We start from the raw sequence: 72089 nt of genomic DNA on the forward strand, positions 1-72089 counted from the left end.
ACCTTGACGTACCTGAGGACACGCCAACCCCAATAGGCTCCTACTGCGAGTGGGCAGGTCAACAACCTGCTGTGTAAGACCGCGGTGGCCCTTTTGTTTCGGCGCGTGCGCCGCAGAAAACGGCGATGGAATGTTCTCCAAGCTACGAGAAAGCGACGCGACCGATTACGTCATCTCGGCCACAGCGCTGAACCTCCTCGCCCTCGTCGCCATGCGCGGAGTCAAGCATGCATTCCCCCGCACGGTCCCGGCCCTCCTCCTCGCTTCGCGCGGGAGGGCCGCGCGTGCTGACCATGTTCGAGAAAATTCGAGGCCTCTCCAGAAGGCAAAGGGGGAAGACATAGCTTTGGCAGCGCTAAGCTGTTTTCCGTTCCTCCTCCGCGCCTAGAAGGTTCGGCGCTGGCTATTTAAGAGCGCGCCGCGAAGTCACCGACGGTTCTGGTTCTTGTGCTGAGGCTAGTCATCGACGAAGACAACGTAGCAGGCAGGCCCCGACTGAGAAGTTGTAAAAAGAGCTATGTGCTCGTTTTGCCGTTGGTTATTCGCTCAGTCTCTTTTGTAAAGTGTGTCGCCTCTCTGTCTGGTGTGAATAAGTTTTCTGTACCCTGTGCTTCGTGTTCTTGTTATATAAAGTTAATTTTCGTTTTGCTACGGCAAGTTCGTCGGCCTTCGTCTGTGTGTTTGTGTGTTAACTGCACGTCGCCTGCCGAATCGAAGAGCACCTAGGAGAGGTGTCGAAGATTTAAAGAAGAACGAGAAGAACCTTTGACGTTTTACTCTGCTGCTTCCTAAGGACGTCGCCGAGATTTTGGCCCTGGGTCCGAAATTCGCTGTTCAGACTAAGAAAACAGCGCCTGAGCTCCTGTCACTTGTCGGACAGGTTTCGAGTAAAGTTCCGGAAGACAAGAAGGAGCGGTGCATATCTCAAGGCTTCGACTTTGTGGCCAAGTGTAAGCCTGGTATGTCACGACCCCCTGTTGGACGTGTCGTGGACTTTTTCAAAGAACATTCCTTATGTGTTATGCCCGGTGGCAAAGAGAGTGGGTTCACTGTTTTATCTTTTGATTTGTTTAACTCCAAAGCGGATGACGCCATTTCGAAAGTTTTTCAACTGCATGATGATATTAACTTGTCCAAAGCAAAGAAACTATGTGACAGATTGAACCTGCAACACCCGGTAAAGTCTATTGACAATAGCAGCAAAAGCCATTTAGATGTGTTCTCCGCAAAAACTCACAAGCCTTGCGTGTTATCATCTCAGAAAATGGATCCGGGCAGAAATCAATAGCCCATTTCTTGCAAGCTAAACCGGCCCTTTTGCGGATAAATGACCCTTTTCTGGTGAAGAAGTCCAAAGGTGTTAACTTTCTGAACGCCTGTCAACCGTCTCAGTGCAATGCCAATCGACATCAAGGATTTGTACTACTCTATGCCTCAAGATAGGCTGTTAGAATGTGTCGAGGAATGTATCGATGAACTTGGAGTGGTGGCCTTTCAAAATTACGCAGGAATAAACGCTAGTGGATTTTTAGAACATTTAACTTTTTTTTTATTACGTCTTTATTTCTGCTTACGGTAGGCGTTTACCTTGCGGCAGAACTAAGTTGCTTCATGGATGTAGGGGTGGGGGAGCGGTTAAGGGTGGGGGTGAGGGTATGGGTGGGGGTGGGAGTGAAGGTTGGGATAGATATGAGGGACCGGTGTCCACTTCTTCCTCGAGGTAGGGTCGTCCCGAGGTCGGCTCCGCGAAGTAATGGCCTGGTCCTTCTTCCTTGAAGTAAGAAAGAAAAGTTCGCCAGAGCCGGGTTGCGTCTGATAGCCCTATCTTAATAGAAGTTTTGCTAAATGGAAAGACAATTTTTACCTTCAAATAGACGGCATATGTATTGGCTCATGCATAGCTCCAATTCTTAGCGACTCACATTCACCTAAATATGACCGGCTACTGCAAGACAGAAGTGCAAGATGCCGGGCCAGTTGGTACTGCATAATGAAATAAAACAGCGCAAGGAACGGGACGAAACACGAAGGAAAGGAAACAAAGACGGGCGCCCATGTCTTTGTTTCCTTTCCTTCGTGTTTCGTCCCGTTCCTTGCGCTGTTTTATTTCACACTGCAAGACAGTCTAGAGAGATCTAGCGTTTTTTTAAGTTTTTAGATTCGTAGACGAGTTTTTGCTGGTTTTAGACATCAGCTCTGGATTTTACGAGCATGATCTTTTTAATACACTCACCATTTTTCGTGAGTGTCTTAATCCCTTACCTTTGACTCACGAACTTCCAGAAGGTGGGGCAATTCGGTTTTTAGACTTCAAAATTATATTTTCTGATAATCACGCGTGTTGGGCCTATGAACCTCGTTCCAAGAAGCCACTACGGCAGGTTCATTCGGCGCATTCTAAGCTGGTAAAGAGCCATGGTTACCTCTTGTTTTAGAATGCCCTAAAAAAATCCTGTGAGCACCTGACTGGCTTTAGTTTCGCCCAGCAATCATCTAGATTAGCGGCAGTTGGCTACCCGATCCATATGCTGGTTTCCGTTGCTGAAGGCTTGCTAAGGCAGGAACGGAAAAACAAAAACAACCAACAACCTGATAACTCGAACAAGCAGAAAAAGACAGTTGAAATCCCGTACGTTGATACCCTGTCGCATAATCTAAAGAAGATCGCACAATGTTCTCAGGTACGAGTAGCCTTCCCAGCTCCGTGTAAGCTGTCGATGCTTAGTCGCGTCAGTCATCCGGAGACTGAGCCGACTGGTGCTTGCAAAACTAAACATAAGAAGAGATTTGTTGACTGTACTGAGGAACTGGTCTACGAGATTCCTCTGTCATGTGGGAAAGTTTATGTAGGGCAAACGGGGCGATGCCTTAATGAAAGATTAAGAGGACATAAAAAGGATGTGAAAAATTCCAAGGACCGTAGCCTTCCTCTTCAATGCCTCACATGCACTAAGGAACGTAAAACAGAATACAAACCCCTTTTCGATAAATGCAAATCTTACCAGAAAAATAAAGACCACACCACAAGAGAAATTATGGAAGCCGAAAGAATTTTGGAGCTTGGGGACTGATGCATTAGCACTCCTTCCCTTGCGTTATCGGACAAAGAGCTTGCGTTCTTGGCAATGCGTGGCAATGGCAAAGCCAAGAGATAATTGGCTTTGGTTTAGGCATGCGCATTGCATCTCTTTTATCTGTTTTTTTTCTGTCACGCGCTTCAAGCCATGTATATATACTTGCCAAATTCTGGAAATAAAATCAGTTGTCAGTCAGCGCTGTGTTTGTATCCTTCTGATCTTCGTCCTTCGCGCTGTTATTCCAAAAAGTATTACCCCCTAGCCGCCACTTCAAAGCTTGTTAAATGCAAAATAGACCTTTGTTTTTGGCCTTCCTGGACATAAACGGGGCGTACGACAGGGAACTCCTGTGGAACATATTACCGCGAAACCTTTAAAACTGTTGTTTTATAAGAGCCGCCGGCATGCGGCCTTATCACTGGGATTCTGGCACGCGCATCAATTCTGTATCCCGTGTTTGTTCACGCTTGCTGTAGCGAACAATGCGCTGACATCTGTCTCGAAGATTCCGATCACTTGCGTATGCTTCTAAATGTTCCAGGTTGTACTAGTAGCAGTTTGGTTCGAAAATTACGAGACTTCTTTAGAGGACTGGGAGGTATGCAAAGCAGAGGTTTTCATCGCCTTTGCAATGAAACAGCTCCGAAAGGAAAGAGCTCAGGCCCTCCTACAATCAAGACTTCCACTCCCAAACGAGCCCATCCTCATACGTAGAGGAGATGAAGCGCCTGTTACGCCGCGCCGACCATAACATGACCGAAGGTGAGAGAGTGAAATTATTATTGCGAGGCGTTAAAGAGTCGTTTTTAGCAGGACTTGTCCGGAGCCCGCCGAAAACTGTGGACGAATTTGAAAGGGAAGCATCGACCATCGAGCGACGATTTCAGCCGGACTACTCAAGCCACTATCCCAGTGCATCTGCAAGCGGAGAGAACTTTCGGGACCTCATCCGGGAGATCGTGCGACAAGGCCTCCGCCGATTGCTGCCATCATTGCAACAACCTCAGGTGGCCACGGTGGCGGACGTCGACCGTGAAGAAGTCCAGCGGGCACTGGGCGTTCCTAAAGCGACGGCTGCGGCAGTTCCAGCACAAGTGGTAGCAGCGATGAACCACGCTGCTGCATTAAGTCGCCCTGCGCCCCGACGTGATGACGTTCCTAGCCATTGCCACTACCTACCTGTTCCTGAAAGCCGCCCCTTGGCCCCAGATCGCTACGCCTGCCAACGACCCCCAAGCCCCAGGAAGTGCGATGTCTGGAAAACAGCGAACAACCGGCCATTACGCTTCTACTGCGGTGAGGCCGGCCACATTATGAGGTGAGGCCGGCCGGTCCCTGCCCGTACCAACGAATCGGTCTCCGCGGATTTACAGTCGACACTCCACGACCACGCCTAGGTGAACGACCGCAAGAAATCGACAACTATCTGCTAAGCGATGAGATTGCGCCACAAAGCCGTCAGTTCAGGTCCCCATCGCGGTACAGGGCACGCTTTGCGTCGCCAGGCCGTAACTACTATGAGAGTGTGCGCGGAAGATCCCCAAGCCCGCGCAAGGTTGCTGCACGGCGAAAACGCGAAGATCCTCCATCACCGACGATGAGTGACGACGACATAGTCATTAAATCGCCAATCCACTAGACGACAACGCCGACGAGATCACGACCAGACTTCAAGTCGACATCGCCTCCCATCGACGTTACGACGGTGTGCCCAGTCCGCGACCTCAGCACAAGGCGAAGCAGAGATCGAACACCGAAGCCAGCGTGCAATACTAGGACGCGAACAAGCGACTTTGCAATTGCTGTCGACGGACGCACGGTTATTGCCTTAGTGGACACCGGCGCCGACTACTCTGTCACCAGTGGAGCTTTCGACGCCCACCTCAAACAAGTGACGACCACTTGGGACGGCCCGCTAATCCGCGCCGCGGGTGGTAACCTTATTACGCCGTCGGGGCGATGCACCGCAAGGGTTACAGTAAATGGATGTACCGTCTGTTGCAGAAGTTTGCAGCCCAACGTGCCGGGCAGAGGAGCAGTATCGCTCCCGTGAGGCGGAGCTGCGCCCGCCGGCGCTGCCTGGTTTCGCAGCTATAAAGAGAGAGGAGGCTTGTTCTCTTCCCCTCATCATGCGGCTGAGAGAAAAGGTGTGCGATATCAACCGCTGGATGAGGGGAAGAGAACAAGTCTCCTCACTCTTTAAAGCTACGTCACCAGACAGCGCCGGCGGGCGCAGCGCCACCTCTCGGGAGCGATACTGCTCCTCCGCCCGGCGCGTTGGGCTACAAACTTCTACAACAGACGGTACCTACCCTACCAGCTTCGTCGCCCTAGAGCACTGTTCCCGCGATGTGATTCTGGGCATGAATTGTTTGAACGAAAATCGAGCGATCATCGACCCCCGATACAAACAAATCAAGGTCTCGACCGACAAAGCTGTACCTGCTACGAGAACTTCGGCGCATCCCGTCGCTCTCAGCGTCCTCGACGGAGAATTTATCGTACCGCCCCGATCAAGCGTCATCGTCCCTGTGGTTACAACAGACGTCGGAATCACGGAAGGGGTTGTCGAAGGAAACACTCAGTCTTACTGGACTTGGCATCACAAGAGGCATCGTCGGTTTCCGTACTGGACAAGCTGATGTGTCTTCATCTTAAAGCAGCGCAAAACACAGGACAAAAGAACAGGAGACAACACAAGCGCAAATCCAACTCGCCCAGGTTTCTATACTCCTGATGTGCTTGTCACGAACTTCACTGACGAATACCGGCACCTGAACAAGGGCATGACGATTGCTTTCCTTGACGAGCTAGCGGAAACCCGAGAAGTCTTCGCCCTCCCTAGCCAACTTCAGTACCGTGCACCCAACCGAGCCAAGCAGCCCAATTTCGACATTAACCCAGCGCTCCCTCAAGACAGACAAGACCGGATTCGCACCCTTCTTGAAAACTACATCGAGTGCTTTTTTTCAGCGTCGTAGGTGCGGCAACCTCCGTAGGCAAAGCACCGGATCATCACGGACGAAAACACTCGACCGCTACGTCAAAGCCCCTACCGTGTATCGCCACGAGAACGCCAGGCCATACGCGATCAAGTTGAGGAAATGCTGCGTGATGACGTGATCCAGCCATCCAACAGCCCCTGGGCGGCACTAGTCGTTTTGGTGAAGAAAGACGGCACACTTACCTTCTTCGTCGATTACCGCCGCTTGAATAAAATAACTAAGATGGATGTCTACCCACTTCCCCGCATCGACGACACACTGCACCGGCTCTGCAATGCAAGGTACTTCTCATCGATGGACATGAAGAGCGGATATTGACAAATTGAGGTCGACGAAAGAGATCGCGAGAAAACTGCATTTATCACAACGGACGGCCTTTTCGAGTTCAAGGTGATGCCATTTGGCCTCTGCTCCGCACCAGCGACGTTTCAACGGGTAACGGACACTGTCCTGGCGGGCTTGAAGTGGCAGATTTGCCTGGTATACTTGGATGATGTCGTTGTCTTCTCGTCAAACTTCGAAGACCACCTGAAACGGCTGTAGACAGAGTTGGAAGCCCTCAAATCATCGGGACTAACGTTAAAGCCAGAGAAGTGCCACTTCGCCTACGAGGAACTGCGGTTACAAGGTCACATCGTTAGCAAGGATGGTGTTCGGCGAGACCCGGAGAAAGCAGCTACAATCGCACGATTTCCACCGCCTGCTGACAAGAAAGCAGTGCGCAGGTTCCTTGGGCTGTGCGCTTATTATCGATGATTTATCTGGGACTTTTCGAGCATCGCCGAACCGTTGACATAGCTAACAAAGGCTGATGTACCTTTTAAATGGGAAGAGCTGCAAGAAGAAGCCTTCGGCGAACTTAAGCGCCGTCTGCCGTGCCCTCCGGTGCTTGGGCACTTTGATGAAAACGCCGAGGCCGAAACTCATACTGACGCGAGCAGTGTGGGCCTAGGAGCTGTTCTAGTTCAGAAGAGTGCCGGACAGGAAAAAGCAATCGCCTATGCTAGCAGGTCCCTCACAAAAGCCGAACGAGAGAAGCCGAAATCTCAACAACCGAAAAGGAGTGCCTCGCGATCATCTGGGCCGCTTCTAAGTTTCGCCCATATCTATACGGGCGACCATTCAAAGTGGTAAGCGACTACCACGCGCTCTGCTGGCTGGCTAATTTCAAAGACCCCTCCTGCCGCCTTGCCCGATGGAGCCTACATCTTCAATAATTCGACATCACAGTCGTGTAAAAGTCAGGACGCAAGCACTCTGATGCAGACTGCTTGTCACAAGAACCCATTGATGCGCCGGCGAAACATGGCGACGAAGACGCCTTTTTGGGACCGGTAAGCGCAAGCAGCTTCGCAGAACAACAGCGATCAGACTCTCAGCTGAAAGCGCTAGCCGATTAGTTAGAAGAAAAGACCGCTTCCCCTCCTGCTGTGTTTAGACGACATTTATCATCGTTCGCGTTAAGAAATGGCCTCCTCGTTAACAGGAACTTAGCACCCAACAAGACCGCGCATCTTCTAGTAGTGTCTAAATGTCTCCGGCAGGAAATCTGCAGGCGTTGCACGATTGAACCCACAGCAGGCCATCTCGGGTTTTCACGCACGTTGCTTCGAATCCAGGAGAAGTACTACTGGCCGCGACTGCCTGCCGAAGTTGCCCGCTACGTGAAGACATGTCGCGAGTGCCAACGACGCAAGACGCCGCCGACCAGACCAGCAGGACTACTAAACCCTATTCCGCCCCCAGACCTGCCCTTTCAACAAATTAGGATGGATCTCCTCGGCCTCTTTCCAGCTTCGTCTATGGGTAACAAGTTGATCATCGTGGCCACTGACTACCCTACCCGTTATGCCGAAGCAAAAGCACTGCCCAATGGTACCGCGGCGGAAGTCGCCAAATTTTTTGTCGAACAAATTCTCTTACGACACGGTGCCCCAGATGTGCTCATCACGGAAAGGGGAACGAAGCTTACGGCAGAATTGACGCTAGCCATTCTGGAATACAGTCCTACAAGCCATCGGCGAACAATTGCATACCATCCCCAGACCAATGGCCATACGGAGCGCCTCAACAAAACGATCGCGGACATGATCGCCATGTATGTCGATGCTGAGCACAAGACCTGGGACGCCATCTTGCCGTACATGATCGTCGCGTATAATAGCGCAGTTCAGGAGACGACCAGAGCGACCCCGTTCAAGCTTGTGTACGGCAGGAAGCCCACGACGACGCTCGACGCCATATTGCCGCACGTAACCAATGAGAGCAACTTTGACGTCCCCGCCTACCTGCAGCGTGCAGGCTGTGGAATAAAGGGACGGAACACTGGCCAAAATATGGCATAAGATTATGGTGATGAAAAGATCCTGCCTCATATAGTACAGAATGAGCACTACAATATCAAAGAAAAGAGGCTTTAAAATTTTAATTTGCGATTGAAAATCGCATAAAAACAACCGCGGCGCTATCTAGCGGAAAAACCCTAGTACTTTTAGTGTAGCCCACCACGTGACATGTCAGCAAAATATCACTGATTTTCGTAATTGCACACTGTTCTTTTTTCTTCTAGGAGTGCTTGCCATACTTTATTATATTTTGCGTTCTCTCCAGTGCGTCCTTAAATAAAAACCACCCCTACTTTTGCACCGGGAGAGGTATGCTTTCAGGTTTCGCTACCAGATGGCCCCACAGTGTTTGCAATTTCGTGCATGAAGCAATGACAGTGCCTACTAAAACTTGCGTTATTGTTCCGTAACAGCATTGAGTTTGAACCTCAAAATGACGTTACTCTACGCAAAAAATGTCTGATTTACTCAAGCATTTTACTCTGATTACTGTCTGGCGAGTGAAAGTTATATTTGTTTTCAGTGCGTCTTTTTTGCGACCACTAGTCGTCATCGCGGTCGCTGCTCATGGTTTCCAGCATCGGACTACATAAAAACGGGCGCACGCATTGATCGAAAAAATCCAGGTAAAAATTTTCTACAGCGTTTCTAACAAAACCGTTATGGAATCGAACATTTCAGACATCAATCTTTCTACTGTGGTGAAAAAAAAAATCGAGACCTAAATTTCAGTGTTCTGTTCCTGTAAAGACCAACAGCGCACCGACACCCGACGATACAACTTACGACGATGCCACGCAGAGTACAATCCAGGACAGCAAGTGTGTGTTTGGACTCCAATTCGCCGCCGTGGACTAAGTGAAAAGCTGCTGCATCGATACTTTCGGCCATACAAAATCCTTCACCGCATCGGACAACTGGACTATGAAGTCCTTCCCGACGCTACGACAGCATCACAACGGCGACGCGCGAACCCAGATATTGTACATGTTGTTCGTCTAAAGCATTATTACGCGCTAAAAATACGTTGTGTTTAAACTTTGTAATGTTTCTTTTTAAGTTGCTTTGTTTATTTTAGAACATCGAGGCGATGTTTTTGAAAGGGGGAGTAATGCCGCGAAACCTTCAAAACTGTATTTGTTGTTTGTTAACAGCCGCCGGCATGCGGCACGCGTATCAATTCTGTATCCTGTATTTTTTTATGCTCGCTGTCGCGATACGACGCGTTATCATTTTCTTTATAGCGAACGATGCGCCGAGATCTGTCTCGAAGATTCCGATCACTTGCGTATGCTTCTACAATGTTCCAGGTTGTACTAGCAGCAGTTTTGCGACGTTATCTAGATTGTTCTGAACAGCCTTTAAATTGAGCGTTGACGATTGTGACGGGCATTCTTTGTTCTACGATCGACGAGCGCGTTTGTTGCTATCGCCGCCGCCGAGTTGCTTGGTTCTTTTGCAGGCGCAAGTCAGCCCAATAAAGAGTTAATTTCAGTACCATCAAGCCTGTGTCTTCTTTTGGCGTGTACGGCCTTGTCACAACTACGTGACAATAATAAAGGAGGTATCGTGCATGAGATAACAGATTTCTTGCAGTCAATATACAGGGATAACAAAGTAGAAATTACATGGAAAGGGATAAGAATTGGGAAGCTGTCAAAGTATGCAAACTATTAAGACAAGGTTGTCCTCTATCACCGCTGCTCTGTTCATGTTTTATATGATAAATATGAAACGGAAGATACAGGAAAGTAACCTAGGTTTTAACATGGCATATAAATTAGGCGGAAAGGTGGTAGACCAGCGCCTCCCCGGATTTATGTATGCAGACGATATTGTGCTACTAGCTGAGAGTCTGGAAGAATTGCAAACTTTAGTTATGTATTGCGGAGAGACGAAGGGAACACTCTAGGCTTCAGTTTTTGCGCACTTAAGTTTGGTCTGATGATTTTCAATGGCTCAACTGATCAGGGTCTTAAAATACACGACCATGAAATACCCAGAGTAGCAGAATATAAATATCTCGGGGTATGGGTAAACGATCGATTGGCATACATTGGAAAGCATGAACAATCACTTAAAGCCAAAGAAATGCCGGGATAATGAAGCAGAGGGCATTGTGGGGATACAAAAGGAATGAGGTTTTGAGGGGTATTTGGAAAGGAATTATGGTGCCCGGGCTTACTTTCGGAAACGCGGTTTTGTGCCTAAAAGCAGCGATACAGTCGACATTAGAAATAAATCAAAGAGCCGTCTCACGATTAGCACGGGGTGCTCACGGCAAAACCACAAATGAGGCGGTACAGGGAGATACGGGCTGGACATCTTTCGAAGTACGGGTAGCTCAGAGTAAAATATTTTATGAGGAACGCCTGAGGAAATTGGACAGTAACAGGTGGGCAGGTAATTAAATACCCATACCTAAAACACAATAACACAAAATGAGGAAACGAACTAGGAATATAAACAGTATGCTGGTCACAAGGATGAAGAAATAAAGATCGTTAAGCAACAGGTGAAAAACACAGATCAAAATTGGACAACTTTTATGGAAAAGAAACAGGGTGTAGAACTATACCGAAAGTAGAAAAGGCAGATAAGGAAGGAATCTTTCTTTGATAACACAAGAAGCAGTGCCCTACTTTTTCAAGCTGGATCAGGGTGCCTTAAAACACGCAGCTACAAAAAGAAATTTAACAATGAAGATGACACTTGTGCAGCATGTGGAAAATCCATCTTATACTCGAAAGTGATAGCATCGATCGGGAAGTCGATGCAGATGCAGTCACTCTTCTTGAGGCCCCTGAGTTCTGATACACCAGTGGCCAGGTGAATGAACCTGCAGTGGAAGCTAGCAAAAAAACTATTCGAAGATTGGTGGCTTCAAAGCAGAAAAGTAGCATAAGCATAGTAATGTAGAAACAAAAACTCAATAATATGTCTACTTATGACAGGTTGTAACGGCAGATACGGACCATGAAGAGGAAATATCACGAAGAATAAGATTGAGATGGAGCGCATTTGGCAAGCACTCGCAGATTATGACTAGCAGCTTACCGGTATCGCTCAAGAGGAAAGTATACAACAGTTGCATGTTGCCTGTACTCACCTATTTGGCTGAAACGTGGAGGCTAACCAAGAGAGTTCTACCTAAGTTGAGGACGACCCAGAGGGCTATGGAACGAAAAATGGTAGGGGTAACATTAGGAGATAGAAAGCGTGCAGAGTGGGTCAGAGAAATAACTCAAGTTACCGACATTCTAGTAGAAATTAAGAAGAAGAAATGGACATGGGCAGGACATGTAGTGCGAAGAGAGGATAACCGATGGTCGCTGAGGGTAACAAACTGGGTTCCAAGGGAAGGAAAGCGTAGCAGGGGGCGGTAGAAAGTTAGGTGGGCGGATGAGATTAAGAAGTTCGCAGGGGTCAAGTGGATGCAGCTAGCACAAAACCGAGTTAAGTGGAGAAATATGGGAGAGGCCTTCGCCCTGCAGTGGGTATAATCAGGCTGATGATGATGATGATGAAATAAGCAACCAAAAGAAGGTTAAGTGTAAGCAGAGTGAGGCGCAGGTCCCCCTGAAAAAAATGCGTTTCGACTCGGTAGAGGAAGCGGAAGGCACTGACGTTTTGCGCCGGTCATCATCATCATCCTCAGACTGACTATACCCACTGCAGGGCGAAGGCCTTTCCCATATTTCTTCACTTGACCCATATTTCTCCACTCCATAATTCTCCACTTGACCCCTGCGGACTTCTTAACCTCATCCGCCCACCTAACTTTCTGCCGCCCCCTGCTACGCTTTCCTTCCCTTGGAATCCAGTTTGTTACCCTAAGCGACCATCGGTTATCCTCTCTTCGCACTGCCCATGCCCATTTCACCTTTTAATTTTCACTATAATGTCGGTAACTTGAGTTATTTCTCTGACCCACTCTGCACGCTTCCTATCTCTTAATGTTACCCCTACCATGTTTCATTCCATAGCCCTCTGGGTTGTCCTCAACTTAAGTAGAACTCTCTTGGTTAGCCTCCATGTTTCAGCACCATAGGTGCCGGTATTGGATGCTGAACGCGGGCCTAGGCAGGTTTGAATTTGAAAAGGTCGGTCAAGTGTCGCGAGTGGAAAAGCCTAAGAATATGAACTAGGTACACTAAGGGCGAAAAAAAATCGGAAACTGCTGGGACAGCTTTTTCAACTGGAAGAAAAAATGGCCGACACTGTCCTTGGAAGAAACAAGGACGGACATTCCAGTAAGGGCCACGTGGCTAGGACCAGCACTGGCATGAACGGCAAGTACGTCAGGTAGGGCCGAACTGACATAGCTATTCAGAAGTAGCTACTGAGAAGTCGGGAATGAAGGAAGAAGTAAGGAACAATTAAATCTTTAGCGAAGACATGGATAACCAGAAGCAGGAGCCAGCGGTTGGGAGGGACAGAGAGTGCCCGGGTGCCTATCGCCGCGGATTCCAACATGAACAGGTGCAGTCGAGCTATCATGGAACGTGTAAAGAGTGATAAGCAAGCATTGTTGAACCTTCCCAAGGAGGACAATGAAAGCGATGCTGAAAGGGACCAAGAATAAGGTGTCGAAAAAATCCGCAGAGCACGATATGGTGATAGTAGCAGTGGGGCAGAACGATGTCCTCTATGGTTACGCTGCAGGAGTGTGGAAAGTTTAGCCAGGGAGTTGACGATATCAGGGCGATAGCACAGCAAGCGCAGATTGTTGTGCGCACAGTACCGGAAGTGCTAAGAACGAACGGAAAACTTGAAAAGGACGTGGTGACGGTTAATTAACGTAAGAAAGTTAAAGGTGCTGGGACACCATATTTTGAGACTGAAAAGTCTGCTGGTGGTTACTCCTGTATGCAAGGATACTCTCAGCGAAGCATCGGACGCTACATTTTTAAATAATTTTAATTCAGCTCCAAAGTGTCTCAAATTCTCTTTCGCATGATCTAGATCCATCACTAGCATGAAATTTTGTGACGTATGAGCTTGGGAATCGAAACATGAAGTCATGACAGAAAAAAGTGCCTTACGATGGATGGAATATAGGAGCGTCCCCTTTGAAACAGGGTGGTAGCAGTTGCTATCATGCTCATTTTCTTCCCGTATCTTAATTATTATTTTAGATTGGTTGACTATACCATCATTCTATTTATTGAATTTTTCTTTCTACACTACTAAAATTATGTTATTACGATGAGCAGCAACGACGGCCGACTGAATGCTAAAGTGCCCGACGGTGTTCCAGTAGTGAGTCGATTTAGCAGCTCGGTTGGGATCGGTGCAGTGTCTGGTTCACTTGGGTTTTGTCAGTGTATTAGACAATATCGCTACCTTTCTGGCGACTGCGATGTTTCTGGAGGCATCCGCTCCGTAGCAGATTATGACGCTGCGGCCACCATGCCTTCCGACTACTGCTGTGCACTTTTGTGCGAGCAAATTCGGAGGTGGCTCGACTTTTCACAAGTTCCCTCGGGATGACGCGCGGAGAAACGCTTGAACAGAGTTTGTTCGTACCACTGGGCGGAACTATTGGACGCCAGGGAAGTCGAACCTTCTTTGCTTATTGCAATTTTTGTCGGACTCCTACCATAACATTCCTTCGGCTGGCTTTGGGATCCGTGTGAAAAAATGTCTGAGGCCCGGTGCCGTGCCGACGGTATACCCCGCTGCTGTTCACCGTCTTCTTCCTCATAGATCAGGAGCAACTTCCCCGAAGCGCGAATAATTGAGCTAGAGTGGAGAACTAGGCGCCTTAACCTCTAGATTCATGGGCTTCCCGAGAGAGAAAACGAAACTCTACTCTGTACTGTCAACGAAATCGCCCGAAAAATGAAGGTCCCGGAGTTTACTGCCGAATCAGTCGGGGAACTTCCCCGGCTGCCCGAGAAACAGGGTAAAACACCTGGAATAATCATTAGTTTCCTGCGACAGAATAACCGAGACTATTGGCTCTTACCGAGTAAGACACAGAAGAATGGGAAATATTCGGTATATATCACAGAAAATCTGACAAAGATGAACAGAGAACTGTTGTTAAAGACGAATCAATGGGCCAAAGTCAACAACTATAAGTTTGTCTGGTATCGCAATGACAAGATTTTACTTCCAAAGGCAGAATGTCTTTCCCCACAGGTCGTACGGAACGTGGGTGATCTCGTAGAGCTAGAGTAGTGCCTTTCCTGTGTTTCACAAAATGCGTTTACAGGACCATTTCTGCGTTTTGTTTGAGTAATGTTTCAAGCCAGATGGCTTCTTTTCGCTCATTGAAGGAAGATATGCATACGTCCTTAATTTCTTGCACCTGAATTTGCAGTTAGCTCGAAATAGGCGTGATGAATTTCGTGCTTTTCGAGAACAATTTCAGTTTCATTTGACGGTCATCATGATATCCGAAACGTGGTACAGTGACGCCGGTGATGTTGTTCATCTTTATGGTTCAGTTCAGTTCAGTCGTTAAGTCGTGTCTGACTCTTCGTGACCCTATGGAACATGTCACACCACGCTTTCGGGTCTCTCACTATCTTCCTAACATCACACAACTTCATCTGCAGTGCCTCGAGGATGCCATATAACCATCGCGTTCGCTGCCTACCCCTTCTCCGGCGACCCTCAACCTTTCCCAACATCAAATCTTTCTCCAGCGACACCTCTCTTCTCATCAGATGATCAAAGTAGCTGAGCTTTACCTTTAGCATTTGACACTCCAATGAGCAGTCAGGGTTTATGGTCGACAATATCGACTGATTTGACCTTCTGGCAGTCCAAGGAACTCTGAAGAGTCTTCGCCAGCACCACAATTCAAACGTGTCAATTCTTCGGCGGTCAGCATTTTCACAGTCCAACTCTCGCATCTATACATCACAACTGGAAAGACCATAGCACGAGTTATACGGATCTTGGTTGGCAGACTAATGTCTCTGCTCTTTACTAGGCGGTCAAGGCTAACCATTGCTCTCTTTCCCAGAAGCAGGCGTCTCCTAATTTCATGGCTGCAGTCTCCTTCCGAGGTAATCTTGGAGCCCAAGAAGATAAAATCTGTCACAGCTTCCACTTCTTGTCCACTGATGCTCCAGGCCGTGATAGGGCAAGACGCCATGATCTTTGTCTTTTTAATGTTAAGTTTAAGGCCAAACTTCTCACTCTCTTCTTGTACGCGCATCAGAAGTATCTTGAATTCCACTTCACTTTCTGCCATTAGAGAGTTTTAGCTGAGCGTTTTTACGGCCAGCGGAGCGGAGCGGTCGAGCGGATAAACCAGCGGAGAGGCGCGCGAGAAAAGAGTTTTAGCCGGGCGGATCGCCCATCTTCTCGAGCGGAGTAGACTGGTAGAGTCGCTTGCTCTGCTGCTCCACCTCTCGGTCACAATTCGAGTTATAAATAAAAGAATACCAATTAAGCCTGCTAATAATGCGCCGAAACCGTTGAGTAAAGGTAGATTCTGTGTTTTTAGTTAATTATTTGGTATATTTTGTGTTTTAGATGTACAAAAGAGCAGTTTGTTAAACAGAATATGTTCGCCAGTTCTAGTCAAGTCAAGCCCAAAACAAAAGTCAGCTGTTTTCTAGCGCATTTGCGAATTGGCGGCTGCTACTGCTGTTTGAATCATGCCGAAGAGCAAACTACAGGACCCGCTGCTGCTGTCGTAACTGACCTGGGCCGAAGTTGGAGATGGGCAGTGCGTGGAGGTATTTGGCGGACACGACGTGAGCCACTTTCAGTGCGCGGACTTTTGAACATTGATAAGATAGACGATGGTGTCTTTAGGACGTATTTTCGTTTCGAGAAGGAGCATATACGCAGACTTCAGCGGGCCATGTGCATACCCGATAAGGTCGTAACTGCGCTAAGGATTGCGGTTCCCGGTGATGAAGTCCTCTGCATTACCCTTCGATGGCTGGCACATCCGAACCGGCTGTGGTCTTGAAGATCTTTTCGGGCGGCACAGTTCAACGATATAATCACTGACGAACGAAGTTATGCGCCATATCGACGAGCGGCTTTTCACTTGCTCGACGATGTAAATAGCCATTCTTGGCTCAGTCTCGAAACTCTGGAGAAATTTTCGCAGGTAAGTTGCAATTACAGCAGAATCAATATCAAGGTTGTGAAAAAAAAAATTCTTAACCTAAACTTTCACTTACATTTTGAGGCTGTTGAGCCAAAGGTGCCCCACTGAAACTACTGGGGCTTCATCGATGGTACAGCAAGGGCAATATGCCGACCATCAAGGAATCAGAAACTTTACTTTAGTGGCCAAAAGCGGTTTCATGCCTTGAAGCTGTACCGACAGAACGTGCCGCATATCTATAAAGCTAGTGCGCTTTTGGCGAACTGTCATACATGTTTGTATGATGCCCAGGTACCGCATTACTTCGGTCTTGATCCACCAGATCTTGAAACTTATACCTTACTCCTCGGTACTTTTACCACTCACAAATCTTTCGGAAATGTGTTTTATTTACGCAAAAGATGTACAACATTTTACCAGGACAGTTTTCTGGGTATTCATGTCATGCGCCGTGTGCGCTGAAAAAATAAAAAATGTTTGAGACTGTTCTTTGAACATCCTCTGCACGTTCTCTAGCAGCTTCTCATGTTCTCTGTTATAACGTCTCACTTCAAACTCATGCTTTCTGTCCTCGAAGTCCAACCTGTTCTCGTCTAGAGCGAGACGCCGCGCTTCATTTTCAACTTTTTATTTTTCAATTTCTTGCGCTTTTCTGCATAGCTCATAGTCGTTTCTTTCTCCTCATGGTGATCAGCTGAAGCCCGATGCTCTGTAACCCTCGTGTGCCTGCAAAAAAAAGACAAACAGCTTTATATCAACCTTAAATTCAGTTGAGCTTCTCCACTGGAGCAAAATAGTCACAAATACATGTTTCTACCAGACGCAGTCAGTTGACATGTGACATTCGCGGATAACCGGAACTTTGTATACAGAACAAGTACCACAATATGTACACGTTGTACAAAAATAAAATAGACTGTTATGAGGACAGTAAACAGTTTATGACCCTTGTGTTTCTGCTTGTGCGCCATTTTTGTTATGTCTAACAGAGTTGCTCTTGATATGTAGCCTGTGTACTAATTGGCAGAATATTAATGAAGACATCATTTCTTTCGGTGGGCTTTTAGGATCCTATACAAGCCAGATTGCAAAGTGCGGATGGGAAAAGAAGTTTCTTGGCCGAGTGAGAGACAATAACGATTGCTTTTGCTTTATCCACCAAGCATGTCAAGCCCACAATGAGGCAGGAAAAAGACAAACGCACGTTTGGTGATCGGTGTTATGTTAGAGTAATGTGACAGATAAACTAGAAGCGGTAATATTTCCGTGAAGCCAGTGGAATAGCTTTTTTTTTAATGAACACAATTTAACTGATCGAGTGCGCGGCTGAACGCAGCGCCTTTCAATAGAGACTAAAAAAAGGAAAATCGACCTCGGCTGCATCAGCAAGGCGTCTTCAAACATATGTAGGTATAGGAGCCGCGTTCACGGTCCTTGCGGTGAAGGCGCTAAAGTGTGTTGAAAAACGATCTTGGAACAGACACGGCGGCTCGACGAGCGCGCAAACAAAGCTCTCGCCCCATTCAGTGGTTGCTGTGAGGTTTCGAATGTCTCTTCCGAGCGGTGACCGAAACCCGAACAGATGCGCAGCGCCTAATGTTAGGCGATGGGTTTGCCGATAAAACAGCTCAGACGACAGTTGCTTTGTTCTAAAGCAAGCGAAGGCACTTTCCACACCACAGTAAACGGCAGCCAGCATTCGCGTTTCACGCTTTATAACGCGTAAGTGCTGCTTTTCTTTCCTGCTGCTGTATTATCGAGAAATGTAATTATTTTTTATCATTCATTGAGTCTGGCCGCGCAGCGGCACTGACGGTGATCGACTAGGTTTATAGACTGCATAATCGTTCCCTCATTTCGCGTCAATTGTATTTCTAAGCACTGGCGTTACACGTTTTAGTTGTGAAAAAGTAAAACTCACCTTTTAAGGTTCTTGACGTCCTGCTGTCGCCAGCATATTAGTAAATCCACGCGGTCTTTTACTCCGCGCAGCGTAAGTTCGCGGCCCATCACATGGTTGACGATGCGCACAACTTCGATCCATTTTTGGTCATCTCCAACTCCAAACGGCCTCGTCGCTGACTCCTCACGCAATAGACACAAGTCTTCCTCAGCGTGAAACACCTCCGCGCTTTCTTAACTTGTAAAGGGGCCTGAGCTGGGGGTCGCCGTCGACAACGGAGCAGCGCCGGTGGCTGTGTTGACGGCTGCCATCTTGATTACCCATACACGCCCGCGCGCTCTTACGCACGCTCGAGCGCTGCCGATCGCTCCGCTGGAGAGGGCTCCCCAGCGGGGCGTAAGCTGAGCGTCGTAAAAACGCTCGCCAGCCCAGTGGCGTGCGCACGCGCAGTGGCATATCCGCTCGTCCGCTCCGCTCCGCTGGCCGTAAAAACGCGCAGCTAAAACTCTATTAAAGTGGTATCATCCGCATATCTAAGGTTGTTGATACGTTTTGCAGCAATCTTCACTCCAGCTGAAGACTCGTCCAGACCGGCTTTCCTCATGATGCACTCTGCATATAGGTTAAATAGGCAGGGTGACAGTATGCAGCCTTGCCTCACTCCTTTCTCGATCGGAAACCAATCAGTAAGACCATGCCCAGTTCTGACTGTGGCCTCTTGCCCTTCATACAGGTTCCTGAGGAGGCAGATGAGGTGAATTGGAACTCCCATCTCGTGGAGAGCTTGCCACAATCTGCTGTGATCTACGCAGTCAAACGCTTTCGTATAATCAATAAAGCATAAGTAGATGGGTTTCTGGAACTATCTTGCTTTTTCCATAATCCAGCGAATTTGGCAATTTGGTCTCTAGTTCCTCTGCCCTTGCGAAACCCAGCTTGCACGTCCGGAAGCTCCCGATCCACATACTGCTGCAGCCTACCTTGGAGGAGTTTCAACATCACCTTGCTAGCATGCGAAATAAGCGCGATCGTGCGGTAGTTCGAACAATCTTTGGCACTGCCTTTCTTTGGAATGGGGACGTACACTGACCTCCTCCAATCTTGTGGCCACTGCAGGGTTGTCCAAATCTTCTGACATAATGTAGGCAGAATTTTAACAGCATCATGGTTGAGGTTTTGAAGCAACTCAGCTGGAATGCCATCAATTCCGCTAGCTTTGTTCTTAGCAAAGCTGGCTAAGGCCCATTCAACTTCCCTCTTCAGGATGCCCGGCTCGAGATCAGTAATCACAACCGTCTTATGTTGGGTTTGCACATTCGGGTCCTTCTTGTACAGTTCTTCTGTGTATTGCTGCCACCTCTTCTTTATCTCTGAGGCTTCAGTGAGGTCCTTGCCTCGTTTGTCCTTTATCACGCCCAGCTTAGCACAGAAGCTTCCTTTGATATCTTTGATTGTCTTATACAGAGCTCTTGTGTTCCTTAATTGGCTGTTGTCCTCAACTGCTTGGCACTGTATGTTCAGGAAGGCATTCTCATCTCTCCTTGCTATTTTCTGAAAATCTGCATTGAGAACCTTGTAGAACTCTTTACCCCATAACATTTGCCATCCTCCTTTCCTCAGCTAATTGCAAAGCCTCTTCAAATAACCAGTTTGCTTTCTTGCATTTCTTTTGCTTTGGAACTACCTTAGTAGCAACTTCTTATATTATATCACGAACATCAGTCCACATCTATTCAGGCTCTCTGTCTTCTAGATCTAATTCTTGAAATCGATTCCTTACTTCCACAGCATATTCTAATGGAATTTGTTCCAGATCATACCTGAAAGGGCTTCTAGTTTTCTGCGTTTTCCTCAATCGAAGCTTAATTTTGGCAACAGGAAGCTGATGATCGGTGCCACAATCGGCCCCAGGCCTTGTTTTTACTGCTTGTATAGCGCTTCTCCATCTCTGCCGGCAAAGAATATAATCGATCTCATTCCTGTACAGACCGTCCGGTGAAGTCCATGTGTACAGGCACCTCTTGTGCTGTTGAAAATGAGTATTCGCTATGGTCAGGTTGCTTTCTTGACAACACTCTACTAGCCTCTGCCCAGCTTCATTTGGCTCACCAAGACCTAACTTGCCTATAATTCCGGATATTTCTTCACTCCTGACCTTAGCATTCCAGTCTCCTATGAGAAAAACGACGTCTGATGGTGGGTGCGGTCTAAAAGGCATTGTAGGTCTGCGTAAAATCTCCCAACGTCAGCTTCTTCAGCAGTAGTGGTCGGTGCATAGACTTGGATAACTGTTATGTTGAAAGGGTGACCTTGGATCCGAAGTGAAATCATTCGGTCGTTTTTGGTGCTCTACCCTAGCACTGCTTTGCCCATTCTTTTGTTTACTATGAGAACGACCCCATTCCTTCTCTTGGATTCCTGCCCACAATAAAAGACATAATGTTCGCCGGAGTTAAATTCTCCCAATCCGATTTACTTGAGCTCGTTGATACCCAAGATATCAATGTTCAATCTGTCCATTTCTCGCTTGACGACATGCAGTTTACCTTGCGTCATAGATCTTACATTCCATGTTGCTATGTGATATATCTCCTTGCAACGTCGGACTTTCCGGTCGCTTCCCGACACATCCACAACTGAGCGTCCTTTTGGCTTTAGCCCAGCCGCTTCATTCGTCCTGGAGCTTCTAGGAATCGCCCTTTGTTCATCCCCAGTAACATGTGGGACGCCTTCCAACCTGGGGGGCTCATCTTCCGGCGCCATATCATTAATGGTATTGTGACTGGCCATAGGGTTTTTTTGGCCGGAAATACTGGAGTGGGTTGCCATTACCTTCTCCAGTGAATCACATTTTGTCTGAACTTTGCCGTGATCTGTCTATCTTGGGTGGCCCTACACAGCAGAGCTCACGTCTTCATCGAGTTTCGCAAGCCCCTCCGCCACGACAAGGCAGCGATTCATGAAGGGGATCTTCATGGTTACAGCCCAATAATTCTGAATTGGCGATGTAAGCGCGGCGGTGGTGTTTGTTTATATTTCAAGTGTGGAAATAGCTACGAAATTATGAGTGACTTATCACTGCCTGCCGATCATTATGAAGGTATTTGTATAAAGAGTGTTAACATTGTGTTCTGTGTCATGTATAAGCCACCTGAGTGTGGCATACATCAGTTCTTCGCTTACTTAGATTTGGTGTTTTCCTATGTAACTGAGCGTAACTACACAATGGGTCTTGGTGGTGACCTTAATATTGACATAATTTCTTTCACTGCGAAACAAAGAATTCCTAATGATCCTAGATTCACATTCCTTCTAGAACGTTGTAGAAGCTTCCACGCGTATTATTGCGAATTGTGCAACGGCGATTGACCTATTTATTACAAATATTCCAGATAATAAATTATTGAGTGATACTGTAACAGCACCAATTAGTGACCATTTACTTACATTGCTCGTTGCCAATCCAAATGTACGCCCACAAAAATTACAGGCAAACCTTTATTGTTCAAAATAATACAGAAGGACGGCAGTGATTGGGCGAGTTGGTGAACCATGATGGGCAGTAATATACGTGCGCAACAAAAACGAGACAAAGAGGAGAAGTGGACAACGACGGCGCAGTCCCCTTTGTCTCGTCTTTTTGCGCACGTATAATACAGAAAATACACTTGATTTGTTTCGAAACAGCCATCACACACTGGGATGACTTGCTACGGCCCAACCATTTTATTTCCCTGTTTTGTTCAATATACAAAAAACATTTTCCATACAAAGCAGTAAAGAAACCAAAGCCTTGGATGAGAACGAAACTGCTAAAAATGATACAGAGGAAACCAAGGTTGTTTCACAATTTCCTTGCAAGTCGGAACCCAAAATTTCTTAAAGATTTAAAAAATATCGAAATTTAATAAACAAGTCTTTGAAACAGGCAAAGCGCGATTATAATGCACATCCATTCGATGGAATTACGGATTCCAAAGGAGGTTGGAAGAAACTTAGATCAGTTCAGCCTTTTAGGATCATACAGGAATTTTCGCAATTAAAAATACATGAACAAGAGTACGAGAAAAAAGATCTTGTAGAAAAATTTAATGATTATTTTTTGTTATTAATTTTGAGCCCTTATATTCTTATGCCCTGCAGTATCTATGTGCCCCGATGTAACATTCTGTATCTTTAAAACCTACCGACCTGTAAGAAATCTTAAATTGTTCTCTGCTTTGAAAAAAAAAAGCAAATGCGATATAGACGGAATAAAAATGCAGCCGGTTAGATTTGTGATTGATCTTATTGCCCCATACCTAACCCATATCATGGCCGGTCTCGAGGGAGAGTCCGCTTCTTTTATCTTAAGGGCATCTCCAATGGGGTCTGTTTCCACCACCCGCCGCGCCTCGGTGGGGTCGCCACCGCCCCACTGCTGCTCCTCCGCTACAGCCGTTCACGCGCAAGGGAAACGCGCGCTCGCTTTTAGTTTCGCCCACGTCAGTTGCAACCGGCAGGTCCTGACATTTCGCCCTTTATGGTTTATACAAAGGTAGTAATCGGCATCGAACATTTATCGTGTACGAGGAATAAAAGACAGTCAACAATCCGCTCACGCGCGCGCTCCTTCGTCAGTGCGGCCGTGCACGGTCGAATGAAGCTTCGGGAATACTTCAACATTTTTTACCCCTATGTTTTTTACAAAAATAAATTTACTAGGCTATGCAATGGACCTTGAATGTCTTAAGCAGGTGTAGCGCGACCTGACGTGAGTGCATGGTTAACTGTAAGGTGGAGGTTGTGTCACCCGCTACCCTTTTCGTTTAGATCAGAAGAGGCACCGGCAAAATTCATGGCGTGTCTCAGATTCAGAGTAAAAAACAAAAATTTACTCATATAGTAAACATATTACTTGTCTAGTGGAGTGGGCTGTTCTAGCTTCGTTCAAAACATATTAGTCGGTTGAAAGACCGAAGATGTATATGTAGTCTCGCGACTACTTTTAATCAAGGAAGCGGGAATAAACAGTTAAGCAGAATCGAAAAGAGCGGCAAACAATAAAATAATTGTCCTTCAGAGTTACACATTGCACTACATATTGTGGTTTCTACGTGGTCATAGGCCACCAACCACCGCGGGTTCGAGCGTCGCGCGAGCCGAAGCCCCGATCAGCCGTCACCGCGCGCGCACTGAAACACTGCAGCGCGCACTCAACCTCCACCGGGAGGAGAGCACTTCGCTGCAAGGACACCAACCTCCAAGTTCACAAAGGAGACGTTTATTGAAACGCCATCCTCCAGCGACACACACACACACACGCACACACATACACATATTTACAAACGCACATACGCACACATATACACATATTTACAAACGCACATACACACACATACGCAGTCACCGTGTCAAGGGAGCGCGCGAGGAGCTAGGCTCCCCTGCGCGCACGAAGTGACACGGAGTGCGCGCCGCAAGCACGCAAGGGCGTGCTGTGATCTCTCTCGCAGTGACCAAAGGGTTCCTTTGAGAGAGTGTGGGCAACCACCGCAAGGTACGCCTGTCGCGGATCGTTGGATCACCATCGACAGGCTCGAGCTTCGCTCTCAGGTAAGACCCGGAGCAGACGAACTCGAGTACACACTGGTCTGCGCGGACAAAGGCCGGCAGACAAAAACAGTAGCGTACGCACCTTGCGATGTCTCGGAGGAGTCTCTCTCTGAGCTCCGCTCGGACAGTCGCGCGAGCGCGGCTGTCGAAGCGGTGCCGTGTTCCCGCCAAAAGGCGCCAATGAGAACAGCCACTGGGACGCCAGGGCGGAGCTGTGGCCCGAACGACAGTGACAAGTCGTTCGAGCCCCTCTCCGCCGCCTCAGGCGGGAGAAAGGGAACGGGGAGAACAACTGGGAAGCGGGCGGCGGCCGCGCAAAGGGCAGCCGCAGCAAGCCCGAATCCCACATCCTCCTCTCCTTAATTGCCCTCCTACCCATCAGTGAAAGCACGCGGCAGGTCCCCAGCATGAGGAAAAGAATGCTATCCTCACGCAACAAGTCAACTACACTTCAGTTCCAGCAAGAAAGATCTCGAAAAGACAGACACTCAAGAAAGACAAACATTAGCAAGGCTCACACAAAAAATGAACAAGATGACATGAAGAATAATGTACAAAGTTCCGGAGGCTAAGTAACAACGACTATTTACAGAACACAATCATGTACAGAACACAACTATGTACAGACTATGTACAAACACAACTATGTACATAAGTTCCAAAGTTCGTCGGTGCAGCTCTGGGAGCCTGCGGTGACTCACCGCTCGTTGACTTCTGGGTGGCCAACGTTCATCCTTGGCTGCAAAAGATCTCGGTCGGTGGTGGTGCAGGTTAGGTGCAGGAGCAGCGAACACGCCGAAGGGGCCCCAGGCGTTGAAAGTCCGTGACTCCGTGGCGATCCAAGGCGCACATGGGAAGACCGCGCGGGGCTTCCTTTCCACCGCGCTCCGCACACGCCGGCAAACACACATGGCGCGACGTCGTCGCCTCCACGCCCAGGCACGCACACGCACAGCCACTCACACACCAAAGGGTGATGCCGACCTTCCGCGGCGAACCTGTCCCGAGCACCTTCGCAACCACGGCGGCCTTGGGTGAAAGGGGCATCGTCCATGCTCCCCGTCCCCAAACGGCCCCAACTTCATTTCCACACACACCGAAAAGCCGCGCGTCGGGACTGCTAATGAGCAACCCTCGCGATTTCAAGAAGAAAGAGGAGAGAAGACGCGCTGTACAAAAGAAGGCACTCACTGTACAATATTTACAAGATAGGAAGCAATAACAAAAACAGAAGAAAGCGAAAAATGTGAAAAGACACAAAAACAAAATAAAATACAAAGGCTGGAACTGAGCGAGCTAGAAAAGGTAGAGACCAACCTTGCTTCCGGGTAGGGTTGAACGAGCAAGCTCGCTCGGTGAAGCGGTATGCCTTCGGTTGCGGAAAAGGCCCGCCGTCCGGCATCAATCACACAGGTGAACGTCGCCTCACCTTGTACCGGTGCGGGGCACGGCTGCGTTCCACTGCATCGGGTGTGCCTTGGCACTTGCCTGTGGTGACAATGGGCACCAGCGCAAGCTCGTCAGACCGTTACGCATAGGCCTCCAGGTCTGCAACGTAGGCACGGCTGGCTTTCCCCATAGGGGGATTCTCCAGCAATGAGCCCCTGCTTGTTACTGGGGAAATTCCCCATGAAATCGCAGGTGGCCATCTGCCACGGACGCACACTGTCAGTTGGTTTCGTCATGCCCGGTGGCTTGCCACCCCTTGACTTCTCCATTTGACAGACATGGCAGGAACGGCAAAAGCGGAAAATGTCGCGCTTCATGCCGGCTGCAGTCACCGATTGACTCGGTTTCTTGAAACCTTGGAGCCACTCAGATGACCAGCCAATGGTTTGTCGTGAGAGAACGCAATAGAGCGCCGCACAGACATTGGGGAATAGCCACTTCAAATGGTTCATGGACTCATCATCCGTGGCTATGTATTTCAGCGCGAGCCCGTCATGACCCAGCAAACATGAATCCCCGGGGCACGCCGCGACACACGCTGGCTCGTGCCCCCCTGCGCCCGCTCAATACAAGTAGCGTAACGGCGCTGCGCCCGCTGCAATACAAGCAGCGTAACGGCGCTTCGTCTCCCAGAGACCGTCGCTGACATCGCGACAAAACGGGTCATTTTGCTGGACCGTCGTAGCTCTTCATGGCCGAAAACGATCCCAGTCATCTCAAAGAAGAGCCTGGTTTCGTCCCCCCGCAGGTTCGCAGCAAAACTTCCGCTAGCATCGGCGTCTCAGATGTGCTCACAAAGAGCTTTCACCCTCGCCTGCTTTGTGAAGCGCTGCTTACCCGGATAGCGGAATGGGGAACCCGTCTGCGGGCGTCCCCTCCGTGCCGCTCAGCGGCTCGTCCGCTGTTTCGCCCCCTTCGCCCGCCGTCCGTAAAGACGCCGCCGCGGGCGAGTGGGGCACGGGATAGCGCGTCAGCTACCACGTTCGTTCTCCCCTGTAGATACTGCACCGAAAAGTCGAAATGCTGTACCAAGAGAGAATGGCGCGCCAGCCGGCTCGCAAGTTCAAGGAGCCGCATCAGCCAACTGAGCGCGCTTTCGGTCCGGTTTCCAGAGGGAGCCCGGCCGACGCCTCGCCGTTCCCCGAACAGAAATGACTGCAAGCGGGGTACGGGTGCTGTTGTGCGGCGGCGTCGCGCACATTGCTTCCGCAACGGCGTAAAGCTGAAACAGCGGAGGCATATGGTCAACGGTCGCACCGCAGGGTGGTCCGAAGAACCATGTAGCGTGTTTCAGTGCCTTTGCCGAGTGCCGCGCAGGGGGCGGCAGGCATGGCGCATGAGCTTGATCGTCAAGGCGACCGGCTCGGCCGATGTGCTGTCCAACGACTCATGGAGCCAGGACAATTCACGTTGGGCGCCAGTTGTGGTTTCTACGTGGTCATAGGCCACCAACCACCGCGGGTTCGAGCGTCGCGCGAGCCGAAGCCCCGATCAGCCGTCACCGCGCGCGCACTGAAACACTGCAGCGCGCACTCAACCTCCACCGGGAGGAGAGCACTTCGCTGCAAGGACACCAACCTCCAAGTTCACAAAGGAGACGTTTATTGAAACGCCATCCTCCAGTGGCACACACACACACACGCACACACATACACATATTTACAAACGCACATACGCACACATATACACATATTTACAAACGCACATACACACACATACGCAGTCACCGTGTCAAGGGAGCGCGCGAGGAGCTAGGCTCCCCTGCGCGCACGAAGTGACACGGAGTGCGCGCCGCAAGCACGCAAGGGCGTGCTGTGATCTCTCTCGCAGTGACCAAAGGGTTCCTTTGAGAGAGTGTGGGCAACCACCGCAAGGTACGCCTGTCGCGGATCGTTGGATCACCATCGACAGGCTCGAGCTTCGCTCTCAGGTAAGACCCGGAGCAGACGAACTCGAGTACACACTGGTCTGCGCGGACAAAGGCCGGCAGACAAAAACAGTAGCGTACGCACCTTGCGATGTCTCGGAGGAGTCTCTCTCTGAGCTCCGCTCGGACAGTCGCGCGAGCGCGGCTGTCGAAGCGGTGCCGTGTTCCCGCCAAAAGGCGCCAATGAGAACAGCCACTGGGACGCCAGGGCGGAGCTGTGGCCCGAACGACAGTGACAAGTCGTTCGAGCCCCTCTCCGCCGCCTCAGGCGGGAGAAAGGGAACGGGGAGAACAACTGGGAAGCGGGCGGCGGCCGCGCAAAGGGCAGCCGCAGCAAGCCCGAATCCCACAATATTCATCAATTCAATAAATGCGACCTGGGTCTAGAAAATTCAGTCTCAAAATCTTCCTGCACGGCTTGTATAAGTAGTTTGCCTCCCGGTCTTCTCTGTCAATTTCCTGGTATAATTATTGAGAGGAAAAATTCTGAGAAATGTTTCAAATATCAAAGAAGCGGACCTAATAACATCATCATCATCATCAGCCTGATTATACCCACTGCAGGGCGAAGGCCTCTCCCATATTTCTCCACTTAACCCGGTTCTGTGCTAGCTGCATCCACTTGACCCCTGCGAACTTCTTAATCTCATCCGCCCACCTATCTTTCTGCCGCCCCCTGCTACGCTTTCCTTCCCTTGGAATCCAGTTTGTTACCCTCAGCGACCATCCGTTATCCTCTCTTCGCACTACATGTCCTGCCCATGTCCATTTCTTTTTCTTAATTTCTACTAGAATGTAGGTAACTTGAGTTATTTCTCTGACCCACTCTGCACGCTTTCTATCTCTTAATGTTACCCCTACCATTTTTCGTTCCATAGCCCTTTGGGTTGTTCTCAACTTAAGTAGAACTCTCTTGGTTAGCCTAAACGTTTCAGCCCCATAGGTGAGTACAGGCAAGATGCAACTGTTGTATACTTTCCTCTTGAGCGATACCGGTAAGCTGCTAGTCATAATCTGCGAGTGCTTGCCAAATGCGCTCCATCCCAATCGTATTCTTCTTGTTATTTCCTTTTCGTGGTCCGGATCTGCGGTTACTACCTGTCCTAAGTAGACATATTCGCCTACTACTTCCAGTATTTCGCTACCTAATGTAAACTGCTGTTCCTTCCCGAGGCTGTTAAACATTACCTTAGTCTTCTGCATATTGATTTTCAAGCCTACCTTTCTACTTTTCCTGTCTAGGTCATCAATCATTATTTGCAGTTCATCCCCCGAGTTGCTTAGCAAGGCAATGTCATCAGCAAATCGCAGATTACTGAGGTGTTCTCCATCTACCCTTATCCCTAACTGCTCCCATTCCAAGTCTCTGAATACTTCCTCTAAACAAGCTGTGAATAGTACTGGGGAGATTGTGTCTCCTAATAACATAGTTATTGTCAATTCCTTTCGGGCAACTCAAAGTTGAATTCTGAAATGCTGGCTGATCAGGATCTTAAGTACTTCGAGAACATTTGTGCGTAGTAGGCGCATGGCAGCTTTTTCGAAAAAAAAAATCTTGTCTAATAGGACAACCCTGGTTTCGGATAATGCAGTCCACTAAAATATTGTCCCTGTAGAAGAGTGTACTACATGGGGCTGCTTCTTTCGCTAGTTTCAAGAAGACTAGCGCAAGCGTAACACCCGAAGTTGATTAACTAAACGATATATCCAGCGACGTAAGGTAAACCGGAATATGTGACAGTGGGAAATGGGATGGTAGGAGATGCCATCACTTCCTTCAGTGCCTAGATTTTGCTCTCTGATGAAACGTCCGTCTTGACAATGTAGTCATGTGCCGCTAGCTGTTACGGCCCTCGCATCTAGCATATGTCGTTCCCTCCAGCACATTAACCTTACTTTCCCGAAGAGAGTCTCAATAGGTCGCTATATAGGGCTTGAATTGAGTCTTCAGTAAGAGTGTCCTTCTTTAACGCTTTAGAAGTTTCTTGCATACTTTCGGTATAGCAGGCGAACTCATTTGTAGGTCACTGTCATTTATTGGCCTCTTTTTACCACTTCGAGCACAAGTGGCGTCATGAATATCAAACCATTTTTTATTGTTTTCATAATAAGCTTACTATCATGTAAAATTTCATTAAAGCAATGTTTATTTGCAAAATTAAAATAATGTTTATAATAGCACACATTAGGTAATATATGAATTGTAATAACATTTAACACGCAACCCTTTGCAATTTATATCACATTTTTATGAAATTATTTTCATCTTCGGTGCTAATGGATGGTTTTGCATCTAGCGCTGAAAGACGGTTTTGCTGTTGCAGACGAGTTGCTGTCATGTTACCCTTGAAGAAGCTTTGATGTGATCACTGCTCATTCAGTTTTTTTTTTTTGTTCCTATTCTTGTACAGGCTTTGGAAATTTTCGGAATAAAATGGACAAAAGTAGCTACCATGCCGCAATGTATGCCATGCTTGTCGAACGTGTGCTGAACGAGAGTGTTTCACGTGTGTAGTTCGTTGACGACATGGCGCTGCAGCATCTACATTCTGTGTTCTTTAATTTCGGGGCTGCATTCACCACGAAACTCGCGAGCGTCAGCGCGAAACCAGGCAAAAGCCACCCGCCGCCGCTGAAGCAGACGCAAAGCGAACAGTGAGCAGGTGGCGCGCCTTACGGCGGTGGAGAGCGTAACTAAAGGAGAAACGTTCCCATTGTTCCCGTGGCGATTGAGAAGGCCGTAAGAAAGAGCGCGCGCTCTTCCTCGAGACCGGCCGTGCCCATATTTACAAACAAGTTTTGTATACCAGTGTATTTCCTGAGCAACTGAAGAATGCTAAAGTGACAGTAGTGTACAAAAGCGGAGAAAACGATAACTTAGGAAATTATGTGCATAACTCAAATTTACCAATATGTTTAAAACGTCTAGAGAAAATAGTCTCTATAAGACTCACTAGTTTTTTTGGCGCTAAATATATTATTGTATCATCGTTTCCGGTCAGGTCGATCTACTGATCTACTTCATCAAAAGGATTAGGTGATATTGAACAGGCGTTTGACCGAATCAATCCGATGTATTGCTATGGTGTACCGCTTGTAATCTCGTTAAGCTTACGTTAACGACCGTGCATCTTTAGATAACACCATAAATTGCGTTATATATGCCGACGACGCCAGTATACGTTTTTTACAAGAAATAATGTAAATAATAATGTTAAAACCGCAAACATATTCTTAGACAAACTATGGAAGTGGGCACGGCGAAAGCGCTGCGAGCAAGGTGCTCAAAATGCTTTTTCTGGCACAGGTTAGTTATGTTTGCACCATACGAACTGACGATAGCTTTCTTGTTCTCTTTCCGTGCTCATGTACATGTTTAAACTGTCCATATAGCTGCTATTGCTCCTGTATACGGCTTATTTGTGGTGATAAGAGATGAATCCAGGCCCAACAGTTGAAGAAATGTTCCAGACACTCATTGAGGGGTACAAAGACATTAGGTCTCGTCTACAGGCAACAGAAAGGGCACTGGGAAACTTTGGTGATCGCCTAAATAACATAGAGGCAAATATACAGGAGCTGCAGATGAAAACAGATGAAATTGAAAGCATAAGCATAGCCCTAAGTGGTGTGCAGGATGCGATTACAAGGCATCAAACGAGGCTTGAAGATTTAGAAGATAGAAGCCGCAGGTCAAATTTAATTGTTTTTGGTATACAAGATGATCCTACCGAATCGGAGTGAGATTTGCGCAAAAAAGTTATTGATGATCTGTTTTCTGCTAAACTGGGAGTGCAGTGCTCATCTTTCTTTCTTTCTTTATTTGTTCCTTTCTATTACAGAAAGCCGGAGCGAAAGCTAAAGGCTACAGAGCCTGACAAAGGCTTCCGCTCCGGATGACGTTCAGCGTGCAGTTTGAAAAACGTATACAAAACATACAAAAGAGCACTTCGAATCATAAACACAACTGTAGCTCGAATTCATAGCATGGGCAAAAATTCTTCAAATCGCCCTGTCATTACGTACTTTCACGACTATACTGGGAAAATCAAGCAGTCTGGAGCAATGTTTCTAAACTAAAGGGAAATAAAATAAGAATCGATAATGACTGCTGCGCGGAAACGTTGTGCAAACAGCAGCATCTTTGGCAAAGTGCAAAACTTAAAAAAAAAGGCTGGAAGGAAGGTTTCCTTGGTTTATGATAAGATCAAGATTGATGGGGGGTATTATGAATGGGATGCTGTTTTAAACTCTAGAAGATTGATAAAGCGGGGCACCACATCTTCATCGGAAAGTTAATGGCCAGAAACATCCGAAGTTCTGTTAGTTTCTCTTAATGGGGTAAGAAGCATTGTGAACCAAACAGATAAGCTCGAGGAATGCTTGCTCTCTTTGGATCCGCACGTGTGTGTCATAATGAAACCTGACTACACGAATAAATCAAACACGATGACATTGTACCGCCAGGTTATCGGTTATATCGGCGAGACAGATGATCTAGAGGGGGTGGTGTTGCTGTTGTTGTTAAATCCTGTGTCGATCTTGACGTCGAAAGCCAGATTGCTGAACATGAGAGCCTTTGCTTGAAAATCAAAGTGAAGGATGCTACATTTCATTTGTGTGCAGTCTATCGCGCTCCGGATGCAGATGAAAACTTCTTGACTAAACTGTATGATCGATTGTTGTTGCTACAAAACAAAAATGTGATTGTAACTGGTGACTTTAATTTGCCTTAATTAAATTGGAGCAAGCTTTCTTTCGGATTATCTCATACGAGTGATATTATGCATGACATTATGATTGCTCTTGGTCTTAATCAAATAGGTACTGAATGTACCCGCGAAAGATCAATTCTTGACCTTCTGTTCATTGGTGAAGCATTTAGAGAAGGAATTGTTACAATTGAACCAGGCATATCTTACCATAAGTTTATTTATTTTTTCCGGAAGGTTGAAAACGGAAAAACACATGCGTTGAATGTCGCTACACTTAAAGAATACAGCAGAGCTTACGATGTTGCCATTATTCATTATATTAATTAAAATCTTGGGATTATAAGTGATTATGTTGAAAGCTCCTGGCAATGGTTCGCTTATGTGCTTAGGCATTGTATTCAAAATTTTGTTCCGGACAGAAAAATATTTAAAAGGCGGAAACATCCGTGGATTACTCGTGAAATTATACACATTAAGACTGAAGAGATGTCGTAAGAAGGGCGGGGTTTCAACGCCAGTGTTTAATGAAATCAAACAAGACCTATTATCAAAAGTGAGTAGCGCCAGGACTAAGTATTTTTCGCACACTTTAGCACAGTTTTTAAAGACCGATCCACAGAAATTTTAGAGGCACTTGAGTAATCCCAAAGATGAACTTAAATTAAAAGTGAGCGACAAGATTATTACGGATGCTACGGAAATAGCTCAGAATTTTAACCAGATTCTTATGGCGTGTTTTCAGAATTAGGTGAATACGAAAAAAAAACGCAACGCCTGCACCAGAGAATGGCATTGAAATAACTCGTGAGGGTTTCCTGGATATGCTTTTTAAAGTGCGCACTAAAAAAACAGTTGGACCCACGATGGTCTTCCGAATGCATTTTTGAGGCGATATGTTGAACAAGTAATAGGTTTTCTCACAGACATCTTTAAACTGTCATTAGCAAATGAAGAAATTCCTGCAGATTCGAAAATAGCACGTGTGGTTCCTGTATATAAAAAAGGTGATCGACTATCAGTTTCAAATTGTCTGCCTGTTTCCATAACAAGCAGTTGCTGTAAAATGTTGGAGCATATTATTGCCGGCTACCTGCGAAAGTTCCTGAGTGATCATAATCTCTTGTTTGATAATCAGCCCGGATTTAGGCAGGGGTTATCCACAGTTGCTCGGACTGTTCTATCTGTGCACGAATTTGCGCGTGTGCTTGATATCTCCGGGCAAACAAATGTGGTTTTCTTTGACTTCAGCAAGGCGTTTGATAAGGTGCCACATGAAAAACTTCTGTATAAGATGGAATGTATGGGTGTGCCTTTTTTTATCATCCGATGGATTGAAGCCTATCTTAGAGGCAGACGTCAATATGTAGAAATTAATAAGACGCCTTCCAGCGTCCTCAGTGTTGAATCAAGAGTACCACAGGGAAGTGTGCTTGGACCGTTGTTGTTCTTAATATATGTAAATGATTTAATTAGTGTTGTGCCTACCGATGTATCTGTTAAGTTATTGGCAGATGACTGCGTTGTGTTTAAACAAATTTTATCCGGAAATGACCACAGCTGTGTACAAAAAGCAATTTTCGCCATTAATAAGTGGTGTCCTAAATGGGCTATGGAACATAATACTGAAACAACTGTTGTCTTACGAATAACAGAAAAAAATCTCCCCATTTTGCTTCCTTACTTTCTTCATCGGCAGTACAATTTTGGAAGTTGAAAAATAAAAATATTTAGGTGTAACTCTTGACAATAGGTTAAAATGGACAGCACATATTACTAATATTTCTACAGCTGTATTAAGAAAGCTATGGTTTTACGAAGAAAGCTAAAAACTGCCCCGGCACATATAACAAAAATTAGCTTATGAAACTTGCGTACAGTCTTCGCTTGAATACACTTCGGTAGTTTGGCACCTGTACACGAAAAAAGATATAACGAGTCTTGAAAAAGGTAACAAAAAGGCTGTTAGGTTTATATTCGGAAAATATAGAAGGGAGGACTCCCCTACACCGTGAATGAATTTAAATAGCATTCATACACTGGAAACCTGCAGAAAGATTGCCCGATTGACATTCCTCTTTAACAGTTTAACAGGAAAAAATAAACTCCAGCTTTCAGAATGCCTTAAGCACCCAGTAGTGGGAAGGACTCACTGTGTTAATCGGTATTCACTTGCTCCCATTTTTGCCAAAACTAACAGTTTTAAGTTCAGTTTTTTCCCTAGAACAGTAGAAAATTGGAATTTGTTACCAGCATAAGTTTTACCCTCACATAATTTTTCTGATGCATTACAACGTCTATTTGCCTGCTAATATTGTTTTATGTATATTTTGTATTTGTGTGCTGCTAATATTGTATAGTTTTATTCTTTTCATTATGTAGCAATTTGAATTCACTCCTGCTTGGGCCAAGCAATGGTCTGCAGTATTTTCAAATAAATAAATGTATATGGTCAAATGCGAACAGTCTGAAAATAATCTGTTCCAAATCAAAAGAAGTTCTCTTTCAAGCTAAAAAAACTAACGTTCGCATTATTCAGCTGAAGTGCTACAATAATGAAATCGAAATTTGTTCCTAGGAATCAATTTTCATGAAAATATGCTACGGGATTATCGCGCAGACAGCATACCAACTTAACTGTGTATGTTATGTTGAGAAACGTGCATTAGGTACGTTGAGAAAAGTGCAGCACTTTTTACCCGTCCCTCAAAAGCTAATGCTCTATAACACAATTTTTACATCTCATCTGCAATATTGTCATTTGGTTTGACATAACGGTACCAAGAAATGAATTAATCGGTTAGTTACTTTACAAAAGCATGCAGTTCAAGCAATTGCAAACACTCCATACAGTGCCCACACTTCTGATCTATTCCGTAAATAGAAGATTGCTAAACTTCCTACCCTCTATGAGCATCAGTTGTTAGCATCCCTGAAATCGGAAATCCATAAATATAGAACAACATTACGGGTTGCTGTCATCTTACAGATTAGCATGTCATCGCGTTCCACCCACCGTCATGAACATTGGCACATTCCGCGACCATGTGCAAACTATGCTCTCCAGATGAATCAAAACTGCCTGCCAAGTACACTGAACAAACATAAGCTACCGGGCAAGTAGCTGCGTATTCAAACGAAGAAAAAATATTTGAAATTACTAACCGGTACTGTACAATCTTACTGTGTTCTGAACGAATGCATAATTTCCTTCTTTTTTGTTTGGTCGCATTTGTATATCTTGTATATCTTGTATGTATATCTTTTGCTAATATGAAATAGTTGCTACTTGTTGTTCTTCCCATTATATATTTGTTCCGAGTTTCCAAAGTGTCAAGATTGCTGCCATGTTATTTGGGGTGACGGGGCCAGTCAAGCTGCTATAGATTCAGCTTTTATCCCGTCACCCTCGCCGCACCTTGTACATCCCCTGTACTTGTGGGAAATAAACTGAAACTCAAATTATGGGGAGGGGCCTACCACACCCTGCGCCCAATCTTCCTTAATAATAATGATAATAATAATAATACTTTATTCACTTCAAAAAAAAAACAATACAGGACGCGGACGCGCCAAAGCCGCAATTGGGCTTGTAGGGCGCCGTCCGGCAGCAGCAACAACCTCTGTTACCAAATCACAGAATTATTATTATTTTTTTTTTGTGGACGAAAACAGCATGAACTAGAGCTGCTCAAGCTCGGCAATAGCACCCCGTAACTGCCTGCGAGTGTTCAAGTTGAAAACGTCATCAGGCAGCTCATTGAATATACATGGGATATAAAATGACCTCACAGACATACCAAAATGAGTTCGCACTGTAGGCACGAAATATCTAGGAATGTTCCGTAGTGGAATAGGTTTAACATTAGGCAACCTAAATTCGGTGTTCCAGAAATATCTAAGTACAGTGATTTGTTTGAAAACAGTGTCAAAGGATGGCAGACCTGAAGAAAGGAATACACTTTGCAGTTTATGGGGTGTTGAATAGATTACACTCTTAGCCATATTCTTGAGAATACGGTTTATCCTATTTTTCCATGTTTCAGAACAGTTAAAGAAACAGCACATGCCATATCTCAGCAAAGAATATCCCAAGGACTGTGCAATTAAACGTCTTATGGCAAACGGCAGGTAGGCCCTTAGAGCATAGAGCAAGCATGCGACGCCTCTAAGCTTCCTACTGAGGTGCGCCATATGTGTGTTCCAGGATAAATCACTGTCCATGTAAATGCCAAGGTATTTCACGGTCGGAACACATGTAATGGGGCAGCAAGAACATGCAGTGCATCTGGAGCTGTGCAAAACAACCGCTGCGTTTTTAGGGATTGGTTTGTGTGCATTGTGAAAGCACACTAGTTGAGTTTTTTGGGGATTTATTTCAATCAAGTTACATTGAAACCAATCATATAGCTTGGTGGCATCCTCTTGAAGTTGTTGGAGTGCGCCCGAAAAATCTGCATTAGCTGAGATGAGGAGGGTGTCATCAGCATATTGATAAATCTGTGATGAAGTTATAACACTGGGAAGGTCATTAACATAAAGATTAAATAAGAGAGGTGATAAGATGGATCCCTGAGGAACACCACTATGTAAGTCTATAATACTGCTTTGCACAGGTCCAAGTTCCACCATTTGGGATCGCTGAGACAAATAATTTCTCAAGCCCCACACTCCTAACATAGACAACCAACCCTTAAGGCGCGGTTATACTCCGACGTCACGTCGGCCAAAACGCGACCCTCTACACTCCAGCGGCGCTCAGCACCGACGTGTTCAGCGGCCTCCGACGCGGCCCGACGGCGCCGAATGCAATCGTCTGCATTTCGCGCGGGCCGCGCCGAGGTCGAAGGTCGTCCGCACTGCGCGCCCTCTGTCGCCGTCGCTCCCTACCAGCACAAGATGGCCGCCTCCAACGACTCAATGTCAATGATGGACCTCACCGGGTCCGTAATCGAGAGGTTCTTGGACGCCGTACAACAGCACCCCTGCGTCTACGACACGAAAAGAGTTGACTATCGGGACGTCGACAGAAAAAACAATGCATGGGAGCGTATCCGACTGCACTCAGGCCTCGCGACAGGTACGTCAACGCTTCGTGTCTCTCCTCGTGCGCTTCAATTGAGCGGCAGTGCTCGTGTAGATACTTCTCCGGATCTGGTACGCAGTCACCATCGGCAGGTTTGGCTTGCTTTTCTCGTTTCAGTTGAAGAGTGCCTCAAACTGTGGAAACGGTTGAGAGACCGCTACACGCGCGAATTGAAGGCTATTGAGGCTACCAAGAGGAGCGGCAGCGGCTATGTCTCACGGCGAACGTGGGAGTTCGCTGAATCAATGGCCTTTTACAGGGATTGCGGCCGTCCAAGAAAGTGAGTTTTTGTGCTTTCTCACAGTTTTCAGAAAGCATTTTTTGCTGTTTAGTCTTTCATCTCTTTTGATAACTGTGTTCCATAATCATACATACTTTGTTTTTGTAAAGCTTCTTTACCACGACATTGCTCTCATGCAGAGAAGCAAGCCTAGCGATCCTGATTCGCATTGCGTTTTGAATTTTCATGTTTGCGTCATTATAAGTTTTTCGTGCATTCATTTAAGATAGATGAGTTTATTTTAGTTGGCCGCATCTTAATTTTTTTTTTGAACACAGAATCTTAAGAGTACTGTTTTTCTCATATGCCTTTGGTCCTTACACAGAACTATAAATTGAACACTTAATATTTCGACAGAATCGTTTGTCTCGTTGATGTTAACTTGACCTTTTGCAGCATGACACCTACGATTGTGCAAGCGACTTTTGTAACTTTCTTGTCTGTATATCAATATTGTATATACGATATTATTGCTCCAAAGAAGTCCAGCATTCTCAAGGAGCAATGCATGCAAATAAAATATGCCGAAATCAATTTTTTAGCTTCACAAACGCACATTTGCTTTTCCTTGAACAATGTCAACCTTTTCTCCGCAGAACTACATGCAGCATAGAAGCGCCTTCGCAGTCTGTTGGCGATTCTGGCGAGACTGCTGAGGGCATCTTTGGAAGAATGCTGAGTGCCCCACCATCACCAACAACAATGGAAGGCCTGGATGCTTCTCTGGAGCAACAGTCACCAATAGCGCCGCCACCATTGGCAACACCACCACCATTGGCAACACCACCACCAGAAAGGCAAATTGAGGCCGTGCAAAAGCAAAAAAAAGGTAAAAAAAACAGACAGTTTCGAGGACTAACTTTTGGGCCAGCTTGAAAAAAAAATGACAGAAAGTGAGGCGTTTGGCCTAACTGTAGCCTTGAGTTTAGAGAGGATGCCTCGTAAATTGGCATCCAAAGGTAAGGTTAGAATCATGCAGATCCTTGCAGAGCTGGAAGAGGAAATAGAATAACACCCCAGAGTCAATCAATGTGGCATTAAGTACCCAATTTTTTTAAGAAGATTAGATACAAATTGAATATATATATATATATATATATATATATATATATATATTCTCTGCATTATTGAATAATGCAGAGAACGCAAAATTTTCAGTGTAATTCATTTATTCTCACAAGACTGCATGAATTGCTTGAGTGTTTCAGGGCGTGACATGCTGTTAAGCTATGCTGTGATAAAGTAGTACAAATATTAACAATGCAATATTGAATCTAATTTTGATGAAATACAAAACCGTATGCATGTAGCTCATTTTCTTTGTTGGTTTGGTTTAGTTTATAGGGTTTAAAGTCGCAGAGCAACTGAGGTGTTTGGTTTAGTTTATAGGGTTTAAAGTCCCAAAGCAACTCGGGTGTTGGTTTGGTTTAATTTATGGGGTTTAAAGTCCCAAAGCAACTCAGGCTACAGGATGGTTTAGTTTATAGGGTTTAAAGTCCCAAAGCAACTCAGGTGTTGGTTTGGTTTAATTTATGGGGTTTAAAGTCCCAAAGCAACTCAGGCTACAAGGGATGCTATAGTGGAGGGCTCTGGAAATTTTGACCACCAGTGGTTCTAGGTGGCACTAAGAATAGCAAGGCATCATTTTGATAGAAAAATAGTGAAGGATGAAACAAATATCTGTCTTATGGTTTTAGTTGTCTATCCATTATCTACCAAGCAAGGAATTGCCTTGGAGGTGAGATGTTTTTGTTGAACTACTGTCCTTTAACAAGAACCGATATCTTGTGGCATTACATTCCTCATGCAGCAGACACTTTTTCTTGCGTACATTTGGTATTACAAGGGCAACAACTAGAGCAGCAGTATCTAACAGGGCGAATGCCTCAAACACATTGATTATTTACAAGCTGTACAGTGTGATCCGATGCACCACATAGTGTGCAACTACGGGTATTTGCTTCTTGATAGTAATGTGTATACCACTACTGTCCCAGACCTCATTGTTGCATGAAGTTAATAGTTATGTTTCTACTTTACATATAGCCATTTCAGCATGATGACAGATTAAAAAATGTGCAATATTTATTTCATTCACTTGTTTGGTGTTACTATCTTGGCTTACTGACAAATATGCGTGCTGTGATATTGGATCTCATTTCAGTAAAGTGCTAATGCCACATGCTAACTTGAATCAGCTTTTCGATAGTGTGGCCTGAACTGGCGTCAGCGCTGGTGAGTGTTGGCCGCTGGGTCTGAGACCAAGCCAAGGTAGTTGCAAGGCACCTGCCTCGGTCGCCACAAATGTTCCATGCAGTGGGCCTCAGACCAAGCGATCAATGCTCCTTGGCACAAATGTTCGTCCAAACCAAGTGTGAGATGATTACTGTATTTCAAGTATCATATCGTATACAGGGTCTTGATTATTGGGGGCTGGGATTTAAAAAATTCCTATGCAAAATCTACTGCCCCATTCGAGCTGAAATAATGTTCACAAAGTAGCAAAATATAGTCTACGTTATGTGATAAGTGATTCAGCATCGGTTCTTGCCCAGATTTTCTGAAATCGAGAAAAGACTGCTCTCGGTGGCGTGCACAATTTTCGCAGAAGAAAGTCGAAAAGCTATTTTGACATGATACGTCATCTGTCGAGCATTGAGACAAGCTCCATCCCGGCCGTTGGCGCGCTTGCTTCGCTGCCCGACAGATGACGCACCATGTCAAAATAGCTTTTCGACTCTCTTCTGCGAAAATTGTGCACACCGCCGAGAGCAGTTTTTTCTTGATTTCGGAAAATCTAGGCAAGTACCGGTGTTGAATCACTTATCAGATAACGTAGACGATATTTTGCTGGTTTGTGAACGTTATTTCAGCTCGAATGGGGTAGTAGATTTTGCATAGGAATTTTAAAATCACAGCCCCTAAATATGCAAGACCCTGTATAATGTGCAATATATATGTGATGCAATGTTTTGTTTGTGTTACTTTTTTAGGGGCATAAATATGACGAAAAACATACCATTGTTGAAGTGCAATGTTGTGGTTTGACTTATTCACGAACTGTTATACACCAAAATGTTGCAACATTAAGTTCCATTGTGGCTTATTTTCTAGATTACTTTTTTCACACATATAACTTTTGTGACCAGTGTTACCATTATTCAAGAGAGTCCTCCATTGTGAGAAAGGACTAGTTATCTTTGAAAAAGCTAAACCCTTACTGATGGGTGTCTGATTGTGGGTACTGTTATAGATTCCTGAAATTCTTTGTTTTAATGAAAGTATGTAGTTATGCCAAAGCATGAAAACCCACATCCAGCCAGACTGGAGATTGCTATTCAAAGGCAGATAATTTATAGGAACTGTATGGGAAACAACACGATACAGCATGTAGCATACAGCATCGAGCATAAGAGCAAAAAGTAAAGAATGTTGTGCAATGGATAGCAAGAATTAGCAGCTTAAATTCAAAGAAACTACTATACAGTGCTGAAAATGTGTCTACATGGAAATAGATTAGGAATTTGCATATAAGTAAATAAGAACAGGATCTCACATGTTTCAAAAGTGCACTGAACATCAGAATGAATACCTGGTAAGGATGAAAAGAATTGAATAATACACAAAAAAGGAGCCGTGAGTAATCAGTTATTTTTATGATTTAGTGTGTTGTGATTCTGTTTTCGGCAACTGGTGTTTATAGTATTGCACTTTGCCTTGAACCCTTTGGCTCATGGTTCCCTATTCAAAAGTATCATTATTCAGTGCATGCAATGAGTTCCCTTAAGTCAGACAAAAAACCCAATGACAAGACTATACGATCATGAGAGAAATGCACTCACATGTATACATTCATTTGTTGTACCCTCAAGGTACATCGTACATATAGAGGGGAGCGGTAAATAACAATGCAAATTGCACAAGAAAACAAACACAAGAAAGCAAATATAAAACGTAAAGATACAAAAAAATTTAAACATATAGAAAACACCACAAGAATACTAATGCCAACACAAAAATATCAATCGTCCCGAGTGTTACATGGTAGCGCGACCAGAACTATGAGTACAAAATACATTGTAAAAGAAACATAGCTATCATACACAATAAGTCATTTGTTATATCATACAAGATAAAACCTTGAATGGCCGTTTTAAAATTTTCAGTGTTGGTTATGCTAGTAAGTGACACAGGTAAGTTGTTTCAATATTTGCTTGTTTGGGGAGGAAAGGAATATGAATAGCTTACTACGTGGAATATTCACTTTGGGCGGAGGTTTAGGGGAGATGAAATATATGGTTGTGGTTGAACCCAAAAAGAATAAGTTTAAATTGTGGTAATATAGTTTATGAAAAAGGCATATTAACAGCAATGTGGTTTTCTGGCGGGCTAGTTGGTGCTTGTCGTTCATGATTAAACTGCGTGAAAAAACACGGACAAAGACAGAAAACACGTACACACATACAGAGTAGATTTTCTGTCTCTGTCCGTGGTTTTTCATGCAGTTTAATTATGAGCAATGTGGTGTTAGCTGATTAGCTCCGCCTGACAACACTCAGCTGCCATGGTAATGAGCCTTCTGCAGACATGAAATAATCTGCAATTTCATCCCTCATTGCCGTGGCAGCTGAGCTAGGTCGGTGGTTTGATGGTGGTGCAGGTGTGCCAACTTGGGCAACTGTGTGCCTCCACTCTCCGTGCTGCAAAACCTCTTCACATGGCCGGTCACCATAATCGTATGGGCAGTAGGCAGCATCATCCATGAGGAAGTTATGAAGGCACACAGCTGCCTCTATCATGTGGGTGAGGAGCTCTGGCTCGCCTTCCACTGTTCCGAGGAACACCCGCCACCTTGCAACTAATATGCCGAAAGCATTTTCAACACACCTGCGTACCCTAGAAAGACGATAGTTGAAAACTTTCTTTCTTTCGTCAAGCTTCCTCCCCGGATACGGACGCATTAAATAGGTCTGTAGTGGGAACGCAGCGTCGCCAAGCAAACAAGCCGGCCACCTATTAACTATGGAGGGAATTCCTAAAGCTCCCTGTTGAAGATTGGTCTTCAAGATGCTATCTCGGAAAACGGAACCATCCGAAAGCCGTCCTTGAGCACCGATGTCCACCATTATGAACCGATAGTTGGCATCTGCAATGCCTAGCAGCACAACAGAGTGGAACCCTTTATAGTTGAAATATTCAGAGCCACTATTGTCTGGGAATTTGATGGCGAAGTGCTTGCCGTCTATACTTCCCACGGCATTTGGAAAATTTCATTGTACTTCGAACTCTTCTCTAATTTTCTCCCATCTTTTTGCACTTGGACGCCCAAGCACAACTGGTTTTAGACAATCCCAGATTGCTGGTAGGGCCTCTTTCAAGATTCCTAGCACAGTTGAGGCATGCATACGGTAGCTCATTGAGATGTCGGCTATTGAACCCCCTGTTGCCAGGTATCTGCAAAACAAGATATGAAGAGAACCATTGTTTTGTAGTAATGTTCAAGTATTAATCTAACAACTTTTATTGCTGTAAACATTGTCTTAAGAATGAAAAGCACATGCATCATGTTTCACAAACAGGATAAGGGCAGTTACAGGACTATAGCATGCAAAACAAGATATGAAGAGAACCGTTGTTTTGTAGTAATGTTCAAGTATTAATCTAACAACTTTTATTGCTGTAAACATTATCTTAAGAATGAAAAGCACATGCATCATGTTTCACAAACAGGATAAGGGCAGTTACAGGGCTATAGCATGCAGAACAGACATGGAATTTGAAGTGTAGGGAAGCAAATATATAGGTGCTGTATACAATTTCAAAATTCTGAGAAACAGGGACTTGAAATAAACAAATGTTTTTCAGCCTCAAGACATGACAAGGTGATAACAATTAAAGAAGCCAAGTCTGAGTCCAAGGTAAACGTTTAGGATTTTTTTTTGTAGTTGATATTGACCAGAAATAGTCCTGTGATGGTTTTAGGGAGAAGCATTATTAAATGCAAAGTGGGACGAAAAACATCCTGGGATGATTTTCTGTGAGCCCAGAAGCCTTGTGATGCAGCAAGCTACAGATATGCTGATATCGCCAAATAAAAATAAAATCGCGCAATATATTAAAAATTATAATAAGGGAATAATTACTCATTGTCATCCACCCGAGCGCAGCTATTCAGCTTTCCTTTGTAGCCATGATAATGAGTAATTACTTTCTTATTAGAAATCTCCACCTTGGGGGTTTCCCCTAAATATTTGACCAACACCATATTAGAAATTATGCGACTCAAGTTCTGAAGCATACGAAAGAAAAAAAAATGTATGTTAGTAAAACTACACTATGCATGCACATCGCTGCATTGGATAATTTCTAGAAAAATATGAACGGAATATATCCTTACCTCAATGTCACCGCAAGCCTTTCTCCCGGAGAAATCGGCCTTCTATGTGTTGGTGCGTGTATGAGCCGCTCATATACGAGGCTCAACAGCTTATCAAAAGATGCCTTTGTCATCCTGCGTTCAACAAATCCAGCACAGAACATTTCAGCACGTACTCGAGCTGCATAATCCCGGAAGCAACACGAGCATACTTCGCTATCGTTTACCTGAAATACTTGAAGTGGTACTCTGGATCGCTCTGCCGCAGCTCCTGTACCAGGTGGTGGTACTCTCCGTGCTCGGGACGTCTATCGAAGATCTCTCTTATATAGAGAGCCCTGCTCCTCTTTCGACGCAGACGGTGGAGCAGTAACGCTAGAATTATATTCCTTCGAACCGGATACGTCCAGGCCATCTTAAAAGGAATACGGTAACAACCTCGAACAGCTGCACTCCACGCGAGAGAGCTAGGAGTAGCGTGGCTGCGCGGGAGTGGCGGGAAAAAGGAACCTCTGGGAACAAGGAAGTTGCTTCGCAAGTTTCCCGACAGGCGGCAGGCTGGACGCTTTGAGCTTTTTGCGCATGCGCAGCCACAGCTGCCGACGCTCTGCCGCGTCGGAGTTTGTTGCACTCTAGGGGACCGGTTTTCCGCTCGGCGCGGCGTCGCCGACTTGACGTATCCGACTTCAGCCGGCGTGCGCCTGCGCGCCGAAAACGTCGGAGTATAACCGCGCCTTTAAAGGGACACGGGTTTCAAATGTGCTAACAATCTAGATTTTTGAAGTAGATTATTTGTTGATCACGTCTGTAAAGTAGTTTTTTCGATTATGCAATTAAACACACGCACAATCGCCGACTGAAAGTGCGCAATTCAAATCTCCCGCACCCCATGTGACTGCGACAGAGGACGAGAGCAGAGATAGAATTCTCGCTTCTCCGTCCGTTGTGACATCGCTTTCAGGAGCCGGAGACATCTAAGGGAGCTTTCATGCAGCGATGGCGCAGCGGTAGAACATCCGCCTCGCATGCAAGAGTACCGGAGTACAAAACGCGGTGCAGCGTAATTCTCCACCGGATTAAAAAAAAAAAAATCCGCGTGTCCATGAAATTACATGAACAGGTTTGGGGTGCGACCTGATGCCGGTGAACGCCTCCGGCAACGCACTTCCTCACCAGAACAGGAGTTGGCCACGCTGGTGTAGTAATTAGCCGCAACCTCCCATGATTAGTTCCATAAAACCCCAGCCCTCAGTCACCAGCGGCTGCGGAACAACTGACCACGGCGGCGGTCAGACCTGTGACGCAGCAGGGGGTACTAAGAGAGCCTGGCTCCACTGGACAGGCCGCCATTGCAAACTGACCCTGGAAACGTTTAACGCTAGCACCCCAGCTAGTGAAGCTAGTTTAGCAGTGCTGTTAGAGGAACTAGAGGGTATGAAATGGGATGTCATAGAGCTTAGTGAGGTTAGGAGGCCAAATGAGGCATATACTGTACTGAAGGATGGGCACGTACTGTGTTACCGAGGTTTACCAGAGAGGCGACAACTAGGAGTAGGTGTCCTTGTCAAAAAGTATATAGCGGGTAATATAGATGAATTCTATAGTATTAATGAGAGGGTGGCAGGAATCGCAATTAGGCTTATTCAGCGGTATAAACTGAAGGTTGTACACGCCTATGCACCTACATGTAGTTATGATGACCAGGCAGTTGAAAGCTTCCACGAAGATCTAGAATCGTCAATGCGAAAAGTAAAGACGCAGTACACTGTACTAATGGGCGCCTTCAATGCCAAGGTAGGGAAAAAGTAGTCAGGAGACCGGGCAGTAGGTGACTATGGCATTGGTTCTAGGAATAGCAGAGGCGAGCTATAGTTAAGTTTGCAGAGCACAATACCTTAACAATCATGAATACCTTCTTCAGCAAACGGAAGAACCGGAGAGGACATGCAAAAGTACTAACAGGGAAATTAAAATTGAAATTGACTTCATAATGTGTTCAACCCACGCCATTATGCAAGATGTGTAAGTAAACAGGAAAGTGCGATGCAGTGACCACAGGATGATGAGGTCCCGAATTATCCTAAATCTGAAGAAGGAACGCAACAGATTAGTAAGAAACCCATCAACGTATTAGCGGTGAGGGGAGGGCTGAAGAGTTCAGAATCTCGCTACAGAAATGATATTCAGCTCTAACCGAGGATGGCGAAATTACCCTAGAAGCAATGAACAATAATTTCAAAGATATTATTACTGAGTGTGCCTTAGAAGTAGGCGGTAGGATAGTTAGAGAGGATACCAGTAAGCTGCCTAAGAAGACGAAAAATTTGATTAAGAAACAGCAGAGTATGAAAGCTTCCCATCCAACAGACCAGATCGAATTGGCAGAGATATCAAAGCTAATCAATAAGCGCAAGGTGGCCGATATAAAAAAGTATAACATGGAGGAAATTGAGCATGCTGTAACGAACGCGGAAAGCCTTAAAGCAGTAAAGAAGAAATTGGGCATAGGCAAAAACCACATGTATGCGATAAGGGACAACGCGGACAATATATATATATATATATATATATATATATATATATATATATATATATATATATATATATATATATATATATATATATATATATATAGCGGCTGCGCAGCAACCATAGTTCTGCATAAAGAAAGTAACAAAATTCCGATAAACAAAGCTGTTAGGCAAGGAGACACCATCTCCCCAGTACAATATACAGCTTGCTTAGAGGAAGTATTCACAGACTTGGAATAGGAGCAGTTAGGGATAAGGGTAGATGGAGAATACCTCAGTAATCTGCGGTCTGCTGATGACATTGCCTTAATAAGCAACTCGGGGGATGAACTGCAAATAATGATTGATGACCTAGACAGGAAAAGTAGAAAGGTAGGCTTGAAAATCAATATGCAGAAGACTAAGGTAATGCTCAACAGCCTCGGGAAGGAACAGCAGTTTACGTTAGGTAGAGAAATAGTGGAAGTAGTAGGCGAATATATCTACTTAGGTCAGTAACCGCAGATCCGGACCACGAAAAGGAAATAACAAGAATACGATTGGGATGGAGCGCATTTGGCAAGCACTCGCAGATTATGACTAGCAGCTTACCGGTATCGCTCAAGAGGAAAGTATACAACAGTTGCATCTTGCCTGTACTCACCTATGGGGCTTAAACGTGGAGGCTAACCAAGAGAGTTCTACTTAAGTTGAGGACAACCCAGAGGGCTAGGGAATGAAAAATGGTAGGGGTAACGTTAAGAGATAGGAAGCGTGCAGAGTGGGTCAGATAAATAACTCAAGTTGCCGACATTCTAGCGGAAATTAAGAAGAAATGGGCATGGGCAGGACATGTAGTGCGAAGAGAGGATAACCGATGGTCGCTTAGGGTAACAAACTGGATTCCAAGGGAAGGAAAGCGTAGCAGGTGGCGCCAGAAAGTTAGGTGGGCGGATGAGGTTAAGAAGTTCGCAGGGGTCAAGTGGATGCAGTTAGCACAGAACCGGGTTAAGTGGAGAAATATGGGAGAGGCCTTCGCCCTGCAGTGGGTATAGTCAGGCTGATGATGAAGGGAGCTTTCGGCGTGCGTACGTTGAATACGTACAAAACATGTGAGCTCAGTGTTGTGCTCCGGATACAACACAGCCATGCATGCACGAACAGCTGTGGTCACGACGATGTCGTCCTTCCATCGTTTCTGCCAATGTCAAAAGCTCGCGACGCAATGAGATGCTGCTGAGAAGAGATAAATTAAAGCCGACCGAAGAATAGATTCTATTCGAAGCATTTTCGCGACGGTGACTATGTGCAGTTTGTTCCTATAGTACGATTTCTACAGGGCTTTGTCAAAAAGGCATGGCTGAACCATGACGCGGTTCCTTCTATTTCCTCGCACAAGAGTGCCAGTCACCATTCCCTAGAACCGCCTTTATTAAAGGAAGGAAAGGGAGGTAGGGCTCGTACTTCTGAATGTGGTTTTAATACTTTTTGACTATTCAGGTCTCGCTGGGATGTGAACCGTCGCGTTCAGCGTTGATTGCGTTCTGTTCATATAGTTCAATGTCGTTATGGGCGGACAGACAGAATCGGCGCGTGGTTGGAGCGGCGTGTCTCTTTCTTTTTTTTTTTTTGCGCAAAGGTACGCGCAACGGCTTCTGTGCTAAACATTGGACGACTCATGAGCATCACGCGCTGACGAGCATTTGCGAACGAACAGGTAATTAAGAGAAGGTCGCTGTTGTGTCACAACCAGCTTGTGATGGCTCTGCGAGATCCTTTTCTGCACGGAACATGCCTGATATGTTCGTGGAACCCCTGCGGGAGCGTTAAATTAGAAGGTGAGGTGTGTACCGTTCAGCTGAGTACAGGCTCATTCAGGTCCGGAGCGCACTGAGCGAAGTTTCCTTCGATGCCTCCCGGCAAGCAGTCATCGAAGTTCTGCACATATGGCCTCCTGTTTTTGCTGCCTCATTTTTTACATAGTCTTGTTGGGGATGCAAATTAAACAGCAAATAGCCGACGAGGCTCGTGTCAGAAAGCACATTTCAGAACATGGTTTTCGCATGAAGGTATGGGTGCAGTGCAGTTGCAGCTTAGCTTTTCACTAAACTTATATTCTGAGAGTACGATAAAGGGGGAAGGTTTTTATTTATTTATTGTTTATTTTTTTCATTACAGCCCGAGGGCATTATAGAGGGGTTTGGGGTACAAACATGAAAGTAAAAACAAAAACAGCAGTAAAATAAACATATATAACAAAATATAAGCGCGGTTCACGGGGAAAAAGCAAACAGGTTACATCAGTAACAAAAAGGATCCTTTATAATGGCATAAATCTGTATTCTGTATTATAAATCAAATACAGAAACCAGATACGTATACAAAACGTAAGCAGAACTGTTTCAAACAAGGAAACGACGAGAGAAAAAATACACTCGACGCAGTATTATGCGCCTGCGAAAAGAATAATTCAACACCCGTTTTGAAAGACTGCAGTGTGAAGAAAATGGGGTAAAAAAAACGATGACAATGCTACGCTATCTTGCGTTTATGGCGCTAGCAGGTTAGTTATAGCCGCTTTCAACATACGATTATCGGATATTTCGACAATAGATCGGGGAATGTAATTCCAACTTGCTGATGTGCTAGGGTTGAATAAATTGTAGCAATGATTGGTGTGGCATGAAGGAACACAAACCTTATGACGATGGTCAATGCGAGTTGAAACGTAACAAGATGGGGTTATCAATTTATTCTTAAGAATGGGGTTGTCATGATATATCTTATGAAACAGGCAAAGACGGAATATATTTAGACGTTGTGATAGCATTGGTGTTGATAAGCTAGCTTTCATAGCAGTGACACTTGTGTTACGATGATAATTATAGAGGATGAAGCGAGCTGCCCGGTTCTGTGCAGATCCTGGTTGATGGATGAGCGTCTCTTGATTTAGGTCCCAAATAGATACAACATAGTCCAGTTTAGTACGAACTAAAAATTTGTAAAGCAGTAGTTTTATAGGACTAGAAGAAAGCTGAAAATTGCGGCGTATGTATTCTAGCATGCGATTTGCCTTATTTGTTACGCGGTTTACGTGTATCTTCCAGGAAACGTTCGAAGAAATAAATACACCTAGATATATTTGTAATAATGCACACACTCCGGATTGCTAGTGTTAAGATGATATGACGGCAATGTAGTATTACGGCGGGAAACACGCATGTACTTACAATTATTAGTGTTTAGTTCCAGGTTCCATGTGTTAGCCCAAGCAAGAACATGGTGGATATCTGATTGAAGAATACTGACGTCACGGTCATGGTTAATTTTGCGGTATATGATGCAATCAGCTGCAAAAAGGTCAATTAAGGACCACGAGTTATTTGGTAAGTCGTTTATGTAGATTAGAAAAAGCAACGGTCCCGACACAGCCTTGTGGCACGCCCGAGTCGACTGGAGACGTGAAAGAGGAAGTATTATTAGCTATGACAAATTGCGAACGATCAGTGAGGAAGGAATGCAGCCATGCAAGAACATTAGCATCAAGTTTAAGTTTACTTAGTTTCAGAGAAAGCAGTTGATGAGAGACCTCGTCAAACTCTTTTGCGAAGTCTAGGAATATGCAGCCAACAATGGAACCCCTATCAAGAATGGAATTTAGATCATGTGCAAAGTATAAAAGTTGTGTTTCACAGGAAAATGACTTGCGAAATTCATGCTGATAATCAGTGAAAAAGACATTTGACTGTAGGAAAAATGCAAGGTGAGAGTAAACGGCATGTTCTATAATCTTACATTCAATCCTCATTAGTGAAATGGGTCTATAATTATGAGGTGAATGCTTATCCCCAGATTTGTGCAATGGGATCACCTTCCCAACCTTCCAGTCCTCTGGAATGTAGGCTGTCTGTATAGATTGCTGGATTATGTTAGAAAGTATTATAGCACTGTATACTTTAGTCCTGAGCAAGAACTTGAAATTTATATTATCAATGCCACATCACGAAGAAACCTTTAGTTTTTTTATTATTTTTTCTATGCCCGCAACACCAAAAACAATAGGGTCCATTTGCAAGAAGTGGTTAGAAGGATAGGACGGGGTTACAGGGCACATTTTTAGAAAGCAGATACAAATACATCATTTAGAACATTTTCGCACTCATCAGGTTGAATTAATTGGTCACTCGAGTCTTTCAGGGTAATAGCTGAATTGTCTCTTCTGTTGACTACGCTCCAAAATTGCCTAGGGTTAGTAATTAAGAGAGATGGTAACGTAATCTTGAAAAATGAATCCTTTGTATTCTTGAGTGCTTTTTTTGTATTCTATAGCAACGGCCTGATAGACAGCCCAACGTTCTTGAGTACCTGATAGCTTTGCATGCTTTTTCTTGTTACGCAATTTTTTTAATGACTGATTGAACCACGGCGATTGCCTGTTGAACATGATTACTATGCGTGGTATGTATTGATCAGTGAGTAATGAGACGGTTTCTCTAAATAGATTCCAGTTTGTATACACACAGCGATCACGAAAATTAGGTAAATAATCATATTAAAATATAGAGAGCTTATGGTGAATGATGGAAAAATACAGCGCAGAGAAGGACGAGGACAAAATGAAGACACATAGGACACACGTGTCCTATGTGTCCTATGTGTCTTCATTTTGTCCTCGTCCTTCTCTGCGCTGTATTTTTCCGTCATGAATAACCAACACGCCGAGACTGCTACGGTATTATGGTTAATGGCATTAAAATGAGCATGTTTATAGTCACGAATATATTCCTTATGGTTACCCTGGTGAGGGACAGAGCAGGTCAGGGAAAAATGAAGCAGCAAGTTGTCACTTAGCCCGGGTAGGTACGATATACGATTGAAAAGATGAGGTGCAGTGGTGAGTACTAAATCCAGGATGTTAGAAGTAGTGGCCTGCATTACGAGCTGAGACAAGTTGAAATCATTGCACACATTAAAAAACTGTCTCCTTCACTGGAAAAATGATGACAATAGAAATGCACATTAGACTATACAATATTAGGGAAATTAAAGTCACCTTTTAAAAGGAAGGGACTATTCGGATACCTTACTGGGACCATGCGGATTAGATCATGAAGGTCGTTGGCAAAGGTGGGTGAACAGGACGGCGGACGATAGCAAGCGCCCAATATCAGTTTCTTCGAGCATGTTCGCATTTCAACCAAAACGGTTTCTAAAGCGTTGTTAAGATAATAGGAAACGACAAAACATTATCAGAAACAGCACGCCTCCACCACATCGAGGTGTCGCAAGGATGAATGTTGTACTGTTTTTTTTACAATCAAATAAATCGCTGCTATCAACCTTCGCAGACAGCCACGTTTCAGTTAAGGCAGAATACGTCTGCGTCGATAGCAGAGCAAAGGTCGTCGCATTTTGGAAGATTCGAATATTTGAGAACAAAAGCGAAAATTTGTTAGCAACTGGGGCCCCTCGCCATTGTGTGGCGGATTACGCGGAGCCATTGGAAAGTTATTCAACCGGTGGTGAAAGGGCGTTAGAAATTTCATGCACGCAGGCATCAGAGGGATTGTAGGTGTAGCATTTTTTATTGATGTACAGTTTGTTAAAGAGAGGACTGAAAGTTAAGAGTTCTTTTTTGCCGAATTCTACAAGTTTAGTCCTAGCAAGACGAGTAGCGGAGGAATAGTCTTCGCTAACATTTATATTTTCTTCCTTCAGCTTACAACTATTTAACAGAATATGCTGTTTGAGCTTGAAGGATGAGATCTGGCAATTATCGGCCTGCATTTATTTGACGTACAAACTCCCAGCCTGTGTGCTCTCTCGATGAATATTTCAAAGGGTGATATTTCCAAGCAGGACGAAAGCATATCGACTAGCTTTTCTTCTGTTTGAGCCCAGACTCAGACTGGGTGTCAGATAAGCCATAAAATAAATGGTTATCTCGCCGCTGCTTGTCTTCAAGCTCAACTCGCTTAGAGCGAAGCTGAACGTTTTCTCCCTTAAGATGGTCAATCGACTGGTGAATACACTATACCTCCTTCTTAACTGCCTCAAAAGCGGCCATTTTGTGCTCAACCTCCGTCAATCTTTTGTCAAACTGTGCTAGATTCTCCTGAAATTTCGGCTGTTTTTTTCTAAGGTCATCAACAGATTTGATTCAATCCACCTGGTCATTTTTCATGTTTTCAGTTCGCGTGTGTACAGCTTGTAATATTGTAAGCATATCATCAAACTGCTTAGGCAGACAAAGGGTTCGGCGCCTGGGCTTTCTTGTTAGGCCCAGGGTTAAGCTCCCAGACAGCATAAGGAGTTCAACATCAACGCATTCATGGAACATGCAAAGTAAACAACAGACAAACGTTATTCGACTTACAGAGAAGCAACCGAACTAACCTGAGTGAAAAAGCAGAGCGGATTGTTTAGCCTCATCGCAGTGCTGTTCCCACGCCTGCTAAGGGCGCCGAGGTTCAGCCAGCTCTACATATGCAAAGAAGATAATGATGTTGACGTCGATCCGGGTCCCAGGTATTGTGGAGGGATAGCCGTGAAGATACAATTGTCTTAGCATTGTGTTTGTTGCGCAAAAATCAGAATGCTTAGGCACCAACTAGCCTGCAAAAACGTACTCGCGAGTTATACAGTTGTCGTGCTGATTCCCTTGCGTCGTTGTAGTGACAGGGCAAATTGCTGGTGCCGCTTACAAATGAAGATCGTGGTACAACGCTTAAGTGTATTCATGTCGTAACCTGAGTGAAGAAGCAGAGCGAATTGTTTAGTCTCATCGCAGTGCCGTTCCCACGCCCACAAAGAGCGCCGAGGTTCAGCCAGCTCTTCATATTGTCACGGACAACAGGGCTAGAGGTGACTAAAACGACGGGACGAAGCTGTACAAGCAAGAAACGTTCGACGCACAGCACGCGAGTCAACTTCAGTGTCCTCTTCTTCCGGCGCAGAAAGAACATGGAGACACCAGGTGGCATTACTCCCCCTCTTAAAGAAAGAAATAGTGCACGGAGCGTGAGCGATGGGCAATGTAAGCGAAAAGAAAGATCAGCACATGGACAGCATAGATAACGGAGGCGGGGTAAGGTGTCCTACGCAACAACGAAACAAGCGCATAGCGCACTACCGCGTGAAATAGGGCTTCATGCGGACAACGTGCACGACCTCGGAGCGTGGTTGCCGACGCGAAGGCTGCACATTACCCACTGGAAGAACTTCGTAAGTCACTTCCGTGACTCGGCGCAGAACTTCGTAAGGTCCAAAGTAACGGGAAATCAGTTTATTACACAAGCCGGGCCAACGCACGGGGTCCGCACCCAACCTTTCTCTCCAGGATGGTATTCGATGTGTCGATGACAGAGAGTGTAGCGGCGTGCATCCGTGCCCTGCTGTTGTTGAATGTGAACGCGGGCAAGTTGACGTGCTTCTTCAGCGCGCTGAGCAAACTGCTCGGCGTCTGGCGTGAGTGGATGATCATCTGTTCAGCTCGGAAGCATGGCATACAACATCGTCTGAACGTCACGTCCGTAGACTAGGCGAAATGGTGTAAAACGCGTCGTCTCATGGGTGGCCGTGTTGTAGGCATATGTGATGTAAGTAAGAATTTCATCCCAGTTTTTGTGCTGCGAGTCTATGTAAATTGCGATCATGTCGGCGATAGTTTTGTTGACTCTCTCTGTGAGGCCATTCGTCTGCGGGTGATATGCAGTAGTTTTTCGGTGGTTGGTGTGACTAAACTTGAGCACGTCGTGCATGAGCTGTGCCGTAAACGCGGTGCCTCGATCGGTTACGACTAGCGACGGTGCGCCATGACGCAACACGATTTGCTGCATAAAAAATTGAGCGATCTCAATTGATGTGCCCCGCTGCACTGACTTGGTTTCCGCATAACGTGTGAGATAGTCGGTCGCGACTATAATCCATTTGTTACCCATCAATGACAGCGGAAATGGGCCCAGTAGGTCGATGCCGACATGGTCAAACGGCGTCCGAGGTGAAATAATAGGTTGTAGCAAACCCGCGGGCTTGAGAGGAGGCACCTTTCGACGTTGACACTCGCGGCGTTTCTTAATCAAATCTTTCGTCTCCTTAGACAGCTTGCTGGTATCCTCTCTAACTATCCTACAGACTACTTCTACTGCGCACTCAGTAATGATATCTCTGAAATTATTGTTCCTTGCCTCTAGGGTAATGTCGCCATCCTCAGTTAGAGCTGAAAACCTATTCTGTAGCGAGATCCTGAACTCTTCTGCCCTCCCCCTCACCGCTAATTCGTTGATGGGTTTCTTTCTTACTAATCTGTTGCGTTCCTTCTTCAGATTTAGGCTATTTTTGGACCTCACCATCCTGTGGTCACTGCATCGCACTTTCCCGATTACCTCTACATCTTGCATAATGGCGGGGGTTGAACACATTATGAAGTCGATTTCATTTTTAGTCTCTCCGTAAGGACTTTTCCATGTCCATTTCCGGTTCTTCCGTTTGCTGAAGAAGGTATTCATGATTCGTAAGTTATTGCACTCTGCAAACTCAACTAGGAGCTCCCCCCTGCTATTCCTAGAACCAATGCCATAGTCACATACTGCCTTGTCTCCTGCCTGTTTTTTCCCTAACTTGGCATTGAAATCGCCCATTTGTACAGTATACTGCGTTTTTGCATTTCACATTGCCGATTCTACATCTTCATATAAGCTTTCAGCTGCCTGGTCATCATAACTACATGTAGGTGCATAGGCCTGTACAACCTTCAGTTTATATCGCTTATTAAGCCTAATTACAATGCCTGCAACCATCTCATTAATACTATAGAGTTCATCTATATTACCCGCCATATACTTATTGACAAGGAAACCTATCCAACAGGCCAGATCGAATTGGCCGAGATATCAAAGCTAATCAATAAGCGCAAGGTGACCGATATAAGGAAGTATAACAAGGAGAAAATTGAGCATGCTGTAAAGAATGGGGGGCGCCTTAAAGTGGCAAAGAAGAAATTGGGCATACGCAAAAACCAGATGTATGCGATAAGGGACAAGGCGGGCAACGTTATCACTAATATGGAAAAGATAGTTAAAGTAGCCGAGGAATTCTATAAAGATCTCTACAGTCGCCAAAGTAGTCAGGACCGTTATGAGATTGGCGGTAGAAAAAAACAGTCAGACGTTCCGCCAGTGACGAAGGACGTGGTCAAGAAAGCACTAGAAACTATGAAAAGTGGGAAATCAGCTGGAGAGGATCAGATAACTACAGATTTGCTGAAGGACGGGGGGGGGGGATATCGTGCTAGGAAAACTGGCCACCCTGTATACGCAGTGCCTGGTGTCATCGACGGTACCGGAGCCATGGAAGAATGCAAACATTATCCTCATTCACAAGAAAGGGGACTCTAAGGACCTTAAAAATTACAGACCAATCAGCTTACTGTCTGTTACATATAAGGTATTTACTAAGATAATCGCTAATAGAATCAGGACAACCTTATGCTGCAATCAAGCAAAGGATCAATCAGGGTTTCGGAAACGGTACTCTACTATCGATCATATCCATACCATCAATCAGGTGATAGAAAAATGCTAGGAATATAACCAGCCCTTATACATAGCATTCATTGATTACGAAAAAGCATTTGACTCAGTTGAAACCTCGGCGGTGATGCAGGCATTGCGAAATCAGGGGGTAGACGAGCCGTACGTGAAAGTGCTGGAAGATATATATAGTGGCTGCACACCAACCATAGTTCTGAATAAAGAAAGTAACAAAATTCCAATAAATGAAGGTGTTAGGCAAGGAGACACAATCTCCTCAGTACTATTCGCAGCTTGTTTAGAGGAAGTATTCAGAGACTTGGAATTGGAGCAGTTAGGGATAAGGGTAGATGGAGAATACCTCAGTAATCTGCGATTTGCTGATGACACTGCCTTGCTAAGCAACTCGGGGGATGAACTGCAAATAATGATTGATGACCTAGACAGGAAAAGTAGAAAGGTAGGCTTGAAAATCAATATGCAGAAGACTAAGGTAATGTTCAACACCCTCGGGAAGGAACAGCAGTTTACATTAGGTAGCGAAATATTGGAAGTAGTAGGCGAATATGTCTACTTAGGTCAGTAACCGCAGATCCGGACCACGAAAAGGAAATAACAAGAAGAATACGATTGGGATGGGGCGGATTTGGCAACCACTCGCAGATTATGACTAGCAGCTTACCGGTATCACTCAAGAGGAAAGTATACAACAGTTGCATCTTGCCTGTACTCACCTATGGGGCTGAAACGTGGAGGCTAACCAAGAGAGTTCTACTTAAGTTTTGGACAACCCAGAGGGCTATGGAACGAAAAATGGTAGGGGTAACATTAAGAGATAGAAAGCGTGCAGAGTGGGTCAGAGAAATAACTCAAGTTACCGACATTCTAGTAGAAATTAGAAAAGAAGAAATGGACATGGGCAGGACATGTAGTGCAAAGAGAGGATAACCGATGGTCGCTGAGGGTAACAAACTGGATTCTAAGGGAAGGAAAGCGTAGCAGGGGGCGGCAGAAAGTTAGGTGGGCGGATGAGATTAAGAAGTTCGCAGGGGTCAAGTGGATGCAGTTAGCACAGAACCGGGTTAAGTTGAGAAATATGGGAGAGGCCTTCGCCCTGGAGTGGGTATAATCAGGCTGATGATGATGATGATGACTCGCGGCAGCCTCTGACGTAGCGATGGACGACGTCAGAAAGTTTAGGCCAATAGTAGGCTTGACGAACTCGAGCGAGTGTGCGTGCAAAGCCCAAGTGGCCGAAGGTGGGCTCATCGTGGCAAGCAAAAAGGATATCGTCGCCAAGGTCGGCCGGCACGACAAGGAGGTGCACTCGATCAACAGTGCTGGAGTTTTTCTTGAATAAAACGCCATTCCGAAGACAGAATATAGACAGGTGCCTTCCAAACTGGCGGGGGATGTCAGCAGCGCGTCCCTCTAGGTGGTCAATGACAGGTCGAAGGTCTGGGTCAGCTCGCTGTCGGGTCATTATGTCTGAGGCATTCACTAGTCCAAGAAAACCTCTGTCGTCCATGACGTTATCGACAATTCCGACGGGTGCCCGGGAGAGCGCGTTAGCATCTTCGTGCTTCTGACCAGATTTGTACACAATGGAGTAATAAAATTCTTGGAGGCGAAGGCTCCATCGTGCTAGGCGCCCCGATGGGTCACGGAGATTTGCCAGCCAGCACAAAGAATGCTGGTCAGTAACGACTTTAAACGCGCGGCCATAGAGGTAAGGCCTAAATTTCATAGTTGCCCACACAACCGCGAGGCATTCCTTTTCCGTAGTGAAATAATTTGTTTCAGCGAGGGAGAGAGTGCGGCTGGCATACGCAATGACCCTTTCCACGCCAGCTTCGTGTTGAATGAGTACAGCGCCAAGGCCGATGTTGCTGGCGTCGGTGTGGACCTCGGTGGCAGCGTCTTCATCAAAATGCGCGAGAACAGGGGTAGTTTGCAGTCGTCCTCGCAGCTCCGCATAAGCCTCCTGTCGCTCGGCGGCCCACACGAACTGTGTATCAACCCGCGTGAGGCGGGTGAGGGGTGCGGCTATATTGGAAAAGTCGGCGATGAAGCGGCGGTAGTACGCACACAAACCCAGGAAACGTTTTAAACTCTTCTTCGTGGCAGGAACGGGAAATTTGGCGACAGCTGCAGTTTTGTTGGGGTCTGGCCTAACGCCTGCGGCACTAAAAAGATGACCGAGAAACTTCAACTCTTTGTAGCCAAAGTGGCACTTCTCGGGCTTGAGCGTCAAGTCAGCTGATGGGAGGGCATCTAATACTGCGCAAAGGCGTTTGAGGTGTTCTCCAAAGGTTTCAGAGAACACGACAACGTCGTCGAGATAAACTAAACAGATTTGCCATTTGAGGCCAGCTAGAACGGTGTCCATCATGCGCTGAAAAGTAGCCTTCGATAAATTATCGAAAGTAAACTTTCGATAATCTACACAGAAGCGAAGAGTGCCATCTTTTTTTCACCAGCACGACAGGGGACGACCACGGACTGTTGGAGGGTTGAATTTCACCATCACGAAGCATCTCCTGAAGCTGTGTCTGAATCACTTCACGTTCCGTCGTTGAGAGGCGGTACGGCTGCTGGCGTATAGGGCGGGCATCGTCGGGAGTAATTATACGGTGCTTCACAAGAGGCGTTTGCCGAAGTTTCGATGACGTCGCGAAACAAACGCTGTATTTTAGAAGGAGAGAACCCAGGTCGTGCTGCTGTGTTTCCGAGAGATCTGTACTAATATCCAGGCGATCAAGGGATGGGCCCACATTTTCAACTTCTCCGAACGTAAAACATTCAGAAACGTCCGCTAAGGAGTCGGCGAATGCAATTGCGGTAGCGCGGAAAAGATGGCGGGGTTCGTTCGTGAAGTTAGTCACCAGGAGCTCAGATCGGCCGTTACGGAGACGGATGAGGCTCCGCACCGAGGTGATGCCGTGGGTGAGCAAAAGGGGCTGGTTGCCCTCAGCGACCGCCGTTGCGTCACGTAGTTCATCCCAGTTAACTGTCACAAAAACACTGGAACGTGGCGGAATAGAAACGCTCTCGGCAGAAATTCGAAGAGGGGCACGGCTTTGGCGGTCTGCGGTGTCAGTATCTTTTTTCAATAATGGCAGCGTTCGGGCGAGTTGGTTAGACATGTTAAACCTGGAAAGCGCATAAAAAACACACGGACAACAGAAAGAGACAGACACACGAGCGCTTATCATCAGTATCATCAGCTTTCTCGGTCGAAAAGGTCACGGTACGCTTCCGGAGATCGATAATGGCTCCATACTCCCGGAGAAAATCGACACCAAGGATACAGTCGCGGGAGCAGTCAGGTATCGCTAGGCAGCTGACAACAAACGTAGAGTTGCGAATTTGGACTCTCGCCGTGCACTGACCGCTCGGAGTTACGACATGTCCACCAGCGGTTCGAATCTGCGTACCAGACCATGGCGTCATCACATTTTTTAGAAGCGCCGCTAGCTTCCCGCTTAAAATCGAAAAATCAGCATCAGTGTCGACCAATGCGCTAACCTTATAGCCGTCGAGGAGCACGGGTATATCCAGCGATAGTCTATCTTCACGTGTACGAACTGTCGTCGGGACCGTCAAGTCGCGGTCGCTCACAGGTCGCGTTGTCGGGGAGTCTTCGTCGCGTCTATTTGAAGCGGCCTCGCCCCCTGAGGTCGCTGTCTTTAGTTTTCCCGGCTCGGACTAGGCGACTGTCGCTGCGCCATCCCGGAGGAGCTGGGCTGCGAGGATGGTCGGCGTGGAGACGGAGATCGTGACCGTCGTCTAAAAGTTGGCGCCATGCGCTGCTGGGTTACGTAGTCCTCAATATCCCGGGGTCGTTGGCCTAAAGAAGGGCTACGCATGTCGATGGAGAAACCCTTCAGTCCCAGTTGTCGATATGGGCACTGTATACAGGTGACCAGGTTCTCCGCAGTGGAAGCACAGGCGCTGCCGATTTGGAGAACGCCATATGCCTTTCACTGGTGTGGTCGGCGGTTGTCGATGTCCGGCTCGGGGTGGGCTGAATACAGTGAGCCTAGGTCGGGTGGCAGTAATTGTGTGGAATCAGTTGGGGAACGTCGCAAGATGTCCGCATACGTTGGCCGACAGGACTCGGTGGAAAAGGATGGCGGGTTAGCAGATGGTACCGAAGGCCGAAGTGCTTGCTGGAGTTTTTCTCGGACAATGCTAGCGACAGAGCCAACCATCGGCTAGGGAGCACCGAAAAGCTTCTGGAGCTCTTCACGCAGAATGGAGCGGATGATGTCGCGAAGAAGATCCGGACTAGCCCCGAAGGCCGAATGCGGCTCCGTGAGCGAAGCGGCGAGTACCGGCCTGTCATAGGTCGTAGACCGCTGCTGGAGCATCCTTTCCATCGTGATTGCTTCCGAAAGAAACTCGGCAACTGTGCTCGGCGGATTGCGCACAAGCCCAGCGAACAGTTGTTCCTTAACGCCGTGCATGAGATGGCGCACCTTTTTCTCTTCGGGCATGGCCGGGTCAGATCGTCGGAATAGCCTAGTCATGACCTCCACGTACATCGTTATGGTCTCGTTCGGCATCTGTACGAGAGAGCGTAAAGCCCTTTCCGCTCGTTCTCGGCCATCCGGACTGATATAGGTGTCCAGGATGCAGCGGCAGAACTCGCGCCACGATGTTAGGACGCCTTCGCGATTCTAGTACCAAGTACGAGCGCCATCTTCCAGGCTAAAGAAGACGTTCCTGAGTTTTGAGGCGTCGTCCCACTGATTGAATGCGGCGACCCGTTTAAACTGGGTAAGCCAGTCTTTGACGTCTTCCGTCTGACAGCCGTGGAAAACCTTAGGCAGTCGTGGTGTCTGTAGAGTGTAATACGTTGGAGTTTGCATGACAGGTCGAGGGGCGGCTGCGGTGGTGAATTCCAACGGCCCGTGCTCAGGTGGTAGGCCTAGGTTCTTACGGCTAGCGCGGTGAACAGGAGTGTCGATTGGCACAGGACATGAATCCTGGGTATGCGGAGGAGTGCGGGACATATACTGGGATCGATACCCTGCGCCGACACTAAAATATGTCACGGACAACAGGGCTAGAGGTGACTAAAACGACGGGACGAATCTGCGTACCAGCAGGAAACGTTCGGCGCACAGCACGCGAGTCAACTTCAGTGTCCTCTTCTTCCAGGAGCAGCAAGAGCATGGGGGCAACAGGTGGCAATATGCAGAGCAGATAATGATGTTGACGTCGATCCGGGTCCCAGGTATTGGGGAGGGATAGCCGTGAAGATGCAGTTGCCATGCGGCCAAGCTGATTCCCTTGCGTCGTTGTAGTGACAGGGCAAATTGCTGGTGCCGCTTACAATGAAGATCGTGGTACAGCTATGAAGTGTACCCATGCCGTAACCTGAGTGAGGAAGAAGAGCGTATTGTTTAGCCTCACCGCAGTGCTGTTCCCCCGCCCACTCAGGGTTCTCTACGTCTGCTAAATATTTCTGCTAATCATGAAACAAACATTTTCAAAATATACCACAGCAAGTTTTCGTGCAAAATCTACGCTCCCTACAACGAAAGTTCTGATCGTTGGTGGGCGCATCTGGTACGGATACATGCTGTGAATGGTCATTCGAGTGGAAATGACCTGCCATAGAGACATTTACAAAGCCGCAGAAAGCTGCCATCAGCACGCAGCGTGCATCAGCAGCTTCCCCGGCCTTCAAAATGTCGTTACGCGACGCCTTGGCCAATCACAGGTGGCTGCGCGACCTGTGGTGAACTCTGTCGAGCGGGCTGGGTATTTCTGCTGAAAAAAGCGTTTTCTTGTTTTTGTGCGTGAATTAAACCTAATATTCGAGTTGGAAGCGTGAAATCGGTGGGTTTCTGCTCAAAGCCCGATGTTTGGAAAAAGTGTCATAGTGTCCCTTTAATGGCACGTCTCCCTACCCATCTCCTTTGTTTCCTGCCTAGCCTTCACTGCAGAATCAGAAAACGTTTTCCACAAGCATGGTAACGATCGTTCAGTCAGGACTTCATAATGATTCCTTCCCTGCTGTAATATGCACATTTAAGAAAGTTGGGAGATAGCAGGTAAAACGCTTGTTTCCTGCACTGTTGTTTTATGGACGTTAAGAAAGCAACGAGATGGCAAATCCCACACCTGTGTTTCCTTTCTAAATAGTCTTATGTGTTTGTTTTTTTTTTTTCATGTATCTCGGGCAGACTCTGTTGGACACCTCTTTCGAATTGTTGATGACCTTGTTTACTATAAGTGAAAGGCGCCAAAACAACACGCACACACACAAGGAAAGAAGAACGGGACAGAGCGCCACTCACAACTGATTTATTGTGCAGGAAAAAGTACATATATATCACTGTCGGTACGTGCGCAAGGAACCCATTCAGCATCATGTCACATAAGATAAGCTATGTTCAAAAACTCTTTCTCTGCATTGTATAGGTTGTATAGGCGTTTTTTGAACATACCTTATCTTATATGACATGATGCTGAATGGGTTCCTTGCGCATGTGCCGGCAGTGATATATATGTACTTTTTCCTGCACAATAAATCAGTTGTGAGTGGCGCTCTGTCCCGTTCTGCTTTTGTGTGTGTGTGTGTTGTTTTGGCGCCTTTCACTTATAATAAATAGACACCAACTAGACAAACAAGAAGTTCTCTTAGACCTTCTTTACAGTGGTGGCTTTGGTGCGGCCCACCTTACTGTCCTACCTTGTCGGCCACCACCACTCAGAAGCTCGCTTGCACCAGTGGACAAGGTTTCACTAGTGCGGGACCACATTTCAAGGTTTCCTTCACGAGATGAGAGTCGACGGGGTGATGCAGAATGAAGGCATATCATCGGTCGCAGCGGCCAGAAGTGCTGCAGTTTTCAGGTTTCTCTTCATTCATGAGCGTGGCCGCACGAACTCACACTTAAAAAAGAAAGAAAAATCTGCAGCGACTGGGCCTCATACCCATGCTAGAATGAACAATTATCTATATTATTGCTACAGCCAATTCTACCTAATTTAAAACTGCAACACAGTCTCGTGCTGTGAAGTAAACATTTTCGTCTTCATCAAGCTCCAGCCGCAAATCACTCTAGCGATGTGGACTGAACACGGGTGTTTTCATGGAGATCCATCTCAGCCGCCAGGTGTTCGAATTTCTCCAGTGCAGCTTCTGCAGTGTTGCCAAAGCCTCTAGCGTAATGGGTCGGGTGGTAGAGACTTAAATCCATGCAGTTAAGTAACACACATAAATGAATGCCGATATATTCAAAACGTCTCAGTGGGCAGGGGATCAGGTGCAGTAGTAATGAGGACTGATATGGAGTTGCGGAATTGGCAGTATAGACATGAGCACTTATCCATCTTTACAAAGGCGAACATGCAGCGCCAGTATAACTGCAGCCTATAACATTTGTATGTTGTGAGAACGCCAGCGTGGGTGTGTTCTTGTCTTGCATTGCGCAAGCATGGACTTATCGGTGTAAGGTTTATGTAACTACAAGCAGCTATTTAAAACAGCTGTTAGAAAAGTAGTTGCGGCGGTGTAGAAGTTGGTCCTAAACCTCAAAATGCGAAGCTTGTCGATGGACAGCACAAGGAGGCTGAAAGGTTTAGAGGCTAACATGAAAGCCATGATGGAGTAATGTCCATGCACTTTTTCACTGCTGAGAGAGCACGTTGTTCAGAGATATTACTAAGAGAATGGCATAAGATGTGGAAGGTGCCGAGGAAGGGTCGGCAGGCAGCATTGAAGAGTGGGACTGAGCATCAGCGTCCACATAGTTACACGAGACCTGTAGGTAACAAGGGCGCATAATTCGTGGCAGAGAGCCTAAGGTACCAATGCCTGAGTCTTTTCTTCTCATTAATGGTACATCATCATCATCAGCCTGATTATACCCACTGCAGGACGAAGGCCTCTCCCATGTTTCTCCACTTCAGCCGGTTCTGTGCTAGCTGCATCCACTTGACCCCTGCGAACTTCTTAATCTCATCCTCCCACCTAACTTTCTGCCGCCCCCTGCTACGCTTTCCTTCCCTTGGAATCCAGTTTGTTACCCTCAGCGACCATCGGTTATACTCTCTTCACACTAAATGTCCTGCCCATGTCCATTTCTTCTTCTTAATTTCCACTAAAATGTCGGTAACTTGAGTTATTTCTCTGACCCACTCTGCACGCTTTCTATATCTCTTAATGTTACCCCTACCATTTTTCGTTCCATAGCCCTCTGGGTTGTCCTCAACTTAAGTAGAACTCTCTTGGTTAGCCTCCACGTTTCAGCCCCATACATAGGTGAGGAGTATGGTACATTACTGTAGCAAATTTTAAGACAATAATAAGGTAGCTGGGGCCAGCAAAAGCCTGGAAAGGGACAGAAGGCTAGGAAATATTCTGGTTTACAGTGCACACTTCTGGAGCCAAACGTGACTATAATAAAAAAATTGTTAATTGAAGGCTTGGTCTTGTAGTAGATATAATTCAGTTCATCAGAAGAGACTTGCGTTGTGTAATCTGTCAAACGTCACTCATTTTTGTAAAACGCTTGTGGTGGAACTTTTGCTTAGTGTAGTAATGTGTGCATTGATACTGTAACATTCAACAGTCTCCCAAAAGAATTATTATTGCTGAAACGGCATTTTCATGTCTCATGGTAGATGTCACCATGTCTGCCCATCTTCTCAATGTGTCACTTGCTGCTTGCTAAGCTGCGGATTGATTCTCCTCGAATTTGTGTTACATGAATCATGATATGTTCGCTGCATTCTGCTTCCTTTTTGTGCCTTTTCCACTTTATCCATAGCTCTCAAGGAAAAATACAGTTTATTTTGTTAGGAATGTGTCTTTGTATCATGATGCAACTTGTTCAGCTTGTCCATGTTCGTCATTTCATGGCTGTACACTATGTTCAATCTGCTCATTCATGCAGAAGCTGCAAAGAAATAAGGAATTTTCGATGTGCGACTTATATTTATGTGATAGAAAAAACAAATTCAGAACTTTGACAGACAAACTATGGTAATCAGGTACATGCAGATAGTCAGCAGTATTTTAGTTGCACATTATTTTTCAGCATAGTCACACTCTGATTCTCCCTCAATTTTTTAATGCTATGCAACAACCGAACAAAGTTGTCTGTTTGGCTAGTTGCTATAGCCATCGCCGCTTTCTAAGGAGAATGTGTTCTTTCCTAAGGCCTTTGTAATTTCTGGCAGTGGTGAAACCTTTTCTCGTAGACTTTGAGAAACCTTCTCTCTCTGCCGCCATAACGGGTACAATGAACTCACTGTGTGCTCCCCGCCTTCCCTTGTACCAGCGGATGGTGTGAACAAGGGACGGTGCAGGTGCTGCGTGCTTCGACTGTGACCTGCTGGTTTCTTGGTGAGCACAGCAACGAAATGAAAGAAAACAGAAGGTAATTGCTTAAGCTAGCTAACAGGAGCATAATCCACTCATGAGCTAAGTATTTATAGCAAATGTTCGCTATTATAAACACTGCAATCATGCATCACTGTCCTTCATGTAAAAAATGAGGGACATATATTGTTACGGAGAAGATGTACAGTCCGAAAGCTGTCCGCAAAACTACCTTTGATGACAACACTGATTTCACCACACTCAGCGTCGTCATTGTGTCGGAGTCTGTTGCACTTCAACATCCTCAGCACGACTAGCTAATACCGCTAAGTAACGCCACCCCCTCGGGAAAAGCAGAGTCCCGATGCGGTCTACGTTGGCGAAATAGAACGTGCATAATAGGGCTTCAGACGGGACACATGCACTATTTCGGAGGTTGGTACTGTGGACGAGGACTTCGGTAGCGCAGATTCAACTTCGTATGTGACGTCGGTCACGGGGCGCAAAACACGGTAACGGCCTATGTAATGGGGCAAATGTTTTTCACACAAGCCTACTCAATGGCACGGGAGCCACAGCAAGACGAGAGATCCAGGGGTGTAGTCGACATCACGGTGGCGACTGTCGTACCGGAACGTTTGAGAATCTTGGGATGCAGAGAGCCTGGCACGAGTTAGCCGGCGGGCCTCATAAGCGCGGGCAAAGGCATCACTGGCGTAAATACTCGTGGCGTCTGCCGCGGGTAGGGAGGTGTCGAAGGGCAGTAATGGGTGTCGGCCAATTAATAATAAAATGGAGAGTATCCAGCGGTAGAATGGACAGAATTGTAGGCGAACGTCACAAAAGAAAGATTAACGTCCCAATCGCGGTGTTCGTCAGAAACACACATGGCCAACATGTCTGTGAGGGTACTGTTTAGACGTTCCGTGAGGTCGTTGGTCTGGGGGTGATAGGCGGTGGTAAATTTGTGGCGGACGGAGCGCGAACGGAGAATTTCGTCAACCACTGGCGACAGGAAGCAACAGCCACGGTCAGTAGTTCACGAGAGGCAGCATGATGAAAGGTTACGTTTTCTTGAAGGAATTCGTCAGCGATGTCTGTGGCACAGCTGGTCGGGATGGCTCGGGTAATAGCGTACCGAGTAGCGTAATCGGTGGCGACGGCGACCCATTTGTTCCCCGAGGCGGAAACTGGGAAGGGGCCCAGAAGGTTAACGCCTAAACGAGAAAACGGGTCAGTCGGTATGGGGATTGGCTGCAGATGACCTGAAGGCAAAATTATGGGCTTCTTCCGACGTTGACACAGTTCACATGCGGCAATGAACTGCTGGACAGAGCGGTAGAGCCCCGGCCAGTAGAAACTTCGGCGCAGGCTGTCATATGTGCGAGATACACCCAGGTGGCCATCCGTGGGAGCATAATGAAACTGTTCAAGGATGGTGGAACGCAGGTGTTGGGGAACGACGAGCAAAAGGTCTGTACCATCTGGTCGCATATTACGTCGGTATATTGCCGCGAAACCTGCAAAACAGTATTTGTTGTTTTTTAACAGCCGCCGGCATACAGGCTTATCACTCTGATTCTGGACCGCGTGTCAGTTCTGTAATCTTTGTTTGTTACTGCTCGATGTCGCGAGTCACACCTTTATCAGTTTTGTCGTGGCGCAGGACGCACCGAGATCTGTCTGGAAGGTTCCGGCCACTCGGGTGTCTTTCCACAATGTTCCAGCCCGTGCTGGTAGCTGTTTGCGACGTTATCTAGATTGTTCTGTGCAGCCTTTAAATTGAGCGTTGCCGAGTGTGACGGGCATTCTTTGTTCGACGATCGACGAGCACGTTTGTTTCTATCGCCGCCGCCGAGTTGCTTAGTTATTTTGCGGGCGCAAGTCAGCCCAAATAAAGAGTTTCTTTAGTGCAATCATCGACCCCTCCATTTGTGTCGCCAACCTCGTCACCACTACGTGACATCTGGTGGAGGTGCTGCCTTTGATCCTTCAAGCGAAGACCCAAGCCGTGTTCCTGACGCCCTGGAAGACCAGCCTACAGGTCACCGAGCCAGCCGCCGACTTCAAGGCCTACAACCCGAACACGGTCTGCTTCCTGACCCCATTCCATCTCGGAAGGCATCGACGCTGACAATGGCCCAGCCTACAGCACCGGTTGTTTTCGTTCAACCCCGTGAGCCCCTCTGCTTCCATGGACGACCGGACGAAGATGCAGAAGACTGGATGGACCTTTTCGACCGTGTTGCAGAATTCAATGGCTGGAACGACGCCGCGAAACTCAGGCAAGTCTACTTTGTCCTTCAAGGACATGCCCGAGTTTGGTTCGAAAATCATGAGGCAGCTATGAAGGATTGGGAGATTTTCAAGGAAGCGTTTCTGACTGCCTATTCAAGCGCCGTCCGAAAGGAAAGAGCCCAGGCCCTCCTTCAGTCAAGACTTCAACTACCAAACGAGCCCGTCCTGGCCTACGTAGAGGAGATGAAACGCCTGTTTCGCCGCGCCGACCCTAACATGACCGAATATGACAGAGTGAAATTCTTAATGCGAGGCATTAAAGAACCGCTTTTTGCGGGGCTTGTCCGGAACCCGCCGAAAACTGTGGAAGAATTTGAGAATGAAGCATCGACCACCGAGAAGACGTTGGATACCCGGATGCGCCACTACGAGCGACCACTTCAACCAAACTACTCATGCCACTACCCCAGCACATCTGCAAGCGGAGAGAACCTTCGGGACCTAATCCGGGAGATCGTGCGAGAGGAGCTCCGCCGAATGTTGCCATCATCGCAACAACCCCAGGTGGCGACGCTCGCGGACGTCGTCCGTGAAGAAGTTCAGCAGGCGCTGGGCGTTCCTCAAGCGACGGCTGCGACTGTTTCAGCACACGAGGCAACAGCGATGAACTACGCTGGTGCATTACGTCGCCCTCCGCCCCGACGTGATCACTTTCCGAGCCCTCGCCGCAACCGTCCTGTTCCCGAAAGCCGCCCCTTGGCCCCCGCCCGCCAAGCCTACCAACGACCCCCTAGCCCCAGAAAGTGCGACGCCTGGAGGACAGCAAACAACCGACCGCTCTGCTTCCATTGTGGTGAGGCAGGACACATCCTCCGTCACTGCCCGTACCGACGAATCGGTCTCCGCGGATTTGCAGTCGACGCCCCACGACCATGCCCAGGTGAACGACCACAAGAAATTGACAACTATCTGCGTAGCGGTGAGTTAGCGCCACGAAGCCGTCGATTCAGGTCTCCATCGCCGTACAGGGCCCGCTTTGCGTCGCCAGGACGTAACTATGATGGTAGTGTGCGCGGAAGGTCCCCAAGCCCCCGTAGGGGAAACTAAAGGCAGCATCCTTTGGAGGTAAGGTTGCTCAACGGCGAAAAGAAGAAGATCCTCCGCCGCCGACGACCACTAACGACGACGCAACCATTTCATCGCCGCTCCACACGACGACATCGCCGACAACACGACCAGCGTGCAAGCAGACACCGCCGCCCAGCGAGGTAACAACGGTATGCCCCGGCCATGACCTGAAGAAACGACGAAGCCGAGATCGGACACTAAGGCCCACGTGCAATGCGAGGACGCGAACAAGTGACCTTGAAGTTGATATCGACGGTCGCAGAGTCACTGCCCTAGTAGACACCGGAGCTGACTATTCAGTCATTAGTGGACCGTTAGCCTCTCAGCTCAGAAAAGTTACCACCGCTTGGAATGGCCCGCTGATTCGCACCGCAGGTGGCAACCTGATTACTCCATCGGGACGATGCACTGCAAGAATAACCGTAAATGGGCGTACTTACCACACCAGCTTTGTGGTCTTGCAGCAGTGCTCCCGCGACGTGATTTTAGGTATAGACTTCCTAAATGAACATAGGGCTATCATCGACCTGCGATCCAAGCTCATCAAGCTCTCTGCAGACAAAGCCATTCCTGCTACGACGACGTCGATGTAACACATCGCTCTAAACGTCCTCGATGAAGAATTGGCCGTCCCGCCCCGATCAAGCATCGCAGTCTGCGTAGGTAGCGCAAACATTGAAACCGCTGAAGGCATCGTCGAAGGAAATATCCAATTGCTCTTAGAACGAGGTGTCGGCATCGCAAGAGGCATCGCGAAATTCCGGAGAGGTCAAGCTCAGGTGCTGGTAACAAACTTCACCGAAGAATACCGGCATCTCAATAAGGGCACGACGATCGCTTTTCTCGACGAATTAGCCGACCTCAAAGATGTATTCTCCCTCCACGACCAAACGCTGGAAGACGCACCGGACCTATTCCGTCAGCCCACATTTGACATCAACCCGGCATTGACCCACAACAGGAAAGACCAGATTCTCAGTCTGCTTCGAAGCTACGGGGAGTGCTTCTCATCGTCATCGAAGGTACGACAAACACCACTGGCCAAGCATCGCATAATAACGGACGAACACGCCCGACCTCTGCGCCAAAGCCCTTATCGTGTATCGCCGCGAGAACGCCAGGCCATTCGCGATCAAGTTGAGGAAATGCTGCGTGATGACGTAATCCAGCCATCGAACAGCCCCTGGGCGGCACCAGTCGTTTTGGTCAAGAAGAAAGACAGCACACTTCGCTTCTGCGTTGATTATCGCCGCTTGAATAGCATAACGAAGAAGGATGTCTACCCGCTTCCCCGCATCGACGACACTCTCGACCGGCTCTGCAATGCAAGGTACTTCTCATCGATGGACCTGAAGAGCGGATATTGGCAAATTGAGGTCGACGAAAGAGATCGCGAAGAGACCGCATTCATCACACCGGACGGCCTTTATGAGTTCAAGGTGATGCCATTTGGGCTCTGCTCCGCACCAGCCACATTTCAACGAGTAATGGACACAGTCCTGGCAGGCTTGAAGTGGCAACTTTGTTTGGTGTATTTGGACGACGTTGTTGTCTTCTCGTCAAACTTTGAAGACCACCTAAAACGACTACAGACAGTGCTGGAAGCCATCAAGTCATCGGGACTAACGCTAAAAGCAGAGAAGTGTCACTTCGCCTACGAAGAACTCCGGTTCCTAGGTCACATCGTTAGCAAGGACGGTATTCGCCCAGACCCGGAGAAAACAGCTGGAATCGCACAATTCCCACCGCCTGCCGACAAGAAAGCTGTGCGCCGATTCCTTGGGCTGTGCGCTTATTATCGACGATGTGTCAGAAACTTTTCGCGGATCGCCGAACCGTTGACGCAGCTTACAAAGGCTGACGTACCTTTTAATTGGGAAGCGCCGCAAGGAGAAGCCTTCGACGAACTTAAGCGCCGCCTGCAATGCCCTCCTGTACTTGGCCACTTTGATGAAAACGCCGAGACCGAAATTCACACCGACGCGAGCAGTGTGGGCCTAGGGAGCCCACGATGACGCTCGACGCAATGCTGCCGCACGTAACCAGCGAAAACAACCTTGACGTCGCCGCCTACCTGCAGCGTGCAGAGGAAGCCCGACGACTCGCACGGCTGCGTATTAAAGACCAACAGCGCACCGACAGCCGACGATACAATTTACGACGACGCCACGCAGAGTACAATCCAGGAGACCAAGTGTGGGTTTGGACACCAATTCGCCGTCGCGGATTAAGTGAAAAGTTGTTGCGTCGATACTTTGGGCCATATAAAATCCTTCGCCGCGTCGGACCCCTGGACTATGAAGTCATTCCCGACGGAACATCAGCATCACAACGGCGACGCGCACGCCCAGAAATTGTACATGTTGTACGACTGAAGCCATATTACGCGCGTTAAAGAATCTGTGGTGTTTATACTTTGCAGTGTTTATGTTTAAGTTTCTTTGTTTTGAAACATCGAGGCGATGTTTTTTTAAGGGGGGAGTAATGCCGCGAAACCTGCAAAACAGTATTTGTTGTTTTTTAACAGCCGCCGGCATACAGGCTTATCACTCTGATTCTGGACCGCGTGTCAGTTCTGTAATCTTTGTTTGTTACTGCTCGATGTCGCGAGTCACACCTTTATCAGTTTTGTTGCAGCGCAAGATGCACCGAGATCTGTCTCGAAGGTTCCGGCCACTCTTGTGTCTTTCCACAATGTTCCAGCCCGTGCTGGTAGCTGTTTGCGACGTTATCTAGATTGTTCTGTGCAGCCTTTAAATTGAGCGTTGCCGAGTGTGACGGGCATTCTTTTTTCGACGATCGACGAGCACGTTTGTTTCTATCGCCGCCGCCGAGTTGCTTAGTTATTTTGCGGGCGCAAGTCAGCCCAAATAAAGAGTTTCTTTAGTGCAATCATCGACCCCTCCATTTGTGTCGCCAACCTCGTCACCACTACGTGACAATATTGTGTTCTCGTGGAGCACAAATAAGGCGACAGATGGATCAGGGTGGTCGGAGTTAAGACGGAGGATAATGAAATGCAGCGAAGGGTCTAAGTGCTGTTCGTCAGAAATGTTAGAAAAGGCCGAGACAAACAAGACACATGCGTCATCATCAGAGTCGGTAGGACTAGGGGAGTCGACGGGATGGCGGGACAAGCAGTCTGCATCTTGGTGAAGCCAGCCGGACTTGTAGACGACGGAAAAGGTATATTCTTGTAATGGTAGCGCCCATTGCCCCAAACGACCAGTAGGATCTTTTAGAGAGGAAAGCCAACACAAGGCATGATGGTCTGTTACAACAGTAAAAGGGCGACCAAACAAAAAAGGGCGGAATTTTGTAATAGCCCAGACAAGCGCCAGGCACTCTCGCTCTGTTATAGAATAATTTTGTTCGGGCGTTGAGAGGAAGCGGCTGGCATACCCAATCACCCTTGTACGACCGTGTTCTCGTTGAGCAAGTATAGCTCCTAGGCCATGGCCACTTGCGTCGGTGTGGAGTTCAGTATTGGCGGATGGGTTGAAAT

General features: G+C 46.6%; 1 protein-coding gene and 1 long non-coding RNA gene across 2 annotated transcripts; one reads left to right on the top strand and one right to left on the bottom strand.

The window, feature by feature from the left end:
* Positions 1–16899: 16899 nt before the first annotated feature.
* On the bottom strand, positions 16900–18794 carry LOC146194232 (uncharacterized). Its single transcript, XR_014705433.1, has 2 exons — positions 18432–18794; positions 16900–17236 (listed from the first exon to the last, which is right to left on the bottom strand). It is a non-coding gene; the product is annotated as an uncharacterized LOC146194232 (long non-coding RNA).
* Positions 18795–36966: 18172 nt separating this feature from the next.
* LOC146194233 (uncharacterized) lies at positions 36967–38471 on the top strand. Its single transcript, XM_084596021.1, is given in 4 exon segments — positions 36967–37173; positions 37297–37459; positions 38056–38299; positions 38301–38471. Coding segments are annotated over 4 exon segments (759 nt in total). The 5' UTR covers positions 36967–36992.
* The last annotated feature ends 33618 nt before the right edge of the window (positions 38472–72089 follow it).

The sequence above is a fragment of the Amblyomma maculatum genome, chromosome 3 (assembly GCF_055883805.1).
Source record: "Amblyomma maculatum isolate TAMU_Amacu chromosome 3, ASM5588380v1, whole genome shotgun sequence".
NCBI classification, from domain to species: Eukaryota; Metazoa; Arthropoda; class Arachnida; order Ixodida; family Ixodidae; genus Amblyomma; species Amblyomma maculatum.